Source organism: Durio zibethinus, chromosome 20 (genome assembly GCF_047325235.1).
Source record: "Durio zibethinus cultivar Kanyao isolate XHJ-2024 chromosome 20, ASM4732523v1, whole genome shotgun sequence".
Lineage (NCBI taxonomy): Eukaryota > Viridiplantae > Streptophyta > Magnoliopsida > Malvales > Malvaceae > Durio > Durio zibethinus.
This window is the reverse complement of record NC_143181.1, coordinates 4,850,924-4,911,719: the sequence shown is the minus strand read 5'-3', so window position 1 is coordinate 4,911,719 and position 60,796 is coordinate 4,850,924. Positions and strand designations below refer to the sequence as shown.

General features: G+C 31.7%; 6 protein-coding genes, 1 non-coding gene and 2 pseudogenes across 17 annotated transcripts; 3 read left to right on the top strand and 6 right to left on the bottom strand.

The window, feature by feature from the left end:
• Nucleotides 1-8,324: 8,324 nt before the first annotated feature.
• Nucleotides 8,325-11,564, bottom strand: LOC111314962 (inactive RHOMBOID-like protein 8). Of its 2 annotated transcripts, none has more exons than XR_016330757.1 (6): nucleotides 10,812-11,564; nucleotides 10,022-10,185; nucleotides 9,763-9,926; nucleotides 9,423-9,682; nucleotides 9,202-9,348; nucleotides 8,325-8,702 (listed from the first exon to the last, which is right to left on the bottom strand). XR_016330757.1 is itself a non-coding variant. In XM_022916580.2 (6 exons), the coding sequence occupies exons 1-6, from the start codon at nucleotides 11,111-11,113 to the stop codon at nucleotides 8,583-8,585; spliced, it is 1,137 nt and encodes a 378-aa protein (XP_022772315.2). In that variant the 5' UTR covers nucleotides 11,114-11,564; the 3' UTR covers nucleotides 8,325-8,582. The 2 variants fall into 2 exon arrangements, 1 of the variants encoding a protein (XP_022772315.2); XM_022916580.2 differs by having other exon boundaries at nucleotides 9,202-9,328.
• On the top strand, nucleotides 11,341-11,412 carry TRNAW-CCA (transfer RNA tryptophan (anticodon CCA)). Its single transcript has one exon. It is a non-coding gene; the product is annotated as a tRNA-Trp (tRNA).
• Nucleotides 11,565-13,564: 2,000 nt separating the features above from the next.
• On the top strand, nucleotides 13,565-16,943 carry LOC111315600 (phosphopantothenate--cysteine ligase 2-like). Of its 2 annotated transcripts, XM_022917449.2 has the most exons (10): nucleotides 13,575-13,813; nucleotides 13,947-14,080; nucleotides 14,204-14,327; nucleotides 14,416-14,460; nucleotides 14,570-14,655; nucleotides 15,011-15,063; nucleotides 15,199-15,258; nucleotides 15,881-15,982; nucleotides 16,098-16,217; nucleotides 16,358-16,943. In XM_022917449.2, exons 2-10 carry the CDS (start codon nucleotides 13,957-13,959, stop codon nucleotides 16,595-16,597), a joined length of 954 nt encoding a protein of 317 aa, XP_022773184.1. In that variant the 5' UTR covers nucleotides 13,575-13,813; nucleotides 13,947-13,956; the 3' UTR covers nucleotides 16,598-16,943. The 2 variants fall into 2 exon arrangements, with proteins under 2 accessions (XP_022773185.1, XP_022773184.1); XM_022917450.2 differs by lacking the exons at nucleotides 15,011-15,063; nucleotides 15,199-15,258 and having other exon boundaries at nucleotides 13,565-13,813; nucleotides 16,102-16,217.
• A 1,207-nt stretch (nucleotides 16,944-18,150) lies between these two features.
• Nucleotides 18,151-24,447, bottom strand: LOC111315599 (transcription factor TGA7-like). 4 transcript variants are annotated; one of them, XM_022917445.2, is made up of 10 exons: nucleotides 24,175-24,447; nucleotides 23,056-23,109; nucleotides 22,391-22,697; nucleotides 22,229-22,300; nucleotides 21,699-21,758; nucleotides 21,523-21,600; nucleotides 21,305-21,368; nucleotides 19,978-20,249; nucleotides 18,973-19,197; nucleotides 18,151-18,624 (listed from the first exon to the last, which is right to left on the bottom strand). In XM_022917445.2, the coding sequence occupies exons 3-10, from the start codon at nucleotides 22,541-22,543 to the stop codon at nucleotides 18,472-18,474; spliced, it is 1,077 nt and encodes a 358-aa protein (XP_022773180.1). In that variant the 5' UTR covers nucleotides 22,544-22,697; nucleotides 23,056-23,109; nucleotides 24,175-24,447; the 3' UTR covers nucleotides 18,151-18,471. The 4 variants fall into 4 exon arrangements, with proteins under 4 accessions (XP_022773180.1, XP_022773181.1, XP_022773182.1 ...); XM_022917446.2 differs by having other exon boundaries at nucleotides 22,391-22,688; XM_022917447.2 differs by having other exon boundaries at nucleotides 22,391-22,557.
• Nucleotides 24,448-32,571: 8,124 nt separating this feature from the next.
• On the top strand, nucleotides 32,572-34,328 carry LOC149513071 (uncharacterized). 2 transcript variants are annotated; one of them, XM_089749531.1, is made up of 3 exons: nucleotides 32,572-32,887; nucleotides 33,113-33,250; nucleotides 33,727-34,328. In XM_089749531.1, exons 2-3 carry the CDS (start codon nucleotides 33,125-33,127, stop codon nucleotides 34,192-34,194), a joined length of 594 nt encoding a protein of 197 aa, XP_089605657.1. In that variant the 5' UTR covers nucleotides 32,572-32,887; nucleotides 33,113-33,124; the 3' UTR covers nucleotides 34,195-34,328. The 2 variants fall into 2 exon arrangements, with proteins under 2 accessions (XP_089605657.1, XP_089605656.1); XM_089749530.1 differs by having other exon boundaries at nucleotides 32,576-32,898.
• Nucleotides 34,329-37,522: 3,194 nt separating this feature from the next.
• Nucleotides 37,523-41,228, bottom strand: LOC111315598 (membrane-anchored ubiquitin-fold protein 6). Of its 2 annotated transcripts, none has more exons than XM_089749406.1 (4): nucleotides 40,463-41,228; nucleotides 39,925-40,102; nucleotides 39,006-39,176; nucleotides 37,523-38,270 (listed from the first exon to the last, which is right to left on the bottom strand). In XM_089749406.1, exons 2-4 carry the CDS (start codon nucleotides 40,052-40,054, stop codon nucleotides 38,215-38,217), a joined length of 357 nt encoding a protein of 118 aa, XP_089605532.1. In that variant the 5' UTR covers nucleotides 40,055-40,102; nucleotides 40,463-41,228; the 3' UTR covers nucleotides 37,523-38,214. The 2 variants fall into 2 exon arrangements, with proteins under 2 accessions (XP_089605532.1, XP_089605533.1); XM_089749407.1 differs by lacking the exon at nucleotides 40,463-41,228 and adding an exon at nucleotides 40,368-40,385.
• Nucleotides 41,229-44,006: 2,778 nt separating this feature from the next.
• Nucleotides 44,007-46,940, bottom strand: LOC111315597 (F-box/kelch-repeat protein At1g22040 pseudogene; annotated as a pseudogene). 3 transcript variants are annotated; one of them, XR_016330724.1, is made up of 2 exons: nucleotides 46,653-46,940; nucleotides 44,007-45,839 (listed from the first exon to the last, which is right to left on the bottom strand). The product of XR_016330724.1 is annotated as an F-box/kelch-repeat protein At1g22040 pseudogene, transcript variant X1 (transcript). The 3 variants fall into 3 exon arrangements; XR_016330726.1 differs by having other exon boundaries at nucleotides 44,007-45,784; nucleotides 46,653-46,768; XR_016330725.1 differs by having other exon boundaries at nucleotides 44,007-45,828; nucleotides 46,653-46,766.
• A 228-nt stretch (nucleotides 46,941-47,168) lies between these two features.
• Nucleotides 47,169-49,002, bottom strand: LOC149513070 (uncharacterized; annotated as a pseudogene).
• Nucleotides 49,003-51,338: 2,336 nt separating this feature from the next.
• LOC111314961 (uncharacterized) lies at nucleotides 51,339-53,252 on the bottom strand. The gene has a single exon (XM_022916579.2). The coding sequence runs from the start codon at nucleotides 52,904-52,906 to the stop codon at nucleotides 52,124-52,126; it is 783 nt and encodes a 260-aa protein (XP_022772314.1). The 5' UTR covers nucleotides 52,907-53,252; the 3' UTR covers nucleotides 51,339-52,123.
• Nucleotides 53,253-60,796: the final 7,544 nt, after the last annotated feature.

Below are 60,796 nucleotides of genomic sequence, written 5' to 3'. Positions count from 1 at the left end.
TTTATTAAATAAAAAAATAGATATATATATAACTCAAATATAAAACGATAAATCAAATCCCAAAAGTATATAAATAAATTTAATATTGAATTAAGTTTTATCAAAATAAATCTATCTATTTAAATATAAAAAATTCTCAAATCCTTGGCTTTAAATTTCAATACCTAAACTACCCTTTCACAATAAATTTATTCCAAATACACATGTAAACCTACTAGATGATGCCTTTTGGTGAAGGGCAATTCTTGATATTTAGTTGTTAGCAATAATTAGACTTGAAATATGGTTTATTTGAATGAATGATGGGATTGTTTTTGATAAATTTAAAAATAATTGTAGAGATGAGATTAATTATTATAACGATGTGATTAAAATTAATGATAAAAATATGTGTTTGGATGTAAATATAACATTGACGGTTAAGTAAATTATAATAAAAAAAATAATTATTAAAAATATTAAATTAAAATATATATGCAATAACAAAATTGGATTATTTAATATTGAATTAAGTTTTATCAAAATAAATCTATATATTTAAATAAAAAAACTCTCAAATCCTTAATTTTAAATTTCAATACCTAAACTACCCTTTCACCATAAATTTATTCCAAATACACATGTAAACCTACTTGATGATGCCTTTTGGTGAAGGGCAATTCTTGATATTAAGTTGTTAGCAATACTTAGAGTTGAATTAAGATTCATTTGAATAGACGGTAAGATTAATTTTAATAATATTAAAATTAATTGTAAAAGTGAAATTAGTTATTATAGTGATGAAACTAAAATTAGTGATGAAAATATGCGTTTGGATGTAAATGCAACGATGACAGTTAAGTGAATTTTAATAAAAAAAAAATTATTAAAAATATTAAATTAAAATGTATATGTAATAAAAAAATAAATTATTTAAAATTTATAAAATTAATAAATTATTTAAAAATTTATAATAATTAAATTATTAAGTAATAAAATTTATTTATTATATTAATTAAGAAAATTATTTTATAATTTTTAAATAACAAATCAAAATAAAAAAAAATTTAAGACATTTTTGGTATAGTAATAAAACTTACCAATAAAATTAAAAAAAAAAAATTTCACTGGCCAATCACCAACTCGACCAAAAATGGGCAGTTGATGACTGACCAATTTTTAAACGCGCTGTGCATCCATTTGGATGCAAAAGTTGATATTTGCACGTCTTTTGATCGCTATCTTATCATCGCTGAGGATGAGATGCAATCCAAAAAGAACCTTAGTTGATAATTAATGACATTTTTATAAGTCCTTTCATTTTTTTTTTTTAGAATTAAAAATATTTATATTCATAAAATAGAAAAAAAATTAATGGTTTAATAGTAAAAAAAACATCAAAGTCAACATTTCTTAATCTCTGTACTGTAGACAGGAAATTAAGAAGAATGGAATATTACTTACAAGTGAGTGAAGTAATACTTATCATTGTTTTTATATCTAAATGGATAAGTACATCCATAAATGCAAATATGATTCAGCTTTATAAGTAGAAGGCTTTTCACATGTGAATGCCATTAAACTCTATTTGGATCCCAGCTCAAAATTATGATCAAACTTCCCAAATTTGCCAAGAAAACAAGGCATCTTATGAGAATCCAAAACTTGCTCAGCAAATTAGGGGAGCTCTGGGTTTAGGATCTGATGGAGAGGTTGGTGGGTGACAAGTTGATTGCTCTTCTTTAGTAAAACATGGACTTCCCAATGAAAATATAGAACCTGGCCTTGCCAAAAAAAAAATCGAGCAGAGTTTTTGAATCTCATAAACAAATTTATAAATTTTAAGTCAGTGTATGAGATAATAAAACTTATAAATAATAAGATATGCACAAATAAAAGTTTAAGTTCTCGTATAAATCGATCCATGAATGATACTAAAAAGTAAATGCATCACACGGATAGATTTGTTAAACTACATTTCAATCATCACATAAAGAAATTACCCTAGAAATCACATTATATAGGGGAATGTTTCATTTTCTTCTTAATGATCTCAGATGGATACAACTGGATGGTCCAGAGCCTCTAACGAATGAAAATGATACAAGGAATAATTGTTCAATATTTGGGAATTCGAAGATGGGCTAGGAAGAAGAAAATTTAAAGAGTAATTGGCAAAGAACAGAGAGAAAAAATGGGGGCAATCAGTTGAGGAAATGAAGCCAATTATGACTAGTCTTGGCAAGTTGCCGTCAGGTTAGCTCAACTCAATTAAGTTTGGGTTTTTTCCATGGGACCACTTAGACACTTTCTTTTTCAATCTTCAATATTGATGTGTTCGTGCGTGCGTGTGCGTGTGTTTTTTTAATTAAGATTAAAAAATGGGTTTTTATTAAGATTAAAACCCTGCTTTCGTTTCAAGAAAAAGTGATTTTTCCCAAAACCTGCTGTGAACGATGATGCATATGTGGGAGCCCACCTCACTTCAGTTTTATTATGCTTGCTTTATGAAGTGAATGTGACTAGAACTTTGATCTGGTCCAGATTCATAACTTTGGAGTTAGCATTAGTTTTTTTTTTTTTTCCTTTTAAGATGAATAATATCAATAGGAAAGTTCTTGAAACTATAATCTGATCCGAAACTAATTAAAGTAAGAAAATAGTAATTTTTGGCATAAATAAAAAGATTACAAGTGTTCAAACCCAAATCTCACATTTTTCAAGAGTTTTTTTTTTTTTTTAAGAAAATTACTAGAGTTACATGCGTAATTTTTTATTTAAAAAATTTCGAAATACATTAATTTTTTAATTTTTTAAATTAAAATAAAATATATCTATTTGATAATTTAAAAAATAATAATTATAAATTATGTATTCAAAATGATTATAATAAAATGATCGTTAATTTATTGTTAATACATTTACATCTTTTTACAAATAGGAAAGAGAGACATCAATTATATTGTTTTTTATACAATAATTACTTGAATGAATTCAACTTATTTATCAATTTTAAAAAAAATTATCTTTGGTACATAAGATAATAATTTTTAAGTAATAAATCATTTTAATTAAAATAATTTTGAATTCAAATCTCTTAAACAATGTTATAAAATTGAAACAATTTAATATGGAAAAATTAGGTGATTTTTCTAATTTTATTTATTTATTTATTTTTTTGAGAAACAAAAGGCCTCAATTGGGAAAGCAAAGGTTTGACAAGTCTCATTGTTGTACAAACATAGTACATGAAGTAAGGATTTGAGTAAACTCAACATGAAGACATGACAATCACTTGAGCAAACAACCCGGACGGAATTGAATGATAAACCAATCTTTTTCTCTGCAAACTCTGAACTACACTGTGGCCATCCCTTTGATTCAATTGGCATTTCACCATCAACAATAATTTAGGTAAATTTTCTTCCCTATTTTAAATGTGCCCAAATTGTTTTCCTGGAAGAGACCCAAATAATGGAACTCTTTAGTCACGTTCAGAAAAAAAAAAAAAATCATCAATCATTTCTAAAATTAATGAAAACTACATTTACATAAAAATTAGACAAAAAATTTTAAGATTTGATTTTTTTTTTTATATAAAAGAAGTTGAAGAATGAAGAAAAAAATTATAAATATTAAAATTTAAATGTTAATTTTATCAAGATGCCATATTTTAAAATTAATTACATGAATTAATTAAAATTTGAATATTAAGATTAGATTTTGACTTGTTAATATGTAAATATATGTACTAAAGATTGACTATAAAAAAGAATTTAGAAATTCTTCATTCTGTCGATAAAAATGAAAAAATTTTTTACATTGATTCTTTGTTGTTTTGTAAAAATATACGCCATCAACTATTTGATTTAATGGTTAAAATTTTTTTAAAAAATATAAAAATTTTAATTTCGAATCAAAACCCTCTCCTACCTTTTCATGAGATATACTTATATATATATATAATACATTATTATTAAAATTTTATAACATCAACAACAAGATTAAAAAGTTAAAATATTTTTTTTAAATATATATTTAAAAAAATTAATAAATTAATAAATTAAAAAGACATAATAAAAGAATATTTTAATTTCGTTTATAAATTTAAAATTTCACTAACTATATAAAATAACAATTTAAAAAAAAATAACCTTTCTCTATAAATGGTGAATTTTTTACCTTATAAATTGTTTAGAAATTAATGCAAAGGGAAATGAGTTTGAACTTGGAAGGAAAGCATTGTCTTGATGCAAAGAAAGAAAAAGAAAGTGCTCAAAATTATGAGAAACAGAAGGCAATTAAGTTGCTGACTCTGTTTTTTAAAAGAGAAAAAGATAATAATAAAAAAAAAAGGGGAGGTTGGTAAAAGTGTTATTACCTAAAACATTTAGAGGGCAGGTGTCAACCCAAAAACTACACAACTGGATTCATAATCATAATTCATATGCTGAACATTTCTAAGGTAGGAGTTTTCTTTGCCCTTGGGCCATCCTTTTGAAATTTTTACAATCAAAATTTCAAGTGCTAGTCTCAGAGTCCTCTTGAAGCCTATTTAGTAATTTCCTGAATCATAATTATTAAGTTTGATGATCCAAGTATACAACATGTAAACTGTGGTTTCCTTTTTTAGTTTGAAAATGTTTATGCATTTTTTTTTGTAAAGTTTATTTTTTTGAGATGGGATGAAGATAAATTATATATGATCGATTTTAAAATTTAATTTAATTAATTTATATAATTATTTTTTAAAAAATGAGATTTAATAGATTTAAAATTTAAATTTCAAGGTTTGTAATTTTTTTCATCTTTGTATTGTGATTTTTTTATTAAAAAAATTATACAAAGTCCAACCACCATGGAATTTTTTTTTGGTTTTCTTATTTAACTTATCTCTTTTTGTCATGTTAATAAAATTAAATCATGGGTAATCTTTGTTTATCTAAAGTAATAAAGAAAAAAATTTAGAAGTATTTATTTCTAAAATAGATATTTAGCATTAAGTATATTATTAGTTAATACATACCAAAAAATTTGAACATAAAATCTTCATTTTCTGTGGTTATAACAAAATAAAAAATCCTTAATCATGTGAGGTGCAAGTGTGAACAACTTTTTCCAAGAAGGAAAGTGGGCCACAAATACATCATATTGACATGACCAAAGAGCATGGAGTTTCAATATGGGTTTTCAAGCCAATGCTTGAGATTGCGTAGGAAATTTGTCTTTGTTCTACTATTGGCATAAACGGCATAAATCTAGACAAACAAAATATAGTTGGTAAATTACAATATGAAATTCACATTTCTTCTGATCTGTTCTCCATCAAACATGTGCCCATGAGTGTGGATGTCTGCAAAATTGGATTTAAACAAAGGTGAGGAAGAGGGAAAGTGAGGGTTATTCCAAGCCTAAGATGCACATTCTCACATGTAGAGAGTAAGGATAGCAAAAATGAGTTCAACCAATTAGCATGACTTTGGTAAAGAAAAAAAAGTCGGGGCCAGGGAGATGAAATGATCATATGAGTTGAGAAGAAAGGATCCAATTACCAAAATTTAAGGCCAATTGGCTCAATTCTTTTAGGGGAATAGATTCTATACCCTAGTTTCTCCTCTTTGACCAACATTGATTGATGGTGAGGGAGAGAGGAGAGTTTTTCTTTCCTTCCCTTTTCTTTTTGGTTCAACTAGCCAAAAACTCCACTTCAGGATTCCTTACCAGTACATCGTACATTTTAGCCCTTGTCATCCCCTAAAAGAGGGCGCACTCTAAAATACTAGCTTCCTTGAACCATCAACTAAACATCTATAGCAATGTATTGTTAGTAGTAGTTTCGATTTAGTAGGAATTTTTTTTTTTTTTGCAATTCCAAATTGATTGAGGAACTTAGCTCATCATCTGCTAAGTGGGTACAAGCCACATGTTTTAAATTTAATGGTTGGAACCCTCAATGTGGTGCTTAGAGTCCTGTGGAAGATGTTAGCCATAATAAAATTTTGATAGCTGGCATGTTTGCTGATCCTGACCAGGAGTGTGCAATTCACCAACTCAACCTCCTTAAAAACAAAACCTTGGGACTCAAAGTCATTCTTCTGCAGGCGATGAATTACTCAAGGCAATAAAACATACCACCATATATTTTCAGGGATAAAGATGGAATGACCTGTTTTGTTTGTGTCCCAGATTTAGACACATAGCAGAAGAGGTTTTTAAGTGGGCCAAAATAGTTAATCACGATGTAATAGGTTGCTGCTTACCATGCAATTTAACTTGAGCTGATGCTTATCTCACTTTTCGGGAATCCCAGCAAGTCATTCTCAAATAAAAAATGAAAGTGCCGTCAGTTAAAGTCAGAAGAAACAGTAAATCTTAGCCCATTGTAAGGGACACACTGTTTCTGGTCTTTTTCTTGAGCTGTTATGTTGACAAATGGCCTCCCATGAATGTTTTTTCATGGCTGAAAGTTCCCGTTGGCATCAATGACAAGCCAGGTGTAAGATGCAGAAAGGGAAAAAAAGGAAATTAGTACTACTAAAGGCTACTGGGTTTGATTAAAATGTACGTTCAAGAATTAGTGGACTATATGTAATTATTGTTTTAAGTTGGAGCTGAGGGACCATCGTCCAAGATTTATGGTTTCGGCCTAACAAGCCATGGTCCAATAAGTTATGAATTCTAAGCCGAAATTCCGTCCAAAACCAAAAAGTGGGTCTCTTTATCATTGAGTATATACAGAAAAAAGCCGCAGTATTGAATTCATCGAGATTTTAAAATAGGGGAAAAAATGCAAACAAAAGAAAGGGAAGAAAAAGCAGCAGTGTTATTTTTCTTGGCCTAGGGCTAGGCGATTGAAAATTGTGCAGAGGCAAAACTTTGGAGCCAATAAAAAATAATATGGGGTAAGCTAAGGCTATAGCCCCATATTATTATGAAAGTGTTAAACCAAAACTCAAAATCCTATGTTTAAAAGCATTGCGGCTTGGTATCCTAATTAATGGCATAGTTAGGGGAAGCTTAGGGCGGCCATTGTAGTTCAAAGCTGCATGTAATCATGTTCTTGAAAAACCCAGAAAGAAAGTTAAAAAAAAGAAGAATCTAATGTTTAAAATTTGGTCTGTGCAGTACATCATCATATAGTAACAGAAAAACTTCTATGGATTTAAGCTCCATTTTGGCTGACAATTGTGGTTTCTTTTTCAAACTACTGTTTTTAATTTATAATAATATGATATGAGAAAGCATTTATTTATCTGGTACTATGATTTTAAATGCTTTTGTAGATTAGAATATTAGATGTTAATGACATAAGAGCATGCAGGATTCTGTAAAGAAGCATAGGGGAAACAAAGAAAACAAAGAAAAGGAGAGAGTTTGGAGTTCGTAGATCCGTAGCTAACGAAGTGACCACTGACCAGACTCTTTCAAACAATGCCTGCTTGTAAGCTGATTTACCAAAGAAAATTGATCTTGGTGGTTGGAAAATCAGCAACCAGCCAGACAGTGTTTCTTTGAGTATTTGATATAGGTTTTTTGATTGAATTTCTTTGTTCAACTTCGCTGTGTTTGGCAAATAAGCAACCAACCCAATCATATGGTTAAACATAAGCAATTAAATACAAAAAAATTATAGGAGTGAAGCGAATGAGAGCACGTTGGTGGGACTTGAACCCAATCATGTGATCAGATGCCTTATCAATTAGCCCACAGGCGCCAACGAAGTTTCACCCCTAAATTTTTTTTTTAATATAAAAAAGGAATCAGAAAACTTCAATTATTTCTTCTGCAATGAGGTTGTTCTGATAGTTGTTAACATATAATCAGGACCATTTTAAAGTTTTAAGAATGAACTTACCCTTCCTGTAGTTAGAAAACTGGATCATTACTGTTAATTGCATGATAATCTTTGGGTTGAACCATGAATTACAACATTGAATATATATACTCATTCTACTAGCCTTTTGTAATGTTGGGTAGCCATGCAGGTTGAATAATGAATATCAAGTGATGATTTGAATAACACTTTTTTTTTAAACCTTGATCTTGATCTTGTTCTTGTGTCTCGTTCTACAGATTAAACCGTGCAATATTCCTAGCATGTTTGAACTTCTGTCCACAACTTTCACGACAACAAATTTTATTGGGGGAAAAAGGCTGAAAACCATATTTGAGATCCCTGCTTTATCTTTTTCTCTAGTAATGTTATTTCCCTCTTACTAAGCACAGTGTAATGATTTGTTCATAATCATTGTGAAAAGAGTTAAAATGCCAATTTTCAAGAAAAAAAAGGCATATGCAATAGTATGAAGGCAAAGAAAGAAAATTCTTTAGTTGCAGCATTCCCATTAACAGATCAACATCTACGAATTCTATTACTGAATGAAGCACCACATGTTCAGAAAACTGGTAGAAGCAATGAATATGCTTGTCAATGGTATGAATTCTATCAATCAATCTAAAAAAGTGATCATTTATAGCCGTTTTGACGTGTAATGAACATTGTCTTGAAAACAAACTGGATATTCCAGCCGTATGTTCCATCAACCAATTAGGTCATTTGCCTCAATTGAGTCCATATTTTGTTGGTACTTCTTTCGAGTTCATCAGCATATCATGGCGCACAAGTCTGTTATCCTTGCTTGTGAAATGTTGGTGAAAGGGAAGACCCTGAAGTTTCCGTTACGCAAACAGGTCAGTGTCAACTCTGAGTTGCTCTTCATGATCTGCAATTATCATGTCAAGACATTAGTATAGACCATTGAGCGAAGCAGTTGCATGGGGACAAGTCAGAATGCAGTTTAAAGGACACAAATTCTTAAGCATGCTTCAACCGCTTGTAATTTAAAGTCCATTACTAACAGAAAGTTTTTTTTTTTCCACACTTCTAATTCTTGTATTCTAGTTGTTTCACACTCGTTGTAAGCAAGCAGAGCTATCTGTTATTACATGTAAATGCAACCTACGTTGTGCAGAAGATGCTTCAATGGAGATGATAAGACATTCTGATAAAAAAATGTTGTATTATTATACTTGAAGTCCAATATGGTGAAGATGTGGTAACCTTTAATGGTGACAATAGAAATTAGTTTTTGTAGTTTTCATATCTTCATGTTATATGGATTAAAAAGGAGAATTTCACTGTGGGTTTAGATAATTTGTCCACCATGACAAGAGGAATAGTAATCATCACGAAATGAAGCCAAGCAAGAATCAAATATATACCTCACATGCATTTGTTCTGTCATTACAGTTCCACATTTTGCAAGGGATACAGTCAACGAATCTACACCATCCGCAATAGTGATTTATGTCAATGCCTAGGAGTACTGCTACAAGACATCCAACAAGTCTGCAAAAAAGAAGCGCCTTCTATATGATCTAATGCGTTGTGAAATATAAACAATAAAAGCATTCAGCTTGACATTTAGGTGAAGAAAACTTACAGAATTAGAAACAATAGAAGATAAACACTCCTCAGAATGGGCCTATCCAGCTTCAGTTTGATGGAACTTTTGACACCATATTCAAAAAGCCCTGCTTTGTTTTTAGACATTTGCCTGACCTGAGGGGTGCACAAAAGCACAAATCCGAGTAGAAGTCCTGATATAAAGGCTCCAGTATTTGCAAAATTGTCAATGTATGGTAGCAGACCAAGGAGGAAATTGATCGCAAAAACTGTAAAAAGCACTGCTAGAGCTGCACACTGAAGTCAACCACAAAATATCAGGGAACTACAAGGACAACTGGATATAGATATAAGCGAGTAAAAAGAGAGTTAAGCACCTTGCTTGAGTAAACTTTCCAGTTCCGAACAAGCCCAGAAAGCATAGCTCCAAGTAATCCAAACAAAGAACCAGAGGAAGCAACCACAGGACTATTTCGAACAAAAAGGGAACATACCAAGCTACCAAAAAATGCAGATAGTAGGTAGATTACCCCAATCCTCACTGTCAAACAGAAATTAAAAACAATAAGCTTTAGCCAATTCACTTGATCAATACAAAGTAACGGTTTTACTTATATCAGAGAGAAGTGCTCTTACAAGGCCCATAGTCTCTTTCTAGGTGGATTCCAACAAAGATCATACAGCTGATATTGATGGCAAAGTGTATGAGCCCAGCATGTAACCAGGGGCACACAAAGAGACGCCAAGTTTGATGGTTCTGAGCCAAAAATGCCCTTCGAAGTGCCCCAACTTTATCTAGCCTGGCAATAGTACAAGCATGATTTCAGCAAGAAAACTAAGGCCAATAAACTTGGGATGTGTTGGGTGCACAAGATTATGATAAGATAGGATGGGATAAGATGATATTATGAATATGATTATATTAAATAATATCCTTCTATCTTGGTTTTTTGATGTGTGCAAAGATTACGATAGGATAATTTATTTGTTGATTAAAATTATCATTTCTAAAAGTTTATATAATTGATAGAATTTTTAAGGGTATAATAGGACATGTAAGTTCAATCTCATAGATTAAAAATAATTTTCTCCACTTTGGAAGGATTCAATCATCCTATGCCAATCCTATCCCTTTCTTTAGATACAAACCAAAATTGATAATAGGCTATCCTATCCGTCATCCTATGCACGAAACATGGTCTTAAAGTACAACCAGAAGCGGAACCTCATTTTCTTTTTCCTGAAACAGCAATTCAACGAAAATTGTTTTGAAATGACACAGAAAAAGGTCACAAAAGCCAAAAACTTTTAGTAAGTTACTAACGGCAATCAAATTAGAACACGTCAAGATTCAAAGAGCAACAAGAGAATTAAAACACAAGAACAAAGAAAAAACCAAGGAAAAAAGGAAGTGAAATGAACTGACGTGGAAGCAGAGGGACCAAGCAGGGGATTCTCAGAGAGAGGCTGAAAGAAGACACTGCCAAGCAGTAAATAGTTGAAGAGCGTGGTGGTTATAAAAGCCAGGAGATGGAGGATGACGAAGAATGAGATGAGCCATGTGTCTGATGCCCTCTGGCGGTATCGTGACTTGAAGAACGGAAACTTCCCTTCTGGATGATTATTGTTTTCGGGGTTGTTGAAGCATGAGGATGGCGCTGGTTCTTGGCCTTGGGGCTTGATTTCGATCTGGCTATGGAGCTTATTGGCTGGGGTTTCTTCTTCCATTGAGAGAGAACCACAGAAAACGAAAAAAGGTTGAGTGAATTGGGAGGTATTGCGGTCACTTGTGAAAAGCCAATTAAGATTCAACTGTTTTTGTTACAGAAGTGGAAGGGAATGAGGTTTTTCTCTCTCTGGACGGTTACGTTTGGCGGGAATTTTCATTGCCGAGAAATTATTTCGAAATTAATTTTATAATTATAAATAAGAAATGAAGCCACAGCATAAAGGGTGGATCCGTGGCGCAATGGTAGCGCGTCTGACTCCAGATCAGAAGGTTGCGTGTTCGATTCACGTCGGGTTCAAATCCCGCTTTTTTCAATGTGGGTTTCATTTTTTTATGCGGAGAGGGGCTTTCTTGGAGCGGGCAAAATTTTTCATATTTGGGCTCCAGAAAAAGCCAACCGAAATAAAGACCTAAACCAAGATAAAGTAATAATAGTAACTTAACATTAGAGATTTGGCACGGCTGTTAAAAATAAAAATTTTATTAAAAACTCTTCTCAACAATGTATAAAATAATAAATTTTTTTTTTTTATAAATACTTGTATTAAGTTTTTTTAATTAAATTTTTATTAAAATTATATAAATAATATTCATTAGAATATTTTTTAAAAAGTGTTAACCAAAAATTCTTTTTAATATTTTTTTAAGGAAAATTCCTTTTAATTTCAAGTATTACCAAAAATGGAAAATCTACATTATTAAAATTTATTGTTTAGATTCGATTAAATTAATTCATATAATTATTTAAAAAAAATATCATTCAATATATTACAATTCAAATTTTAACATATGTAAATGAATTTAATAATTTTGGATGATAAAACACAAAAAATATATAAAAATAATACAAGTTAAAATTTTGATAAAAAATATATATTGATTTAAAAAAATTAAAAAGTAGATCTTATATTTAGATATTTTGACACAATAATTTTTATAGTTTATATATATTTAATATAAATAAAATAATATATATATATAAATGATCAATTCTATCCGTTAGAGTTGGCATCGGGTCGGATTCAGGTTGAGTTTTACTCGCTTCGAACCCGATCTAACTTTATGTGATATCAAACTCGAACTCGACCTTATCTAATTTTTTTTTATATTTTTACACTCGAATCCGACATCGATCCGATACTATATAAATAGTACTTGACCCAACTTAAAATTAATAAAATATTATTTTTTAAATATAAATATTTAAAAATATCATTATATAAATATATATAAATAATTAATTAATTAATTAAAAAATAATTTTTTATATAATATCGGATCGGATTAGATTTATTTAAAATTTGAATCCGATCCAACCTCGATTGTTTTATAATCTTATCCGATCTGACTCGAAACTTGAATTTTAAAAAAAAAATCGATCTCATAAGATCAGATCAAAACTCAATGATGATGAGTTAAATTACCGACCTTGCTATTAGTAATATCTTTTTATATCTTTTGACTGTATCCATTTTTTTTATAGTAAAAATAAATTGTTTAATGAGTAATAAAAAAAAATTCAAATTTAAGGGATTTTTAACTTCAGTCCAAATTTTTCATCCGACTTCAGCAGAAAAAGATAGAAATTACTTAAATTAAATATATTATCCATTCTACTGTCACACCTGAAAATTTGCTGACTGTGACCGACGAAGTTGTCGTGATTGCAAATTTATTATTTTTTTGAAATAATTTATTTATTATGTAATGAAATTAAAGCCGCTAATACTGATTTATTCAATTTAAAAATCCACAGCTTTGTGCTCCATAAAAATAGCGAGATTGGTTAACATTTAGTTGGAGGGACTGTAATAAATTTTTATTAAATACTCCTTCAAATTTCTCCCCACTTCTTTTATATTCAAACAATTACTATAAAGTCATTTTCCGGATAAATTTCATTCATAATCCCTATCTTTTATTTTAGTTTCACTTTGATCATTAATTTTTTAATTTTTTCCATTTGCATATTTAAAAAAAAAGAAAATTATGTAGAGAAAAAGAAGTTACTCGATGACTTGAATGGATAATTTTTCCTAAATACATATAAATGTAAAATAAAAAAATAATTTTTTAAAATAATTTTTGTTAATTGAATTGATGTCATCTAATGTGAATTTAATTTTGAGTTTTAAAAATAGTATATATATACGATAATTTATTCATATTTATTATGTGTATATAATTTTAAATTAATTTAATATTTTATTACTATAAAATAATATAAATAATAAAATAGTTTAATTAAGTAAAAGTTTAATATGCATAATTTACGTGAATACAACGCAAAAGTCAAGGATTAGATCAACTGATTATAACAAATTTAAATCAATATAGAACTAAATTAATTTTATATTAATATAAGTGAATTTTTTAAAAATTTAAAATTTCTTAATATTACGCCAATAAAAATAAAGAAACTTGGGGGGAAAAAATTAGGTGCGGTGGAGGTTGGCTGCTTTCTCAATCACATTCTAGGATTCTCCCATCTACAAATCATTTCAGTGGCGCAAGCAGACGGCTATTAAAATTCCTTTCCACTTTTTTTTTTTTTAAATATTTTTTTCACAAAACATTAGTTGGTTGAATCTCTGATCCTCCTATTTATAAGCAAACGCCGTTGCCAATGTTTACTCAAATATACGCTCAGCACTCGCTTTCCTTTCACCTCTTATTCCTCGATTTTTCTTATTTTTAAGGTCAATTTCTCTCCCAAAATATTTTTTGCCTCCTTTTATATTAATTTAAAATTGAAATTTCGATTAAGTTCAATTCAGTTATGGTTCCTTTTGCATCTTCTTATTAATTTTTTTGTTCTTAATTTTATCTTAGGGGAATTGAAATGGATTCCTCAGCTCTTCACGAGGAGATCGACTCGTTCTTCGATTCAGCTCCTCCACTCAAAGATTGCGCTAAAATCACTGACAAATTGAATCAATTCATCGAATTAAATTCTCCATCATCAGGTAGAAAACCTCCAAACTAATCGACTAATTATACGCATTTTGCTACCGTATTCATGTATACGTATACTTATACGTATACGTATATTTATACGTATACGTATATATATCCCGTGTAATTTTTAGGAGAAGGAAAAAGGAGGAGCGTTGTGTGCGTGACATCTGGTGGAACTACGGTTCCTCTAGAGCAGCGGTGTGTTCGATACATTGACAATTTTAGTTCAGGGAACAGAGGAGCGGCTTCCACAGAGTAAGCAATGTAAAGGAATTTTGGATAAGTTGATATATTTAATTGAAGGGTGGATTTTTTTTGTTAACTGGCTGGGACTTTTTTGCAGGTATTTTATAAAGGCTGGATACGCGGTTATATTTTTGTATCGAAGGTGAATTTCGTGTTTGTTTATTTTATTTTTTTTATATTAGTAGGTTATGTTGGTTTGTGTTTAGATTCTAGCGGATAATTCTATTGGTTCTTAATTTGTTTGTGTGCAGGGGAACCTGCCAGCCATATTGCGGGTCCCTTCCTGAAGATCCTTTGCTGGAATGTTTTGAGTTCGTTGATGATTTTGATATTCAAGGTTTGAGTGATTATCTCTACCCCAATTTATAATTTTTTTTTTTTTTTGGGGGGGGGGGGTTATATTCAAGGTTCGTTGATGTTTGATATTGGTCAATGACTTGAATGCATTAAATTGGCTATCTTGGGTTAGGACTTAGTATAGGTTCTTTCATATCATATGGATTATTAAATACTTTTATCAAAGAATTTTAGAAGGGGGAGGGTGTTAATCATATTAAGAGAATTGGAGTTGTTTATTTCATGCCAGCTTTTCTATGTGTTAAGACATTAATCTGTCAACTTTTATCTGAAATATGTGTAATAAATTGTTGGTGTTTCCTACTGAGGTTATTGTGTTATGTCTAATATTTCAGTGCGGCAACCACATTCTGAAGCAGTGAAGGGGGCCATTAGGGATCATCATGCTGTATGGGCTGTCGATATGACTAATCATTCAGTCTTCTAATTTTCATCTCTGACCTTAGTGTTGCTTTTGGCTCTTTTAGTTCATGATTGCAAGTCTAATCAGCATTACAGTTAGCCTTTTTGCACTTTGTTGCAGGCTGTAGCAGGTGGTCTCCTTTTGAAACTACCCTTTACAACCATATTTGAGTATCTTCAGGTTGGCTTCACTATGTCTTTATATAACTCCTTGAGGTTCTTAGTAGCGACTAGGTTGGCTTCACTATGTCTTTATATAACTCCTTGAGGTTCTTAGTAGCGACTCATTGCCAGTGAAACAATGTTCCTTGGGTTTAACCTTTGCCTTCTGTGTCCTTGACATATTGAGATTACTTTTGGGCGTCTTTGTACCTTTGGAAACTCATAATATGTTTTTTGTGGATGAAGCTTCAATTGTATGGTTAAGCATACTTGTAACTTTGGCCTGCATTATATGCTTTTTCATTGGTGAGCTACCGTTTTGGTTAAAATAGCTTTAGCTTAACGATCTCCCATCTTTGCTTTTGGCGAAGAGAACTATTATAATAGCCTTGGCAGAAAAGGGCCATGGCCCCTCTATATTAATGAATATATGACTTGGATAGAGATCTTATGAAGAAAATTTTAGGAGAAACTGTGAGGCGGCATACGTTTTCTCCATATTTGGTAATTATATAGTTTTCAGGGTCATATTAGATAATGGCTTTTAATTGTACTTTTTGTGATTAATCTGAGAATATCATAAATTCATCCTTTACATAAACCATCTCTTATACCCTGAATGGTTTTTCTTGCATGAGCAGATGTTAAGGATCATTGCATTATCAATGAGAAGCCTTGGGCCTTGTGCAATGTTTTATCTGGCTGCTGCGGTTTCCGACTTTTATGTTCCATGGAAGGGCATGGTAATGGTTCTATATAATGGAATTATCTTCTTTGTAGACTGAAATATTATTGTCATTTGAATAATCTTTTATCCATCCCTCTATTGTTTGGCAAAAAGACTGATTAATTGCATAGGCAGAACACAAGATTCAGTCAGCATCCGGTCCTTTGGACATGCGACTTATGCAAGTGCCAAAGATGCTCTCAGTGCTGAGGACGGAATGGACTCCCAAGGCTTTCTGCATATCTTTCAAGGTCAGACACGGTGGTAAACTTACTTTATTGTTTGCTTTGGAAGTTTAGGACTAATTGAAAGTGATTGTTGAAATGAATGTTTCCTTAGTATGAAGTACCATGAGTTGATAGGCTCTAATTTATCTGGTTTTGCTCAACAGCTTGAGACAGATTCAAAGATTCTCCTAGAGAAGGCCAGTATGGCTCTTAAAAAGTACAAAATGCATGCAGTTGTGGCCAATGAGCTGTTGACCCGGAAAGAGGAGGTCACAGTTGTCACAAATAATGGGAATATTTCAGTTCACCGCAATAAGACTCGGACTGATTCTGATGTGGAGGATCCCCTGGTTGAACTCCTTGTGGACAGACATTCAGCCTACATTAAAGATTCTAGCACATGATCGGATTGACTCGGTTATCCATATCATATTTCCTCCGTCTCTCCACATCTATGAGCAATTCATAAGCAGCTTGAATCTTAATGAAATCTTTCCTCAACAGTTTCACCTTCTTCAAGAGCCCTCTTATACCGCAAAATACCATTTGCAGCTACTGCACAAAGGAGCTACTGGATAAAGGACACATAGCATTAGCATCATAGAATTTGAACAAGCGTCTGTACGCAGTCTTAATCGTTTCTTCATCAGCATCCCCTTCTAACTCTGTTGTTTAGAAATCAAAATTCCAAAATATTTTATCGATTAGCAAATAACCAAAATAAAAAAGGAATGGAGCTTTTCTCATTAAGCTAATACGCATAAGGGTAAAATTAATTACCCAGAATTTCATAGGGAGATTTTGATCGGATGCCCTAACGACAGTTCTCCTTTGATTGACCCGAAACAAAGGGTCCTTCATGCTCAAATCTCTTGACAAATTGAACCAAGGAGAGAAAAACGATGGCCTAAAATCAGGGCTTCGAAAGGAAACCCTAATTCTTGATCGAGCTTTATGTTGCCTACTACAAGTCTACAACACATTTAACAAAGAAAAGACCGTGTGCACTCTACAAATTTTCCGCATATTGCTCTTTTTCTCTTTTTAGGGGGTTGATTATCAGTTTGAATTATTAAAATTAAAATTAAAGAAAATAAGAAAAAAAAGATTTAAGAATATTGAAATTTTAGGGTTTTTTGGGTGGTGAAATTGGGGATTTTGCATGGGCTGAGTCTGAAAACCGAAAGTGGAGAGAAGACGTGAAGGAAGTGAAGAAGTTCGAACATTTTGAATCTGACTGAATCTTTTTTTTTTTTTCATAAAATAAATTCAGTTTTTTCAATTGTTGCTTTTTTCTGCCTAAATTTCTTTTCATTTTCATTTTTGTTCATAAAATAATTCAATCTCTTCCATTAATTTACTTTTTTATTTAAAATAAATGTAATTAAAATTTGATTGAACTATACAAATTACCATAAAATAATTCTTATCTCCTCGACTCTATATTTTTCAACTCCTTTTGTCACTTCTAGCCCTTTTTTTAACTTATTTCATATGATGTTTGAATCCGAAATTTCAACTCCTTTTGTGCTAATTAATAGGTATTTTCGCCCTTTTTTAACATTTAAATTAAAAAATTAGGCAAAATTAATTTTAATTGATTTTTGCACAACTTTTAGACAATTCTTAGTGTCCTTTTTGTACTCCATTTGTTTTCAGCTCATGGGTTATGGCCGATCTTTCTCTTTAAAAAAAAAAAAAATCAACTGGCTAAAATCCTATAGAGGGTTTGAACTTTGGGGTGATGGTTGAGCCACAGTTCACCTTGGTCCAAACCCAGGTTGCAGAAGGTTCAAACAGAGGATTATTTCTGGCTAATGTTTCACCTTTAGCAAAAAAAAAAAAAAAAAGAAAAACAATCCCATTTCTCTTCGTTTCAGATAGTATAATGTTTGCAAATTTCAATGCATCAAATATGCTAAATATGTTGTCCCACTTAACTTCAATAACCCAAAAATGCCAAAAATAATGCAATCACAAGCTTGCTAGTATAATTCTTCTGGCTTCCAATATGTATGGTAGCATACAATACCAGTAAATCTAACTTTAATGACCTAAAGTTCTTCCTGGTACACAGTATAAGGATTCATATTTACAGATTTTATGCTCCAGATTTTTCTTTGAAACAATATAAGCAGATATATATATATATATATATATATATATATTGAAGTTCATACAACAAGGCCTCCAAAAATCCGTTTGCTTACCAGTTGAGGAACACATTTCTGATGACTACAGCCTAGATTGGTGGTTCTCGAAGTTATATGTTCAGAGACTAGGCAGGTTCGCGAGGACGGGCAGACCAGAGTGAACTGAGAGCACGTAGACGATGAAAGTATTCCCCCAAGGCAAGTAAACCTCGAGCTGCTTGATGGGTTGTTAGGATTCGAGCCATCTGTTGCAAAGTCTGTTGGCGAAGGTGATCAGCCTGTTTTGGGGAAGAGCACATGCAAAACCAAGTAAATAAATGTAAATTTTAGGGTAATATACTGGAGGTATACTGGAGGATTATTCAACAATCTAAATGTGGACTCAGTTTTTAAAAAGTTAAAATGGTTAATTAGCATTCTGTGGAGCATGTACTGGGTGCCTAGCGACTACTATAAGACTGTGAGGATGGATGAACTCCATGTTGAAAATAGATGTTGATGGAAAGGAATGAATAGGTTCAGAGCAATCCATAACAACTTGATGTAATGATGTCCAATAAAAAAAATTTTTTTTTTTTAATAAATAAAAGGAACAATAACTTCGATGATGAAAAGTAATGTCATACCTGGTTTACAAAGCCTTCAAGGGCTTCCAATTTATCTATTGCAGCAGCCATCAGGACTCTGTAGTTTCCTGAACTCAAATCAGCTGCTACACTCTGTGCCAGATTCTGCTGGAGTTTATCTACTCCTTGGGAAAGAGCATCTTCAGCTTGCTGAGAAGATTGTCGAAGGTTACAGACCTCGAAATGTTGTTGATCAGTCAAGGGTTCAATTTGTGACAAGACAACCTGTACAAACAGAAATTATAATTCATTAGTAGAAAAGTTTTTTAACGATTGCTGCATCAGCCCTACAACAGTTTTTTATAAGAAGTTATTAACCTCAGTAGGCGGCTCATATATGGCATCCCCAGGAATAGACAAAAGGGTCTCAAGATGATAAGGTAAAGCTTATCTAATTATAACCCCTTTTAAAGTTCAAAAACCATGCAAAAGAAATTAATGACTTGAAAATATCCAAATAAAACTTCAAATAGTTAAGGATATATGTACTTGTCTCAACTTTACTCATTACTCTTACTAATGCAATAAGTAAAATGAGAAGCAACAGTTGATCTCTGAGTGATGAAATAAAATGCACTAGTTTCTGCAACCGATTCGCACAATTTCTTTAGGATTTGGACATGCTGCTCAGAAGAAAATATTTCCTACATGGACAGTTCTCCATGGTTCTACTCTCCAACCTGCAGTCTAGATATCTTATGAGAGAATTTGGAATGAATTACTAATTGAAGAGAAAGACCAGAAAGAAAAATTGAGTTGAATCTCTTTACACACTATTGGTATAGCCTAAACTTATTCAGCTGGCAGGAACATCCGGATCCCTATCCATGCATTTACAATTAGTTATATGATAACGCAATAGTAGACTTGCTAAATAATAATGAACCATAATTAACAATGAAGCATGCTCAAAAAATTCAACGATAGAGGGACAATCAGCACAGTTGGCAACCAATAACGGATTGCCAGATTTTTTTTTTTTAAAGTTATGAGATTAAGCATTACATTTAAAAGCTCTGATGGTCGGAACCCTCCAATCCAGTGGAAAAAACGCTCAGCTGAAGTTCTCCAGATGCCTGAGATCAAATAAAAGACATCCACCTTTGCAGCATCTGCTTTCATGCGGAACAGATTGCAATAGTGGTTCAAGCCATTTTCGACCAGTATGCATAGCTCTATATCAGTAATGTGTGCCTGGAGTGCACTTCTAAGTTCACAAATCTGTTTATTTTGCTCTTCAACCCAGTGTCCATATTCCATCTCAAATGTAGTAATCCCTGCAAAATTCAAATGAAACTATTCTAAAGAAGAAACCAAGATGCGTGCACTTTACATTTACATGAGAAAAATGTGATATCACTAGAGAAACTTTTACCCATAATTGATTACTAACTATGTAGCAAAAGGTACATGTCTAGTTTCTTGAAAGTTATATCAAATAAATCATACATAAAAATAACGAAATTACATTAACAGAAGTGTTTTGTATTGTGAGACCTTCAAATATCATTTTCTAGTGGAAAAGAACACTATGCTAATGATATGTTCAATAAAAATGGATTCTTATAGTCCTATTCACAAGTCCTATCTTTCCATAAGATTCTGAGAAATTCTGATCAGAATATAGAAATCATACAGAGAAACAGAATTTCTTCAAATAATCTAACCGCATGACTACTAATTCCTCTGCCAAGTTTCTAAAAGATCCACATCTAAGAGCCAAAGGTGGGAAAAGTAAAGAAACAGAATAAAAGAAAAAGAGGCTTCTTTTCAGTAGCAGGGAAGGGATTCTATTAAACTCGAATTTGGATAGAGAAAGGAAGAGCATCTGCTATGTGGCAGCAGAAACCATTATCATTTACTAGCAATTTGAAATATCAAAGAGCAAAAAGTTTTAAAGATATTATAGTGCTGTGCCTCCCCATTAAGTCATGAAGACTCATACTAATAATACAATTTTTGTTTGAGATCATAAATAGATTACTTATCCACATTCCAATCAGGCAATATCATTATGGGGAATGTTATAATACCAAATGAATGAAAACTATCGAAAATTTATTTCAAAACTTATAGGTTAGAGTCTTACATAGCATTGTTTTTACAAACTAATAAACAAGCAAGTATACTAACTTCCATTCATGACATTAGTGAAGAAAACCATAGAACTATAATAATCAGTAACATATCTTACAATCACTAACAAGATGACATAATCTTGCTCATCATAAAACTAATATATTGCAGTGAATTAAGATGCTGGGAAGCTAAATATTCTGTGTTCCAATCCATAAAGCAAATAATTATAACTGAAGCAGATTAGGTCACAAACCTGAGTTTATGGTTCCAGACAGTCCAAAAAACCCAGTATCTGAAGTACCACTTATGCATATGCCCTGCATTAAGGCATTGCCCAATTGATTACATATGCCACATTTAGAAATCTAATTAAAAAAGATATGCTTATTCTTGGAAAATAGAGAAATGCATTGTTGATAAAAGGCAAAAACATACTGGGAGAAAGGGGGAGAGAGAGAGTTTTCACTTCACCTGCTGCCTAGCTCTTTCAAGCTCTTGCTCCAATTGAGCTAGTTTCAAACGACTGGATTCTAATTGTTGAACATAGGCCTATAAGATAAAATTAAATCATAAATACTTGTATAAGTCCAAAGAATGAAAGAATTACCATAAGCAAATATTTTATATGGAATGAATTTTCTGTCTACCTTTTTCCGGAGACGACTTTTACGAGCAGCTTCTCGATTTTGTGCCAGGCGTCTCTGTATCTGCACAGTTATGTGTCTTTAAAAAAAAGATAAATACAATTGAAACAAGCAGGAGATCCGGAAGTACTAATAGATTTAGAATGTAAAACAGCTTTTTTACATGGCTGCAGAACAGGAACTACACTGTTGCTGAAAAACTCGATACCAAAAGCATTTTCTACTTCAGAACAACATACTCAAATGATTTTTTAATACTTTCTTTTCAAAAAATAGTCTATAATACTTTAGCCATGGGAACAGAATTTATTTATGTCATAAAGGCTAGTCAAGGGTAAATAGTCTATAAATGCTCATGTCAGACCTTAAAATTAAAATGCTTTGAAGCATATCAGAAGCACAAATGCTACATATGACATAAAGGCTAGTTGTGGATAAATAGTGGATAAAAAGCTATCATTTGTTAGATGTTCTTGAAGGGAGGATGGAATTTTGGGGAGGAAGAGACAGAGCAGATGCTTCAAACTCATCACCTTATCAGAGGGCTTGTTTGTTTCTTGATCACTTCTTGAAAGTTCAACTTGCTCACAAGATATATGTTCAGCCTATGATTTAAATCAGAATAATTTAGTTATAGCCTGCAACCGGAAGAAAAAGCTTAAGCAACCAAGCAAGAAATAAACGTGCAACTTCACCTTGTTATCTAGCCTAACATCCACCTGTACAATTGTGGATGATCCTGTATTTGGACTATCGTCACCATTGAAGGTGTCTCCCCACCTGCTTATCTGGTGGAATTGCTCATATATTGCCATACTTCTGGTAAGTTCAGTTGATGGATAGCTCATACTCTATCAAGCAACTGGAACAGAGAACCAAAAAAAGACAAACAGCTGATTGATTGTCTTTAGCACCAGAAGAATGCAGAACAAAATTTCCATGGGACTTGTCTTCTAAACTAGCTGTTAAGTTGTGTGTAGCCCAATTACTACCCTGCATATGCTAGCAAATACAATGATGGACAAATTTTATATTATAATAATAATAATAATAATAATAATAATAATAATAATAATAATAATATCAAGGGTATTTTGAGTTTTTTGCACATGTAACTTGGTCGGCCTAATTCTGCTTGTTTAAGGGTTTATTACCGCGCTTGTAATCTCCCTTTTTTTGTTTTTCATAGAGACATAACTCTCTTGTTGAGAACGAACCACTCTAAGTCTTGTGTGTTCAATTTTTTCTTTGCATTTGTTTTATTATAACAAATAGGGTTTTAATTCTAACAGTAGCAACCAGATCTTGGGCCAAGGATGCAGATTCATAGATTTCAACAATGCTCACACAGTTTCCTTACCTCTGTCTATGGATAGATCTCCATTGCTCATAAAAAATACAGTGATAAAAATGCCTGAAAAAGAATATGCAACAAAAATCACCTCAATATTAGCAAAATTGGGGCAAAAGTGCCAAGAACTACCAAGCAAAACCAGCAATGGTAAGATTAGCAGAAGCAATATAACAAACAAACTAAGGAACAGGACAGTGAGCGGCATGTGGAAGTGGGCATAATCAGTTTTTTTTTTTTTTTTTTGGAACAAAAGAGGAACTTAATCAATTGAGTTATGTTAAGAGCTCCCTCCCTTCCTAGTATTCATTACAATTAAGCTGTGTCTGATTAAGGTTTCAGGTTTCTCCAAAGGCAATAACAGTGACCAGAAAAAGAAATTCCTATCACTTTTAAAAGAATATCTGTAACTAGAAATCAGCTGCTGGAAACATAGCAAAGTTATAAACAAGATGTTCCCTCTTCCCTTCTGAACATCAGAACAGAGAAAGCCTTATTTAACATTTTCAAGCCTTAAGAATTCCCTTTACATGAAAATTTGAATTTTGAATATAGAAAAAACTGTAGATCAACATTATTGCATTTCCAGAACCAAAAGAAGGAATCAAAGCCACTAAAATATGAATCTAGTCTTCCACAAATATTGCCGACAGAGAAACCTATATGCCTAAATCCTCCTCCAACTAAAAAGAAAGACCAATAGAGAGCAACTTGATCAACTAATAATCAGATAGAGAGAGTCATGTAAACATTAGTTCACTTCACAATCACGAACTAAAATACAAGATTACCAGCTCGACTTTTACATTCAGCTCATGCTCTTGGTTTTAAAAGCAAGTCACTAGACTCAGCTCATGCTCTTAATTGCGGCAAAATTACATGTTCCAATCATCCACCAAGTAAACCAAAGTTCCTACTTAGCCATCATATATTAACCGAGAATCCAAAGACAAGAACATGGTCGGCAAAAACTCAAACAGCAACCCAACAGACCACAAACTTACTCAAGTAACGTGATCAAACAAGGAAAAGAAAATTTTTTTTGAATTTTTAAAAATTTTCAACTTCCTCATAAACCCCCCCCCCCCCAAAAAAAAAGATTGAAAATTGAGAAACTTTACTACTGACCTTATGGATCAAGTGAACTTCCGAAACCCAAAGTCCTTCAATAAAAAGAAAGGCCAAACGAACACTCGAAAAAACTCTGATGTTTCTGTAAAAACAGCACCTTTCAGCACTCCTTGAAAGCAAACAGAAGATCAAACGCAACCCACAAACAAAAATACTTAATAAATAGTGAGAAAAAGGAAAAGGAAAATCTATAAGATATATTTTTCTAAAACGCCACAGTCAAAGGTTAACGTCTGAGTGTTCCCACTTAAAGCAACACAAATATAAATAAGCAAAAGAAAATGCTTCAGCTTTGAAAAAACAAAAAAAGAGGAAAGAAAAATGCGCAAAACTTTTTATCCTACGCACCCCACACTCCCTTAACCTACGCCACTCATTACCTCAATTGGTGTCACACACACTTTAACGCCCACAACTGACGTCATTTTCCGGGCAAAAATAATAACGAACCTTCGCACCTCAAGCATCTTCTGGTTGTCGTCCATTGGTGTCACACGTGGTCAAAAATGAGTGGATAGTGAGCTCCATGGTTGGTCAAGATAGCAGACAGCCACTCACTTTCTTGTACACTTTTCCTTTTTTCTTTCATGTACTTATTATTTCCAATAATACATTTCCATTTTCACATACTTTGATCCTATCCTGCCACTCAAAACATTAATAATCAGGGAAAACAAAAACAAAGAGGATGTGTCTGATTCTAACAAAAGTCCAAAGTGTTTCCTTCTCCAGGGTGTGGGAAGTGAGAGTTTGGTAGTGTGTAGGAGACCCCACGAGTATAATGAGCGAGAGGTCACCGTGCACGTCTATATTTGCTTCTTATTTAGTTTTCTTTCCCATTTTTAAGACCTCACCAGGTGGTCGTTTCGGGGTTTTCTTTTACTTAGAAATATAGTTAATATTTTAATAGTTTTTAACATTTTAATTTTTCTTTTTGAAAATGTTAGGTCTCAAACAAGATCTTTAGAAGACTGACCCCATTCATATAAATAACCCTAATATCGGATATATAGTCTATTTTGTGAAGCGTCAAAATTTAATATATATATATATATGAGGAAATATATATATTTATCCGTTTGATCATTTATTGGAAAAAATAAGAGTAAGAACAATATACAGCTAAAATGCTTAGGTCAAAAATTGCCCATACTAATTGATGATAAATATAAAGTTGGATAAGATTGTAATCCAAATGAAAACAAGTTCATTGGGTTAGAATGAAAACTAGCCAAGGGGTCTATCATGAAGAACACAATAATTTTGAGATAAAAAAGAGCTCATTCTTTTTCTTTTTTTCTTTTTTTTTTTTTTGGAGGCTGTGGGACTACCCATCATCGAAATCATCTCTCAGTAACCAGCAATTTACACGTGTATCCGCCATTGCTGTCACTCTTTTATGCTCTCACTTTCAACATGTAATGACCCACATTAATTATACGTCGCAAACATGTGGATTTACTTTTCTCCAAATGGCTAGGTATGGAACTCCTTTTTCCTTTGCCTCTCCTTGCTCCAAGGGGCCGAACAATGAAAAGGACTGCCATCCATGCATGCTTGTGGAGAAGAGGTAGCTTCAGGGAGGAAAACCCATTTTCCGACTAACAGAAAGCAAATAATACAAGGGTTTTCTAGCCCATTCCAAAGCTGTAGCAAAAGCAGGGAACCTCGTCTGAATTGCGTTTGCATTTCGTGTAAAGTTGTTGATGTTGAAACCTTGCAATTATGAGTAGGTCATGCACTTCTAGCCCCCTTATTATTCACTCTTTCTCATCAGTTCTTTACTTTTTTATCCATTAATGAAGATATATGTATCTTACTCTTCTTTCCACTCATCTTTTGGGCTGTTTAAGATATGCTTGACCAAAAAAGTACTATATTAGATAATGATATGCTTGAGATATAGGTTTTGACTTTAACTATATCATGTACTATAATTAATCATAAATGAGACAAAGATGTTCATTATGAATCACAAGTCAAAAAATTTTTTATACCTAATTAAAAAATCAATTAATTTAAAAGTTTAACATGATTAATCACAAAATTATCTAATTACTTATTATCAAAGCTATATTTGAACCACCTTAAATAGTTGTATTATATATGATTAAGGTTCTACTTGGAAAACCTCCAACCGGGTTCCCAAATGAACCATAAGTGGCTTCCTATATATAGCACTTCAATGTTTGAACCTTAATTAGTGGAATTTAGATTGTGAAAATCTATTTGCTTACATATTTTTTTTATCTATTTTTAAAATATGGAATATTTGTCATTGGAGCTTTTCGTATTTGAAGTATATTCTAATTTAGATTCTATTACATACATACATACATACATACATACATACATATATATAAATATGAAGATACCAAACTCAAGTGAAGAAACATATTAATGATGTGTCAATTTGCACAAGGCGGCCTTAATAAACAAAGAAAACATAACACAATGAAAATAGATTTTCCAAGTGGCCATGCATGAGACCAAGTATTTGTTAATGCATGCTTTTTTATACATGATTGCCACTAAGTAGATGAGCACTGAGATGTGGAATATGGTTTTCTTACTTATAAAAATTTCAACATCATTATCGTTGATAATTAATTAAGATATTACCAACTAATCAAAGCACCTTTTGAACAAAATGAGTTCCTAAATGTAGGAAGTTAGTGCAGGGGGAGAGATAGAGAGAATCTGTGTCAACAGATCAGGTAAAGACATCCATCGTAGAAATTAGGTCATGTAGGAAGTGACTTCACTTTTTCTTAATGCTTTGAGGTGGGAAGTTTTGGATTCTTTCTTTCCTTTTTTTTTTTTTCTCTGATCAGCAAATGGCATCCCTTTTACTATACCTCACATTACTCGTGGAATCTAAGTGCTCTCTTTTATACATTATTGCTTGACAAACATAAGATAGCTTTAAAAAAATTGATGAATTGATTGTCCTTTGAAGCAATTTGATAAAAAAATATGCTTTTTAATTGTGTTTGCACAAGTTTATGCTCTACAATTTGTTAATAGGCCAAAAACAAAAAAAAAATCACTAAGTACACACAAAGTACTATATCAAAACCTTAGCATGCTTAGTTAGAAATTTTTTTTTTTTATAAACAAGATCGTAATTTAAAAATAAAAAATGGGATTACAGATATTATAATTTAAAATTTAAATTTATTAAATATCATTAAAAATAATTATATAAATCAATCGAATTAAATTTCAACAAATGACACAAAAAAACTTGGCACATGCATAGCTGAAGGATTCTTCAAATCCATAATGTACCCAAGTAGCAATAACAAAGTCATTATTAGGGGAAAAAGACAAAAAAATGAATGACAATATTTATTAACACCAAGAAAGGGAAAAAGAGAAGAACATATTAACAAACAGTCACCTTGTCACCATCTTGCAAGCGACCTTACATTAGCACCTTTTTCTTTCCAACTTGATTACACTCATAATATATCACATATATAGATAGATTCACCTTGAAATATTATATTTAATATATATATATATATTTTAAGTTTTGATTAAGAATATATAGCTTACAATTAAATTAAATGCTCAGGTGCAAAAGCATGCTAATTAATTGCTTGAAATGGGAACTTTATAAAAACAAATTGACTTATAATTTTTGTTTATGCTTTTGAAAAAGGGGAAATGATAATAATATGATATACACTAAGAATTAAAGTTGTGCACAACTTTGCTGTGATCACAAAGCAATCTTTTGTGCTTGCATGACAAAAGCAACATTTGATGTTACTTGTTCTTTAATATCAGTGATTAGACGACAGGATAGCATAGTTCTCCACTTGAGAGGTCTTCTTTTTCGCCATTTTCCATTTTAATAAGTAAAAATTAATGAAATGTTTTAAAACCTTTTTAAAAGCTCATCGCTTCATAATTTCAATTCTTCTTTCAGTACAATTCAGCCTGCAATTGCGTTTTCGAATTGAGCTCCCAATGCCCAAAAAGGTAGCTAAATAATGCAATTATGATAAAAAAAAAAAAAAAAAGACTGTTGGATACCATACAATGAAACAATTTCAAAAAAAATTCTCTTCGAAGAGGTTGGGAATCACATTTTTCTTCTACTTCAGCCAACAAAAAGTTTGGCATAGATAGACTTCAATGGTATTACTTAATTAGTAATTTATTTGGATGGACAATAAAATTAATTTTGATAAAATTAAAAATAATTATAAAAATTATCGTAATTGTGATCGAAAAAAATATTTTCACCAGATTTTTCTGATCCAATAAAAATTTTATACTACATTTGATGAAACTCACCTTATTAATTTTAACATTTAAATTTCACCAAAAGTTTTTGAAACTTAACTGCATCTCATTGAAAGTGTAATTACATTCAAATCCACCCTAAAGCAATATATATATATATATATATATATATATATATATAAACCACTAATTCTAGTCTCAAAGAAAATTATGTTCATAATGAATATCAATAAATCAAAATAAAGTACCTGAACCTTTTTTTTTTTCCTGTTTGATGTGAAAAAAGTACAGAATACAAGTGGCTGGCTAAACAAATCATTCTACAAGATATCAAGTATAAAGAAAACAATGCTGCAATATGACATATTCACAGGCATGGGGAAAGTAATCAATAATTATATGTTTGGTTTGATTCTGCACTTGGGTTTTTTTTTTTTCCTTCTTTCAATATTTTTTTTCATGTGCGTTGGATGTCTTCATAGAAAGTGTCCTATACTAAATTTGGTGGCTTGAAAACAAGGAAAGATTTGAAACCAGTGGAATTGCTTTTAAAATTTTCTCTCTCCCTGGTCAAGTGGTCTGGCTTAAAAATCAAGAAAGTGCAAATGTAAAGCAGCAAAGCCACTGGGAATGGTGGGTGTGGATTTTGCTGCTTATCATCGATGAAGGCTTTAGCTATAGTACTGAGAATTTGTGGATTGTCACCTTCTTATAGGGCAGTCCTCGAGCATTGGTGTGGTAAAAGTCCAACCAAAAAAATTATCGGGATTCGTCAAACTGATCAAATGCCGTTCTGTCCTTGGGGCAAATTTGAAGTGCCTTCTGTCAATCTTCTGGTTAGAATCTGAAATAGAATATACGTACGTCCAAAAAAAAAAAAAAAAAAGCTAAGAGACCTGCTTTGTATGAACGCTTGGTGCATTTACTTTTGTTCCGAATTTTTGGGGCCAAGAAGATCTATGAATTTGTCACTCTTTTCATTTTCGCTTCTTAAAAAAAAAATAATCGAGAAAAATAATTTTCTTTCATTCATTACTCTTATATATGATGATTCCACTCACGTATCAATACCCGAATTTAACATTTTAAATTTTATTATATAAATATATCAAATTAAATTATATATTAACTAAATATGTGTTTTTTTTTTTTAACAAAATGTGTCACAGATCTATATTCAGGCAATTTTTGAATAAAATATGAACATTTTTCTAAAGATTGCATATTAAGGCAATTATTGTAATTTCTCTTGCTAATGACTTGAATTCAAACTATGATCATGAATCTGTTATTTAAAATTTCGTATTCAATTCATTAAATATTATTTATTTTAATTTAAAATTTTTATGATTTTATCTTACAAAAATCATATCATAAATTTGAGATTGAATTTTAATTTATATATCATAATAAATTTTTAAAATATCCGAATATAAAATTAAAATGTCACACGTTGTAAATATAAAATTTGAGAATTTGACTAAATTTAGGATATGGTCCCATATCGTTTTGCTTAATTTAAACTATTCGTATCATTTATATTGTGCTAATGGAAATATTGTTGTCTTAAATCCTGAAAGAATCCAACCAAATAGGTGATTTAATCTTGAACTGGCCTTGGCTGACAACAAAAGTAAAGCAATCTTTACTTGAGTTAGTCTATAAGAAGTGGGCTTAGAACCCAGAAACTAATGTCGGGGTAAAATCATCAGCTTTGTGCCATAGCAAGATGTCAACAGCTGATTGGCTCTCAAGAGAAAGCTCCTTCCTTTTCTGTTGCCTACCATTGATGAAACTAACAAAACTGATAGGTATAAAACCAGGTGTAACTTGTTGTCGGAACAATTTTGAAGAAATAGATCAATCTAATCATGGCTTATTTTCAAATTGAAGCTCACCATCGAGAAAATGCCGATTCTTGAGCACAAATGTAGGATCGTGTTTTGTTTTTGATGTATATATCTCTTAAAAAGCTGCATGCAGGAAGGAAAATTTTATGTTAGAATTTGTGTTTGCAAGTAAAAAATTTATAGTTTTGAGCATCTATTAATCACTGTTTTAACAGTAAGTGTAGATGCTCTTGTCCTCAAGCGACGTACCAGTTCAGCTTCATTTTACCATTTTTGACCATGGCTTAGGCCATTTTTAATCATCATAAGCTGCTCTAGTTATTCATTCTTTCCTTTTCTTGAAATTTAAAGTGGACATTTTGCACTTTCCTTCCATCTACTGCCATTGAAAGCTGCAGCTTCTGGCAGCAAAACAGTATTCCTAGAATATAAAAGAAAAATACTGCAAAAAAAAAAAGGATTTAATCTTTTTGGTTTTAATTCTTATAGTTCATTATCTCTTGTATATTTGATCAATTCTCACATAGTTATTAGTGCATGTTTGCCATTAAAGTGCAACTGAATTATCCCAAATTTTTATGGATATCCCATGATTTTGTTGTGACTCATGATTATCAACCCAAATTTATAATTCTTCATTTCCCTTGGTTTGATTTTACTAATTGAAAAAGAATCTATCAAAATAATTTTTTTTTAAAATTTTTGTGTGAGAAAAAAATCTGACTACAAACATATATATATTAGCATTATTGGAACAAAGGATAACATAGGTGGAAACATGATCTTCTCAATGAGGTTCATGACTCAAAAAATAATACTATTTGAAACAGATTATATAGCATATTTCTTGAAACTGCTTAGATGGACCGTCAAAGTAGAGCATATTTTAAACATGAAAATGGAGGAAAATTGGAAACAAAAAAAAAAAGGAAAAAAAAATACCAATCTTAGTCTTAGAGGGAATCCTGAGAAAGTGAGAATACTTGGCTTCACTATGAATAAAATAAACAAACATGCATAGATAGGAGGAGGAATCGAATTAAGCTTAGGTGAGGAGTGGGTCAGATTGAGGAAGAATATATAGAATAATATCTTCAGAATAAATGCCAATGTCACATTTCTATATTTCATGTCTAGCTATTCCTTATAGATATATGTATATATATACGTTTTGCATCTCTTACTAAAAAACAAAACAGAAGAGATGAAAGAAGCATATATGAATTAAAAGTGAGAAAGAAAGAAAATTAAAAATTAATTTGAAATTATAATATTTGATTTTATTTAAAATTATTTATTTATTTTGAATTAAATTTAAATATTAAATATATATATATATAATAGATTTGAATTAGATTTAGGATCGAGAAGTAAAAAATAAAAAAAAATAAATTATATTAAATTATATATTTTTATTAATTTTTATATATTTTAAATTTTTATAAAAAAATAATTATTTTATACTTAAATATACTTAAATATATTAAAAATTATATTAAAATAATATATAAAAAATCAAAAAGTTAAAAATCGATGAACTGAATTAAACAGGTAAAATTCGTTTAAGATCCAATCGAATTATATGAAATTCGATTCAGATTTCGATTGAATTTTAAAAATATATAATTTTATATATTATTAAAAAATTAAATTAAATTCAATTTAATTTAAACCGATATCACTCTTAATATAAATTATTAAATTTTTTCTTAAACCATTTGAAATAAAAAAAATTATCTCATGGACGGTTGGTGAAGACATACTAGAAAAAAAAAAAAAAGAGAATAAAAAACGCAAATAAGGGGAAAAAAAGCCAACAAGAATCGTATCTGTATGGAATCCCATTCCCAAGCAACCAAATACTAATAAATGAATTAACGAAGAATTTGATTTCTCAAGTCTTTCTCTCTCTTTTTCAAGGTAATTAAATTAAAAGTTTTAAAAATTATTTTTTAATTTGAATAATATAAATACTTGTATTAAAAAAATAATAATAATAAAATAAAAATAATTCTTTTAAATTTTATATTTTAAATCTCAAACATAATACAATTACGATCCACAAATTTTTTGTTTTTAAAATTATTAAAAATTGATTTTTTATTGCTTTACCAATAAATTTAACTACGTTAAAAATTTTTTATTTTTTTAAAAATACAAATATAGGTTTAGATTTTTTTTTTTCCTCTGCTCTTTACAATCTTTCTTCCTTCCCGCTTCAAATTTTCAACTGTACTGCCCCACGTGTTCAGCTACCTTAACATTGACTCAAAACTTTGGCTTAAAACAAAATTTCTCTCCCTTGTTCTCCTTCCTTCTCCACACGATCATAATCAAACGGCTAGCATTGAAGCAAAGACCTCACCTGACCCTTGTTAATGTTTTAGCAAAAGGAAGCCTTGGATCTATATCATCCCTTGTTCTTTTCAATTTCAAGTACCCTTTTTTTTTTTTTTCTAATTAAGCAAGTGCCCCCTGCATTTGTCTTCCCTTTAGAAACTTCTCATTTCCTTTTTCCTTCCTGTGCTTCCCTCCCCTACTGTTAACTTTATCTTGTTTTCTTAATTTTCCTCACCTTTCCCGGAAAATTTCCAAAACACCCTGTAATTTTCTGGTATACGTTTTTTTTCGTCGTTTTCTTTTAACTAACGTTAACTGTTTCCGGCAAGACATATCCTTGTTTTCTGTCTTATTATATTTTAGTGGTTTTGTATAAAAAACCCATTTGTTTCTTTTTTGGAACAAAACTGTGGGGATCTAACGGTTGACATAACGGTTATCAGATCTAACAGTCATATGATTGATGTTCTTTTGTTGTCCCTCCGCAGTGTGCCGTACCAATGGAGACCAAAAAAGGTTACTTAGAGTTGATATTTAAGCAGGGTTTGCTAACATGCGCTGGGGGAACCGTACTTACTCTACTCGCATCCTCAGCTTTGCTTCAGGCTCTGCTTTTTGCACCTCAAGTAAGAGTTTGCTTAATTTCTTAATATTAACGTTTACTTTTATCCCTGTAATTTAGATTGTAATATTTTTTGGTTGCTAATTTGCGCCGTCGTTGGTGGAGTACCATGTTCGGAACTGAAATGGAAATATAGATTCGGTTTACGTAAAGTTTTGTTGAGTTCCGGGGCTTTGGTTTTTTACTTATGTTGAGTTATGTATGTATGTATGTATGTATGTATGTATGTATGTATGTATGTATGTATGAAGATTATTGGGCTTGTGTTTACATAGCATGGTTCAAAGGCCCATATCATATATAGTCATTAGTCATCAAGGAAGAAGAAGAAAATTTTAATGAATCCAACGTGGTGCACTGGCTCAAAAAAAAAAAAAAAAAACCCAGTAAAAAAACAAAGGGTTATTTGTTGTTTTGTGTCACTTGCTTTCCATTTTTCTTGGTTTTTATGCATTTGCTAAGCTTAAATTGGTTTAATAGTTTCAGGATCTGCTTGAGCTATTGATAGCAACCCAAGGCGAAAACCAAGAAAGTTATTTAGGTGTCGGACATGAATCTGAAGCAGTTGACGCTGAGGGAGATGGAGATGAAGACAATGATGATGGTGATGGTGGATATGGAGAAGGCGATGAAGGCGGCCATTTTGATGGTGAAGAGGGAGGAGCTGATCATGGGAACGATCCTAATGATGCAAATGGCAACTCCAAGAAGGGAACTGAAGGAGGGGATAATGGAGCAGGGGAAGAAAATCAAGAAGAGGAAAATGACGATGATGATGATGAGCCGGAGGAGAATGACAATGGTGATGAAGACAACGAAGGCGGTGAAGAGGAAGAGAAAGATGTTGTAGAAGATGAAGAGCATGAAGATGAAGAAGATGAAGAAAATGAAGAAGATGAGGAGGATGAAGAAGAGCCGGTTCAGCCACCAAAGAAGAGAAAGAAGTAATTATAGAATTAAGAGAGTTCTTTTTTTTTTGTTGGTTCAATAATTCAAACTTATTTCTTTAACCACAACTTGTAACGTAATTATGAAGGGCAACAGTTCATGACTTCAATTTTAGTTCATATGCACGTTAAGAGAATTTTCAAACCTTTTTAATTTTGGGTTAATTGGATAAATAAATCTCGTTTAGGTGATTAATTTTATTCAAATAATTACTATTTAATCCAATACAATGTAGTCTTAATAATAATAATAATAACTTTATAATATAATAATATATTAACAATGTAATTTTGTTAAACAAATTTTTTTTCTACTATCTTTTTCCATTCGAAATAGGAAAAAGAAGGCCTCAAATCTACCTATAAATATAACTACATATACATCAATTTTATTAAAATTTTTCATTATAATTTTAATTTCATTAACAAAAGTAACAAAAATAAAAATACTTTACAAAATATTTTAGTGTCAATGTAATGTTAAATTTTGTTCCTATACTTTAAATTTCATTGATTTTTAAATAAAAATAAAATATTTCATGAGATATTTTTTAATATAAATAATAAAGTTTCATCAATTTTATTATTTGTATCTAAAAATTAATAAAATTAAAAATAAAAATAATAAAATTTAAAGAAATGAAAATACAATAAAATCTAATATTGCACCAAACTAACCTTAATTAGTAAAAAAAATACTATGTTAGATTTTTTTTTTGTTTGAAACCTTTCAATATTTAATAATCATTTTAAATTTTGATTAATTCAAAATCAAATCAAATTTTATAACAAAGATAATTTTTTTAAAATTTATTTTTTTTATTCATAAAATTTGAAATTGATACTTTATTTAAATAAAATTAAATTTTTTATTACTCAAATCAATAAATGACGATTAATGCGATGGATTTGATTCATTATTGAGTAAACTCTTAATATATATATATATATATATATATATCCAAAAACAGGATGGAACTGCCTGCATATAGGCAGGTGCAACTGAGCCGATCTGGACAGGGTCCCACTCAAAGAAGTCTACACTCCTAAGGAAAAGTGAGGAACAAAGCATGCTACATCTTTGCTGACGCAGGCAGGCATGCCAACTTCAGTTTGTTCTGAAATTGTATTTTTATTTTATTTTATTTCATATTTTTTAAAATTATTTTTAAAATTTCTATTTAATTTTTAAAATTTTGGATTATAAATTAGAAGGCTTTTAAAATTTTTGAATTTATATATTCAAACATTTTAAAAATTTCTGTCACATATTGTTTAATCAAGAAAAAAATTAAAGACTCACCTATATAATATCAATTTATAAATAAATTTATAATTATTTAAAATATATTGTACTTTTTATTTACAATATTACGAGAATTCTGCAATATAACAGATTCTTTTCTTAAACTTTAAATGTAATTTGTTAAAAATCAAAATCGGTGAATTATAAAATTTATTAAACATGCGTGTTCAAAAATTTTAAAATTAAAATAATTAAATAATATTATTTAAAAGCAACCAAGCTGTTTAACACGTATTCGCTGACGCCACCACCTCAAAGGTCAAGGAAAGTTTGAATCCAAACGGGCCTCAGAATCAACACCACAAAAGAAGAATTTAACAATTTCACCGTTCTTTCGATTCCTTAGCCTCCAAGCAAAATTCAAACACTATGCCGCCTGTCCCTACATGGAAGTTTCGCCTTTTTTAATTCCCCACAGCGGCCTATAAATTTCCGAGCAAAGCTCCTTCAAGGAACCAGTTCATTTCATCCTAAATTGTGTGCTTTCAAAGACAAGGCTAGCCAATCTCAAATAAATTTTCTAGTACAAGTTTTGATATATCAGTTTTGGCAATGGCAACGACCGGTATAGCAGAAGCTTACGTGATGCGATCTTTACATAAGGAGAAAATGAAGAAAAGGGAGAAGGAATTACAGGCAAAGAGCGATGATAAGGTTTTTGATGAAAAGAAAATCCCTGCTGCTGGTTGTTTCTTCTGGGTGTCTAGGAAAACCCATTCTGCCAAGGTTTCTTCTGCTGATTCTGCAGAAAAACCTACTTAAAATACCAAATATGGGATGGCAAAAGTTGTCCTGGGGACCATTTTTGTTTTTTCTTTTGATTATGAGCTTGGTCTTAGTTGGATGTTTTATGTTTGATTGATTTGATTTTTCGGTTCTTTAACCTTGTAGCTTGATATTATGGCCAAAGAAAAGGCCTTTTGGCTTGATAAAGTAGGCAGATTAGGCAAAGCTTTGCATTTGGGCGGTGAAACTGATGAGTCTGTACTCTTCTGATTCTTATTTGTACCAAAAAAAAAAGAAACATAGAAACAAGAAGAAAATGTATATACTTGCAAAAGTTTTGTTTACTAGTATTGATTTTATTCAATTTTTTGGGTTTATCATTAAAGGGTTTTTATATTTTCTCAACTTCTAATTGATTCTAAGTAAATTTATTATTTATATGAAATTTAATGAATTTATAAAAAATTATCTACGACAAAGATTATCCAAGGACTTGTTTGGTGGCGCTTTACCTGGTCCCTGTATGCTTATTCAAAGAATACATCTTCATTCACATTTAATTTGCTTTTTCTTTCCCCTTAAAAAAATTTTTGAAAACCATTTGCGGTCATGTATAATGCATCCAATGAGCTAAAATAAAACATTGACTGGGAAATATCTCACAGCCATTCGCTTGGTATATATTCTCATAGGTGGAATCCCTGCAAAATTATCAATCCTCTTTCACTACTGTTCATATCTATTGGTTGTGCTTTCCTCTGGACTTTCCTTTTACTGCTTTGATTTCTCCCTTTTTGAGCCTCATTGATTCATGATATGTAAAACGAGTTTGTGCTGAAAATTTGAATTGTATCATGCATTGCTGTTTAGGGATATTGACATTAATTAGGACAAAGGGTACTTTAAACTCTAGCTGAGCAAATGAAACGTCGAAGAACTTGGCATAATATTCTCTTTTGGTCCAGCTCTTTCTTGAAACAGGACAATGATGAGGAAGCAGTGTTCAAAAGGTTCAGAGACATCAATGAGCTAATCAAAGACATGCTGGAGATAAAGGGAAGATATGGAGCTGTAGAAATTGAACTAAAAGAGATGCATGAGCGATACTCTCAGCTAAGCCTTCAATTTACAGAGACTGAAGGAGAGAATGATGACTCCAAAGAATTTCTGGCATCCAAGAAATCCCTAAGCTTGAATCGTTCCTCATAGGCCTCTCTTGGGGACACCATTCCTGAGCCAAATGAACAAACTTGGCCCTGGATGTCCTGTTTGCTATGTCCCAGAAATGACCACTTCAGAGGTTTAAGTTAATGCTTGTCATTAAACTATCAAAATTCACAAGAAATTTGAGCTATAGCAGGGTTCAAGTTTTTCAAGATTGGTACAAAATGTTAAAAATATATATATATATATATTTATATATATAGTTTCCTGTCTTTGGTTGACAGAATCATTTTTATTTCATTACTAGAAGCATCAATTCAACCCTTGTGTCCCACACCTTTCTCTTGATCTCTGCTTTCATTTTTCTTCATCACCAGCCTTGGGTTTTCTTTTCTTCATCCACACTTCACTTTGTCTCGTCTTTCTGATTCCAAAAACACGTGGTCATCCACTATCATGCAGGTGACAAAAAGGAATTTACATTTTCAAGAGCAGTCTAATTAAAAAATAATGAAATCAATAATTTCTTCTTTAAATTTCTTTTTTTAATCTTTTTTGGTCCATCAACTAAGCTTCAAATTCAACACTGTTCCTTTGTTTTTGGCCCTTTCTTTCACAAGCAACAAAGGAAATGCAAGATTTTCCAGTAAAGCAAACCGCACAACTTTTTTTTTTTTTTTACATATTTCTGCTGCCACCAGCATTGGTAATCAACCCTGAAACATGTGTAATGTTGAAGGATTGCAATCTCAACAAATAAGTATAACAGGAATGCTTGAAGTAACCGGCGTCAGTAGAATAAGCATCAGTAAACTGATTAGGCAGCTACAAGATTGTGCACGAACAGCTGCTTTTCTTTGGAGAATCATTCTGTTGTTTCTCTGTGGATAAGATGTGGGGAGTTAGTACTTCTTAAGTAGGGATATGACATACTGATCATAGACAAGACTTACTACATGAAACGAACTTCATAATGCAAATATAGTACCAAAAAAACATACACCAGAACCCTACTTTTCCAGACGAGTTAATAGCTATAGCATGCTAATAGACAGGAGCAAGGATACAGCTTCAATGAGAGAAAGGACAGTATAGGAAAACAAACATGGAACCCTATGTTTTGTTCACCTATATGGAAAAACTTGGTGGAACTTTTGGCTCGCAGGGGAGATGGAATAGGCTTCAGTTGCAAAGGTTACTTATGTAATGATTAACTCCTGAAAATATATTGAAGAAAGAAAAGATGAATATTTTGACTGTTACTATTTTTTTTATTACGAAGGAGGTCGTAGTCTGAGGATAGGAAAAGGAGTGGTAGGTGTTGGGATTTGAACTCTGGACATATTGAATGACGCCTCTTAGGGGTGACTCCATGAACCAAGTTAAGTTCCGGGTTCACTATTACTATTATTTACTCCTAAGAAAATGTTCACATGGAAAGCAGCATGCAGTATTGGTGATTTGGTTGGTTACTAGTAACTACCATTGATTATACAGGTGGCTAAATCTGTACTTATTCAGTTATATTTATGCACAAGATTAAAAAATGCATAATGTGCATTAGCCCTCAAATCCCTTCCATATGTAAGGATTCAAATGCAATGGCTGTGGATTACCATTGCTTTTGTCTGACAAAGGAAGACGCAGAACGACATGCATTGTGATTACACCTCCCGGACGTTCACCAACCGGGAGTCTGGACTCAGCAAGTGTTCTGTTGTTTTCAAGTATCTTTCCAGCATTAATTAGCTTCACATCCTGTATTGTCTTTGGGCAATTTTCTTTGTCTGAGAAACAGAGAAAAGTATTCCATATGAAAACAGAAGCTGATTGTATATCAAAGAACAATGTTATAACAACAAAACAACACAACAATTCAGATATAAGTCTCAGTATGGGAGTATTAAAAGCAACATACTACCTCAATGTACTATAAACTTTGCTTGTGTTCATTATAGAGAAGCAAAACTGAAGGAAAATAAATGAGAAGTGAAATAAGTGTAACGAAAGGCATGATTTAATGGCAGCGTGAGGTTGTGCTTGAACTTGTCAGCCTCAGGAAAATAATAACAATGTTTCTGATAAGCTTTTAGACTGACTTTCCTCTTTAGAGAACAAATATAAATCCAACAAAATAAATCAATGATGCTTTGTTATTCAGGAAATCAGTATGTTATTGGTCTAAATTCATGTGCCTTTGAGTTTTTGTTGCAGGGATCCTAGAGTACAAAAGGTTAAAGAAAAAAACGAACCATCACCCATTATCTGTCACCTAAGAAGAACAGTAGCTATAGTTAAATCATGCCAGTTGGAAAAGAGTAGAAGAACCAAAAGACTCTTCATGAACTCAACTAATTTGCAGGCATAAAGAAAAAAAAAATCACCTTGACTCTTGATAAAGAAAACTTCGATTTTGAAACAATGAATAACAAGACAAAGACACTTTACATACAAGATATAGTAATGAGAAAAAGGCTAAAAAAAGCACAAAATTCATTATGCATACAATTAAGCAGGTAAAAATGAAAAATTAACCTTTAGGCCACTGAGCAAGTATTTTCTCCTTGAGAGATGCTACAGTTGTAGATGAACTATACTTGCTTGGACCAATGTCACTTCCATCTGCAAGCCTGAATTTGAGCTCCACTAAGTCTTCTCCAGCCATAGATGAAATTTCTCACCAATATTCCACCTCAAACTCTCATGCTAATTTCTAAAAAAGGCAGATTTTTTCACAATCAGATTGAAATAACTGTTCACTGTAAAGCCTTTCTTTTTCTGTGCAGAAGATGTTTAACAATAAACAAAAGACTGAAAGTTTGCTTCTTGTAAAGTAAAACCAACATTACAAAAGAAACCATCAAAACAGATAACTTTTTTTTTGCAAAATTCACTGCAAACAATAATCCCGTGAAAATTGAAGAGACTTAAAACTCCAAGAAAAAAAAAAACAGTACTTTAAGTGGTTTGGCATCAACCTAAGAGCTGGAACTGAATGGAAATGTAGAATAACAGGTCAGAGAATAAAGAGGGAGAGAAACCTTTGCAACTTGATGTAGAAAGAAATTTTTACCTGAATCTAACAGAAAAGCTAATGATATAGAAAGTGACACTTTTACATTGTCATCTGTAAATAACCCCACTTAGTTATACTCCAGTAAATGAAAATATATGTAATCTATTCATTAATCTGGTGAATACAAAAACCATCTGTTTGAATGGGATGACATGTTTTAATTTTTAACTAAAATTCAATTATTTTGACTTAGTTATTGAATTTTTTTAATTATAATTAGATTTTGTATAACATGCAACTTTGTGGAATATAAAACAAGTCAATTTCATGTAACAAGTTCAAGACAAGAAAAACTCATATTTCTTGAATTGAAGGGCATTTTAGAAACATGGCACAGCAGAAAATTTGAACAGTTTCATGAAAATGAATGGAGATGTGAAAAGTTCTTGAGTTCCCTTTAAGAAGTTGACCTAACAGCTTAGCCAAAGTTGGAAGTGATGAGTGGAAAATTTCCTTTTCTCCATCTCTCACTCTCTCTCTTTTTTATTTTTTTATCATCTTAAGACTTAAATCATCCCATGTCTGATATTTTTGCAGAAATTCCCACCATTATGAAAAGTAAAACCTATCAAGAAATTTCACTATTCAAACAAAAGTAATGGGGGCAATAGAACTTTTATTATTGGAAGAACTATTATTGTCATATTGATCAACTTGCTGTTTCTGATGGTGACATTAGAGCATCAGCAATTATTTATGAGCAAGCCTTATCTGACTACCTTACAAGGACCACCAACAGTGGAATAAGAAACCTCAGGTTGGCACAAATATTCATTTTGATTTACTGCTTGGTTTTAAGGTCTAGAACATAACAACTTCATGCAAATTCTGCAGCAATTGATGGGCAAGATAAAAGTAACGAAGACAACTGTATATTTGATTCTTCCAGGGAAACAGAATCATACTCCAAAAAACAGATGGTTAAACTAATAATATAAGAATGAAGAATCATTATCATTAAAGTTGCATGGTGGAGAATCTAACACCATTTGATGTTCATCCAATATTTTACCCTTTTAATGTCTAGACAAGACTTATGCAGATGCTTGGTTGACAGATTCTTTTGGAGCAGTTTGGAACTTTGGCCACGCCTACAACCCTCACTTCACTTTGTGGATCAAAGTTATGAAAAGCCAACCACCAATTATGTTAATAATAAGATGAATAACAATGAAAATTTCCTAGGCCAGCAAGTCAGACCAAATCATGCCGTCCAAATTGTGATCAATTCAGCTTGAAACTGTCAATGACAGAGCCCAAAACAGCGAAAAGCACAGCCCGGAAAGCAATCAACTTCCTTTCAGATTATCTATAAATAAACTACCATCCAGGTTAACATCAGAACTAACTAGATCTGGATCAGGATGCCACTTGCCAAGAGAGAGGCTGAGTAATTAGATTCCTGGCAAGATAGAAATCCTCCCCTCCCCAACAATGGAAAGATAATGAAATTGCAGTCAAATTAATTAGATGGAAGAAATTCAATGTCAAATCCTTTATCTTCCATGTTGGTTTTTATTCCATCACCAGATTTTTCCAGCTAATTGTCCCCACCATCATTGCTTTTCAATTTTTTGGAAGTTCCACTAGCAATTCCATCAAGCTTCAACCATATTACTCTTGCACTTATAGACTAATGATACTCTCCATTACCAGACAAATTAGTTTATGACTTCACATACCATCAACAACTTGCAAACAAGCAGCAGAAAGAACATTCTAATTTGTAATTATGTACAAACTGGTAATGAAATCACGAGGATTATCGATATTACATGAGACAATGTTGTACATTTGCTAGCTGCAAAGCATAGAGGTCCACCACTAAGGAAAAGAAGACTCGATGGAACTACGAAAATCAGGAGAATATACTTCCACTAATAATGTTTCACTAGCATAATCAAGAGAATGAGACCTAGATTCTTTCTTTAGCCTTGGCACAAAAATTCAACACCCCCCAAAGAAAAAACAATTAAAAATGACAATAGCATGGCTAGGAATTAGAAGTGAATTCTTGTCTTTTATACACAAACTATGAAAGAGTTACACATGATCCATGATCTGGGCTGAAATTAGGGAAAAGTTCATTGTAGACCCGCCACAGGTCATGAGCTTCTGAATCTGAATTTCAACATCGATAGTCAAAAAATTAGTAACCTGATATTTCTCCTTCGTTTTTCCATCAGTGAATATAGCTCGTAGTTCTTCCTCCTTAACAACTATCACTCAGTAAAAAATTTTGCTGCTGCATGTATATTTTAAGTAGCTTCTGTAAAAAAAATACTGTAACCTGATATTCTATGTAGCAGCCGCATGTTCCAACCAGGAATTAAAGTTTTCCAGGACAGAAAGTCGACTCAAAGTTGCTTCAACCGTTTGATTTCCCAAATGCCGAGTCTTTCTAGATTGGGAATCCACTAGAAAGAATTAATGTAGCTCACTTTTAACTGATTTGACACCATTCCAGCACTAAAGATTTAGTTGTTATAAAGATTTAGTTGTTTAGAAACCATAAGAACAAATGCTAACATTATCAGAAGTGATAAAAGATTCCAAAAATGAATAATATAATAAGAAAAAGTTAATGCTTCAGAATCACTATAATTTTTAACTCCTAATTATATAATGCCCTAATTGTTCTAGCGTTGGGGATTCAACAGTAGGAAAGAGTTATTAATATAATTGGTGTAGGTTACTGATATACAATGTAAATATTTCATCACGGAGCATTTTAAGAGCAGGCTAAGATTCTGTGAAAAAGATATGCTTTTGGTAAGTCTTAGTGGAATTAGTATACTTAATTACTTTGTATAATTGGAATTATGTTAAGGGAGACTACAACCATTCTAAATTTCTAACATGTAATATAAGATAAGGAACAAGATCACAAGTGTTAAAATTTGATATTAAACTTATTAGATATTATTTTTTAAAATAATTATATGAATCAATTGAATTAAATATAAAAAAAAGTTCTTATGACCTATTTCTTTTAACCATAAACAATTCTTCACTCTGTCTAAGATCAGGACAAGAGCAAAAGTATGAAGTACAAATTACATTTAATTGGGATAAGATACATGAACCCACTAGTACCTTTATTTGAGACATCCAACGTGATTCAATGAATCAAAAACAGAACAGTTATTAACAATTTAGGTTACTTTTAGAGCAACCATGAGCAAGAAAAGGTTCTACGGATTAAACAACAATCATGGCTTATTTTGTTAGCTTCATGAGTGGGAAAAAAAGAAAGAAATTGAGGACAGGTGTTTGTTGCACTGTTTGATCTAAATCAGGGAACCAATCAATTGGGAAACAGTGGGACACCTGCTGGAGTAGAAAGTTAGAAACCACAAAAGTAACAGATCACAAAGAAAGTACATCAAATCAATTGGCAATGAAGCAGTAGACTTTGCTATGTAACTCTTTTATTTGATTTTCATTTTTGTTAAGTGTGTCACAAATATGCATTACAAAGACAATAATCAATTAATGATGATCTTGTACTTGTAAATTAAATCACTAAATGCTCAAAACCTAATAAAGAGGATTTACTGATATTATATTATTCTCCTTTAAATTGCTATAATGCCACCTTTTATGACACATTGAAAGGTATGTGGATCGTTGTTTATATCACCACATCCATAGATGCTAAGGACATCCGATGAGATCACCAACAATGAGCCATGAACAATTGACAAACTTGATGATGATCTTCTGGACAGGGTAGATTTATAATTTTGAACAATTCATAGAGACTGTAAAATTTGCTGAACCTGAATTCACTGAACTCACTTCTATAGATTCCAGGCAATAAACATTTTAGAATTGCACTCTAACATGTTGCTTGATATACCTAAATGTCAAGAACCTGACAACTGACAAGTTCAGCAGACCCAAAATCTCTGGTGGCAATAACCTTCCAGATTACTGTTTCAGATTCAGCCAGTGAATCGGGAAATTTCTGTAAGGAACCACCTGAAAGAGAAGTTGAGTTTGATGGCAAAGGACTGAAATTATCCTGGGGATCAGCCTGTAGAACAGCAATGTCATGATTGGCATCTCTCGTGATGACATGAAGCCTTCCATGAAATCCAGCAAGTAAATATGGAGATTCTAAATTTGAAAAATCATTAATAGGGACATTTCCAATGACAACTTTCCAAGCATCTTCTTTTTGATCATACACCTTTATTTTACTACTATTCAAAGGGCTGGAAAGATCACAAGCATATAATTCACCATCTACCACAACACTCAACTTTGTACCTGCCTGCCGTGCAGGCCAACCTTCCCCCATGCCACTTGGCATATCAGCCCATGAATTTGTTTCAGGATCATAAATCTCACCCCCAGCATCAAGAAATAAAGGCCATGAATATAAACTCTGAGCTACATATAACCTTCCCATGTATGAAGTCATCCCAGTGGCAATAGGCTTCAGCATATCAGCCAAAAAGGCATTAGGTAACATATGAGCTCTTGAGCATGGCATACTTGGAACTTGGGACCACGTACCGGTATGGGGATCAAAAACTTCAGCAGATTGAAGAGGAGTCAATCCACTTCGGCCTAGACTAACCCCTCCTACAACATATAGCTTATTATCTAAAATGCTTGTTTTACAGTAGGCCCTACCTATTGACATGGAAGTCACTTCGGTCCATGCATTTAGAAGTGGATCGAATCGCCAGACGTTTCTCATGGTAGAATCTCTTGAGAATCCCCCTAGCACATACAGGCTTCCATCAACAGCACCAATGGCACAACCACAAAATTGCATGTGATTTGATCCATCCTTATGCCCAAGCCAGCCTCTTATAAATTCAGCAATTTTAATTCTATATTCCACAATGTTCCATAAACTCTTCCTAGATTCTTCTTCAAAAATGACATTTGGAATTGATGGCAGCCTCTGCCACTTCCTTGACAAAGGGTCCAAAGCATGCCATAGAAGTTTTTCCCCTTCAACTTTAGTTAGCACATATAACCACTCCTCTGTCATTCCAAGTTCTTTTCTCAATTTAAATAGTTGAGGGCTCATAACAGTTGCCTTCCACTTCCGTGATACCAGCCTCAGATTAAAGTAGTGAATTCTAGGAATTCGAGCAAGGATCTGCATTGATAACTCATCAGGAAGACTAGGAATCAGTCTTGATCTATCTTCATTGAAGCATGAGGACATCTTCAGTTTCTTGCTGCTTTCACCCGGTGAGACCTCATTATAGTCATTTATTGAACTCCTTGGAGCAGCCAAGCTCAGAATAGCCCCCATTAAGAAATTCTCAGATTAAGCAATGTTTGAACAAATTCCTGGGTACCGCACCTTTTTTTAGTCAATGAAATTAGTCCAAGCGCTGCAATATTACTGTCATTGTACTTTCATTGATCAATGAAAATGTACCAATGAAAGAATTGATGAAAAATATACAATAGCAATTTGAGTAACTCAAGCAGTCAGGAGCAAGAAGAAGATGGAAGTAACTCAAGTAGGCAATTTGAACAATTTTAATTTAACTATTCCCCCAACCCCCCCGCCCCACTGAAAAGGAAAAGAAAAGACAGACAATATAATTCAACTACAGCAACATTGGATTAGAGAATTCACCAAAACCAATTTCAGATCATCCTTCCTGCCATTATATTCAAAGCAAATAACAACAACAACACTACTTTGATTAAAATTCCAGAATCCTACAACATGATGAAAATTTGCTCAGATCATGCTTAATCACATCGAGTGTAAAGAAAACATTGTACAAATAAACACCTATTTCCCAATATATTCACCAAATAAAATAAAGAAATAAGCCAAATAACCCCTTCCCCAATTGTATTCCTCCATCAAAACAAAGAACTAAGTTAAACAACTCTTAAAAATCGATTTTCAATCAACCCAATAAATTATCATAAAAGCCAAAACTTTCAGAAGCACACAAATTTTCTCAAACTTAACCATTCCACTGTATCATCAACAAATAAATAGAAGAAAGGAAAACAGAAAAATTAAAAAAAAAACACACACACACAATCAAATAAAATGCAAGATTAAAAAAAAAAAAAAAAACCCCATTCCAAAAGTTAGCAGAATTGATCCAGAAACTACATTTTTTCGCATGCATTATTCAGATCTTTAACTGAAAAATAAAATAAAAAGTCAGGGTAAGTGAAAAAAAATTACCTGATACCCAACAAAAGCTACCATCCAAATTAGCTATTGAGACTATCTATCTGATCAAAAGCGATTTTTCTAATTGTTTGCAATTGTAATGACAATTCAAGTTTGGCTGCTTGACGTAATACAGCACCGAAAATTTTGATAAAATACGTGTAAGGTTGGTTGGGATAATGACACGTCGGCAAAACAATGCCCACATGTATCGTAGCCGTCTAGATTTTTATTTTTATGCCTTTTCACGTAGAATTGTTTGGTCAACCGGCAAATCATATATGATCTGATGAGTTTCCTGGTACATGCATTCGAGTCTTCGCTGTTGTTGACGTTTAATGTAAATGCGTGGAAAGCGGAAATTGTCGCTGTTTGCATTGCCGGTAAAAGGTTTCCTCGGTTCAGCCCATAACATTTTTTGGGCTAATCAGGAACAAAAATAGGTCCTGTTTTTTTATTAACAGCGAGAGAAAAGGAGCTAGAGCCTGGATTTGTGGATGAAGGCGTAATTTTTGTCTATGGGTCATGTACAAGCCCCGTTAGCCCATATGCAAAAGAGAAATTACAAATAATGCTGTCCAACCCAAAGTACATTCAATTGGTAACTTTCTCTTTTGCCCATTAAAGTTTGAGAGATAATTTATTCCGAGAGTAAATTGTCTTATAGCCAGGATTTAATCTACTTCACCAAACAAGCTACATCATAGGCAGTTTTAGTAGACTAGTAGTCATCGATGGAAAAATATTGGAGAATGTCGAAGGAGCTGAATTGCCTTCTTCCTCGATAGCATCGGAAAATATTGAACTCGATTCTGATATAATCCTACCCGAATACGTCAAACACTTGCCTGGATCTCCATATTTTTCATCCCCATGGCAGAATTTAGGCACTGAAAAAGCTGATGATGAAATCGTGATTAACCCTTGGCACACGTAGCCATTATCTTCATTATCATCATCATAGGTAGCAGCTTTAGTTTGATCTTCATCATATTCTTCAACCTTCTCTAATTCATCTCCTTGCAAGGTTTTCTAGCTCTAGCTCCTCCTCCTCATCATCATTTTCCTCGCAAATCGCATGGCAAAGTGTCATCCAAAGGCACAAGTTCGAGACTAAGCGAACCATTTTCTCTGTAGGCTTGAAAATAGTCATGATGCTTCACTTTCTCTTCTTTAAGAATGAGCCTCCCATTACTGTAATGTCGCGCTAAAATCCAAGGCATGTTACCAGGCAAATTCCCCGTTCTTGCCGGTAAAGGAATGGGGGCTGGATATTCTCCTGTAATCGCACGCCCTCGCTTGCTCTTACCATGATTATAACCATTTGCTTTCTGATCCATTTCTGGCATTTTCAATGCATTAGGACTCATGAAACTCCACTTTCAGTCGCGAGCATATCATCCATCGCAGGGGGCCAAGAAGAGTATGATGAAGAGTGAGTGCTTAAGGATCGAAACAAGGGTTGGAAATCTGAGGAGAAGAGTGATGATGATAGAGGTAACGACTGTGGGATGGTGAAGGAATGGATGATGAGAGGATTCAGCTGGTGAGTTGGACTCTGAATTTGAGGGATACTTTCCTGTGCATGTATTAGGGTTTTGAGACCTGGTAGCTGGAGATATTGTTTATAGACAGAGGCAGTGCATTGATCTTTTTGGATTTGCGTGGGAGAGGGGAAACCTGGATGTCCCTGATTCGATAGAGGGATAAAACTATAGATTTAGTTCTTGAAATCAACCCATCTTCATGTAAGAATCCCATGCTTGCATGCATTTTCTCTCTGATTAGCTAGTGGAAATTAGTACTGACAATATTGACACATCCACTATCGTCTTTCTGTTATTTTTCTCTTATCTTATTATTTTGGAAAATGAATTCCAAAACATCTTTTTAACATAAAACGTATACATGTATTGCTGCCTTACAAACCTTTTTATGAGATGAAGAGAAGAGGTTGTAAGGGAGAGCATAAGAACGGTTTTAATTTCTTCACGAGGGGGTCGTACGTGTTCCAAGTGAACAATAATGTAAAGTAAATAAAAATTCGTAGTACATTGTAATAGCCCACTTGTGCAAGCTGATGTTTAGCTTTTGTGACAGCTTAGACTCTTCAGTACTATTCGAACCTCCGGAGGTTGTCTTCTTTTTGTTGGTTTCAATGATGAAGAAGAAAATCAAACAATGACCATTATTACAAATGACATTATTCATCTCTATATGTATATAATTGCCAATGTGTTTTTACTTTTGATAATTTCGAACAGGACAAATTCAAACTTCTATTACTTTTTTCTTTTAAAAGTATTTAAAAAGACTCTTGTTTGTAGTCCTGCTCCTGCACCCCTGTGATTTTAGACAATGATAATTGCATTTCGGACACTGATATTCGACGGATAAATTCTATGTATAGAGATGAGATTGTCAAAGTTGAGGAGCTTGAAAAATATCTTGGATTCTCTTTCGCAGGTGATGAAAAATCATTATCTAAAAGTTGGATGTAAATGAAGCGAAGGGAACGGGATGATAATGATTAACTGTTAATGTGCTATTGATGTATATTGGAGGTTCTACTCCATTTTAAGTTATGGTGGGCTCCATATCGGCTTTCATTACTTTCAGCATCTTATTGTTGCAAGCATAAGCATGGCATTAATCTAAACTTTCTACGGTTGGTTCTTGGAGGTTCTGTGGTCGGCTTTTGCTTCGATTTTCCTGGCTTGGACTGCTGTGCTGTCTCCTCTTTTTACTGTCAGATCTTTGTGTAATTTGTTTGTCCTTGGGTGTGGTATCTAGCTTAGGTGTCTTTGCATGGTTTACAATAAGGGGATATCTTGGTTGTTCTAATAGGGTTGTAATGGAACTTTGGATTTCCTCTTTGTACAATTAGTTTTTTTAATTATCTGGTTGTTTTGATAAATTCTGGCTTAGAAACAAAAATAGAAAAGCAGGGACTTCTCATAGTTTTTAAACAACTAAAATACCATTATATAATTTCACAGGTAAAATAACTTGGTTCCAATTAATGCATGCGTTAGTTTATAATTTGTCTTTTGTCTTCAAAAAGTTATGACATGAACCGAATAAGTACAAAAATTAAAGGTTGTTTATCAATATTGAATACCATGGAAGAAAGATTTGAGCATAGGTATATGAGATCATCAAATATTAGTCATTGAATGTCAATAGAATATTTGAAAAAGAAAACATAAGCTAAATTTTACACAAGGAGAAAGTATTAGAGAAAAATAAAACAAACCCAATTCCTTTACAATACAATTCAAGTTGCATTATATATCATGAAAAGGAACAATATAATAAATGCAAAGTGTTACTCATCGAAGTTGCAAGCTAGTCATGTCATCCAAATTTTATCATTAAGACTACTGGGAATTAGAATCATCACAGGTCTGGCTTTACTAACAGAGACTACCAGTGATTCATTTCATTTGATTTGATACAAGGGGGGGCCTGTTCGACTCTTTTATTGTTCAATTGGACAATGCTAAACTGTTCTTATTAACCATTTATAATACAATATTATTACTACCCTTGAAAAATTGTAACACTTCACACCATTTGTTGCGTTTGGTTGGACAATCTGAGATTTAAAGATACAGTTTACTTATTTTCCCACTTAATGCATTGGGAAGTTAAACTTCATGCTAGCATATGTAAAATGGTTATCAATCAATGATTGATTAATTAGTCTAGTGACCGATCATGGCAGATGGCAAAGTTTAGTAAGTAAATTCATCGATATGAAACAAAGGGGTTGACTTGTGACATTGGTAGACGCACCAGCCTGCTGCCAAAAATGACAGTGAAAGGTTGGAAGGTTTTGCAGTGAAGTGCCAAGGCAGAGCCCTGCAAGCCCTGCCGATCATGAGAACTGACACAGTAATAGAAATTGGGAGGTAAGCTGTACTTCATATACTTTGCTAATACGTGCATAACATCATCATGATGATGATTAGTCTACTTGGGTCCCCTTTGGAAATTGTTCCCCTGGCTGGCCTGGCCAGGCTGGGCCTCAAGTACTTTTGATTGATTTTCGATTCTTCTGTCTACCGCCGGTGCCACACCCTTCTGCACAATTTTTCTTTGAGGGGCGTGGCCATCACGGAACCCAACTTGTTTTTTGTCTTTCATATGCTTGGAGAAAAAATATCTGATCAGGTAGTGCAATACTATATAGCATGTACTCCCAGTTCCTGGTGACCACTTGAATTCGTCCCTTTTTCTTTTTAGAATTACTTTTTTGATATTTCTAATAGCTACCTTCTAGAGATGATCTATGGATGATGATGCTTTGGGAACACTAATTTCTCTTTTTCTACAATCTTTTCATTTGGCATTTGCCTCTTAGCTCTCATCAGCTGCATGCAACTCATTTTTTCTATAGAAGTTTGAGGATCATGAGTAATCAATCAGGTTCCTATTGTTTTCTTTCAAGAAACCTGCATGATTTTTGAGCTTTCATTTTGAATGTATGTTTATATAATAACATTCCTAATAACTTGCATAAACCTACCTATGCTTAATATATAACCTTTGAAATTAGTAGGACTTTCCATACTATATATACATTGAATGCTTAACTCTTACTCTTTAATCCAGTTCAGCCATTTTAATCATAATCTTGTACACCTACTTAAAATTCATTAATGAGTATATATATGTCCCTACCATATTATCCATTTCAAAATTAAAATATGATACATATGATTTTATTCACAAAAAATACTTGTGATTATCATCATAAATCCAAATAAAAATAATGTCCCAAATCAGTGTAAATTGCAAGCCAAAATGGTGGTAAATAAGCAAACCAAATTAAAAGAGAATGACAGAAGACAAAAGTTTAGCAATGGTGGTGCCACACACTCTTAACCCTTTCAAGATTGGATGGAGTAAGCATTGAAAATCTAAATGAGTTGGGTAGAGCTAAAATTCGGCAAAACGTTAGAAACAAATGCATAATTGCCAATATGTCATAATACTATAACCCATTCCCCATCAAAATATGGTACTCTTCCATGTACCATGTTATGTTGCTGGAAATGGTAGTTACATAAAAGGGATTTCGGCATTTGGCATTGACATTGAAAAATCTAAGACATGAGAATGGCCAATAGATAAACCCAAAGGGGAAAAAAAAATAACACCCATAAAAATTCATCACTAACAAATGAAAGATCTATTGTGCAAAAACCAAAGTAAACGAAACCCTAACAAAGAAAATACCCTTTGAAACCTCTACCACTGACCTTACAAAAGGCATGAAAAGGACAACTCACTCTCATCACATCAACGAAGAAGGCCACCCCAAAAGGGGAAAATTGGGGGAAAGGTAAAAAAGAGAAAACAGAAGGAAAAATAGAAGGAATCTAAGACTAAAGCTACTCAACCATACGCATTTCCATTTATCTTATGAAAGTGACACCTCATTTTTTTTCTCCTTTTGAGAAGGTTTTGCTACCTAATTAACTGTGCACTGGCCTGATTGCTGGCACTGGCAACTTGATAAAACATGTAGGACTTGGTCTTACACTGCAGTAGTTCAAGCATATTCCTCCATTTGCTGCAATAACATTCTCAATTGGAGTCTCAGCAATTGAACATTTCAGTATTGAATCTTCAATCAAAGGAATGTCGTTGTCTTTAAGCAAAGTTTCAACAATATTAATCTTGTGATCATCCTCGGCATTGTTAATATTGTTGCTGTCGTTGTCAAAACCATTGACTTGAGCCTCTTCGACCTTTGCTTCTTCATGATGAATCTCATGATCCTCAATATCATCAATCTCATCGTTGTCATCCGAGGGCACAAGATGCAATGTTAAACGACCATTGGATCGGTGAGCCCGGAAATATTCATGGTGTCTCACCTTCTCCTCTCTAAGAATCAACCGCCCATCACTAGTGTAATACCTTTTCAACACCCAAGGCATATGAGAAGGCAGATTCTCGGTGCGAACAAGCCACGTTAATGGCGGAGGAAACTCTCTCTTCATCATCCTCCTACACCGTTGTTCTCGCTTCCCACGACTTCGACTGCAAACCCCAGAATACTCATTATCTTTCTTAACACCAAGGCAAACCTCTTTGTTATTTTCCAGATCAAAGCAACTCTCCATGCCAATATAATCACCAATCAAAGAAGAAGCCGATAGGGAAACGACGCTTGAACTCATCATGCAAGAATTGCAATGCTTTTCAGTTTGGCTCTTCTTTGGACATATGGTTAAGGCTTCGAGACCAAGCATATCAAAACGAGTAAGGGATTTTGGATTTGGGTTTTTTTCAAGGTAACAAAACTACAAGTGCATGAAGAGAAATTGTGAGAGAAAAGGGCTATTACGAATTAGGTTATAAATAGAGGGAAGAGGAGTATTCATTGAGAGAGGGAAAGATGGAAAGAGATGACAGCTAATATCTGTGACGTCAAGCTTGGGTTTTATATGTGGCATCGACCCTGTTTTTTTCAAAAAAAAAAAAAGAAAAAGAAAATATCATCAATTTTACAATTTGAAACATTGAAAAACTCTAACCAGTAAGAAAGACAAGAAATGAAGGCATCTGGTTTTCTTTTGGATGTATTTGAAATAGATTCATTGTGCACGCATGATCTCAATAAATTTTGCACCTCTTCCTGAGTTTTAATTTCAGTTTCATTCTAATAAACAATTCAAAAAAGAAATCTGACGTAAAGAAGTAATCATATGATATCTGTACTCAATATATAATTAAAGAAAAAAAAATCAGTTTTGATAGGCAAAATATAAAAGAAATAAAAGAATAATGTGGAAAAAATGAAAAAAAAAAGGGCAAAAACAAAGAATCTTATGATGCGCGTCCAGAAGGCTTGACGGTCAAGAAACCAGCACATATCTGTCATGCAAATGAAATCCAGGAAAACAATGCTAATGCCTTAAAACTTAAAAGTTTTAACTCAAATTTTTTTATCAAATTCTTTGTTTTTCAAGCAACCCAAGCAAAAAAAATATAATAATTAATCAACGAAATTGTAGTATTTTATGTTTGCTGATCATCGGGGAAATTGAAAAGGTTTCAGTGAGGAACGAGACAGAGAAAGAGAACATACCAATAATAAACCCAAATCCAATCACATTTGAACTCCTTCAAAACCCTAAAAAAACCCAGATTCAAGAAAGGTAAAAACAAATGAAAATGAATGTGAAAAACGACTAAAAAAGTATGTAAAATCACTTGCCTGAGAGAAAGAAGCAGAGACGATGGATGAATATAGAAGAAGACAACTCAGAAAGAGAGGATTTATAAGGTGACAACTCAAAAGGAGAGGATTCATAAGCTAAGACAGAGAAGCAACCAGCAAACGCATCCTTCCGATTGACAGATAAAACGTGTCGTTCGTTTTTCATGCTTTTTTTTTTAATAGAAAAAGAAATTAAAAAATAAATAAATGAGTGTAAAATCTCCTTTTCTTGGAAAAAAAAATGCCTAATTTTAGGCGAGGTTCAAGGGATTAGGGTTGTTCATCGAAGGGATATCTCCCAATTCCGAAATAGTAACGATTTAGCCATTAAATGTGCTGATTTTTATTTATTTTTTTAGAAATTAATATTGACTTTCATTATTTATAATTTTTCTCGTCACATCTTCCTTATATCCTGAATAATCCAAAGTAAAATATCAATTAGGTTTTATCATTATAATGGTAAGTTCGAAAAACTATTAAATTCTAATAAATCAACCTTTCAAGAATATTGGCCAATTTTGAAAATTTTAAGTACTAGATATTTAATATCAAAATTATTCGGTATGTTACATAATGTTTAATAATTTTCTTCTTAATTATCAATTTTTTTTATAAAATACAGATATGATTTTATAATTATTTTTAATTTATTAAAAGTAAAAAAAGGAAGAAATATATAATTAATAAAATTAAATAATTCTTTTTAAATAAGATTGACTTAATTTATTAAGTAGCTAATTAAATGCTACTTAGCATTTCAAAACTCTTTCATTAAAAATCTTCTATTACATAATTTTTAAAGCATCCAATGTATTAAAAATATATAAAACTATTAAAAATTTTAAATTTCAATAATGGTTTGAAAATTTTTCAATTGTTTATCAAACACAACTTTAATTCTTTTTTATTTTTAATTTACCTTACTTTGAATTTATCGAATTTAGCTACCACTATATGCTTGGACTTGTTATCATACATTTGCAAGTAATTATTAAATTTAATTTTTCATGTATTTTCAAAAAAATAAAGGTCAAGTGAGTTTTTTTTTTAATTGTGAGAAAAAAACATTAAATCCAATCAATTCTTTAAACAGAAAGATATATGCATTGTAATCAGTCAAATGCTCGGGGTGGAAATGTAGGAGTGGCATTCTTTCAATTGGACCTTTTTGATGTCATAATACATAGACAAATAAAAAGAAAATGGAAATGAAGGATTAATTAGAACCTAACTTATTATAATTAGAATAGTTTTTTATTCAATAGAATTTAGCAGAAATTAATATGAGTAGGTTTAATCAAATTTTATATTAATTTTTGATTTATTCTTTATTATACAATTTGATATATGTTAAAATAATTTGTTTGTAATTGTAATTGTAAATTTTAATTATAATTGTAATATGAAATATAATTTATTTAATGATTTAATGTTATGTTTGATGCATAGGATTACTGATAAAATATGATAATAATCATTTTATATTATGTTTGATTTGTATTTAAAGAGAGGGATATGGATTGCAATGAAAATTAATATCCTCTTAGTATAGAATTATTTAATCCTCCCTAAGTGGAGATGATTATTTTCATTCTATAAGATTAAATTTATATGTCCAATTATATATTTAAAAATTATATGAATAATTTAAATTGTATAAACTTTAAAAAAAGATAATTTTGACAAAAAAATAAATTATCATATCCTAATCTTTATATACATCAAACACAAAATAAGATGAAGTTATTTAATCTAATATTATCTTATCTTATCATTTTATATTATATCTTATGTACCAAATATGACCTAAAATGACTAAAGAAAGTGATCGACCCATTAGCACTAGTCCCAAATTATTAGTAGATATAATGGGCTAGCTAGTAAAATTCTAGTTTTAGCTTTTAGGCTATATACATTTCTAGTTGTTAGGCATTGGAGTAGTAAGTCATATTTGGTATATAAAATGATGGATAAAATAGAATGACAATCATCTTATATTATATTTTATTTGTACTTAAAGAAAGGGATAGGATTACAATGACAATTATCATCTTTTTAGTATATGAGGATTCAATCTTCTCAAAGTAAAGAGAATTATTTTTAATCCATGTAATTGAACTTATATGTCCTATTATACCCTTAAAATACATTAATAATTTAAATTGTGTAAGTTTCAAAGAAGAATAATTTTGACTAATAAATAAATTATTATTTCTTAATCATTGCACACATAAAAAATAAGATAGGATAACATTATTTAATCTAATCATATTTATAATATCATCTTATCTTATCTTATCATAATCTTGTGTACCAAATATGACTTAAGATATCAAGATTGCAAAGATAATTAACTATACATAAATAAATTCAAACTTTTTAAAATAGGCTTTGAATGAATGGATCATCTCAACGTTTCATATGAATATAATGAATAACACAAAAGTAATAAAAAAAACATAAAAACATACAACTTTTAAATTTTAATAAAATAAAATAATATATTTTAGATTTTCGATGTAAATATAAATTATTATAAATAATTTTTATGTAAAATATAATACGAATATATAAATTATTAATATTTAATATAATATAAATTATTAAATCTAATTTCAAATATATATATATATAAATATTAAAAGTTGTTTCACAGTAATTCTTTACTGTTATCATTGTTCCAAAAGGGGAAAAAAGTGATATTATTTAGGTTTAATATTAAAATATACCCTTAACCTTTTATATAAAACATATTTAAGCCCTCAACATTTTATTACTTGCAAATTAGTCCATATTTTTATATTTTTATATAAATAAATCTATAAATTTTTAAATTATTGTAATAAAGTAAAATTTTGTTAAGTTAAACTAACTATCATTACTATTAGATACATATTATCCAACAAAGATGACGATGTGTAATAGTTGGTCCACATTAATAGATTACAAGGCATTTAAGAAAAGAAAATCATAAAAAAACCTTAGTTAAAAAAAGTAACTGGTTAAAAAAGAAATTGAGAAGTAAATGTGAAATTGGGAAAGGAAGAAGTTCTTGATCTAAATGCTACTTAAATTTTTAAAGAAGGATTTTGATTGATTTTAGGTTTTGTCTTGATTGAGATACAGTATTAGGAGTGTTGCAATTTAGGGTTTTAAAAAAACATTTGGATTATTAGGGTTTTTAAAGAAGGATTTTGATTGATTTTAGGTTTTGTTTTTACTGAGTTGGAGTTTTGGGAGTATTGCAAATTAGGATTTTATGGAGAAGAGGCTAATGTTGGTTGAAACTTGCAAAACTTGTGTGAAACATATGCTATTAAAGATTTTTTGGGAACTAATAGAAAGGTAAAGATTTGCTAGTAGAAATGCTTGAGTCAAATGTTTTTGTATAAATATTATATTTTTGTTGATTTAGTATGTGAAATTTATGTCTAATTTTATATTTAAGAAGTTTTTTATGTGTTACATCAGTTTTGACATGTGTGGTTGAGTGGTTTTATATGTCATTGATTAGGTTGTGTTGTTAAGATTTTTAAGCCCTCTATTGTTATTTGGTCGCATATGTTATTGTCTGGTCGCATGTGTTATTGCTTGGGTTTTATGTTGTTAGATTGTTATGCTTAAATGTTGTTGAGTGGTCCCACATGGATTGTTAAGCCATATGTTAAGTTGTATCTACTTTTGTTTACCTTATTGACTTATATTACCTTTTTTCTTTTGGCAGCATATGGAGAACTATCAATCTAAAAATCTTTCATGCATAATTTTGTGCGTGACCCTAATATAAGATATACCAATTATGAGGTCAATGACGTTGAATATGATATTGATGAAATTTATTATCTTCATTTGGTTAAGCTAATAAAGATAAAAAATTATGCTAACATTGGTAATATTTTCTTTAAAACTCCTAATGAAAATATGAACGATTGGTGAAACTTCAGATGTTGGAAAGAATGAAGGTGATGATACTAATGTTGAAGATAGTAATGGTGAAGGTAATGTTCATGAAGATGACAAGTCAGCTGATAATAACTTGTTATATGATGTGACATGTTTAACAGATAATGATGAGAAGGTTAAAGAAGCAATGGAGATTGTTAGGCAATGCTGTAGTATAAAAAATAAACGAAGAAAAATAAATGATAATGAGGCGAGGCCTAGTAATGATAATGAGGCTAGGCCTAATGCACCAAACCAAACAACTAAGGTAAGACCTAGTACTGAAAAAAAAAAGAGTAAAGAAATTTTAAAAAAGAAGCAAAATAGGCCAGTTCCATCTTTTAATGTTGAAAGTGATCATAGCATAGATGGATATGCAATAAAGTATCCTAAATCTTCTAAGCCTTCAAGTTATGAATCTAAGAAAAATGATGATGGTGAAGAAGTTGAATCATTACCAAGAAAAACTAATTTTTCTTCCTATGATCCAAAATCTTTTATCCCTGATCTTGAATTAGGTCTATTATTTAAAAATGTCATTTAGTTTAAAAAAGTTATGATGGATTATGATGTTTACGCTAAGAGGGATATTTGGTTTATTAAGAATAAGCCTAGAAGAGTGAAGGTTTTATGTGCTAGTATATGCCTTTTTCAATACAATACCAGCTATGAAGATAGAATAAAATGCTTTCAAGTGAAGACATTATCCAATATCCATAGATGTAATTGTAAGTACAAGTTATTGATATTAAATGCAAAGTGGTTGTTTAAAAAACTTTTAGATAAGATAAGGAAAGAACTATACTTGAAGCATACTGAGCTACACACTCATATTAAATAAGAGTTAAAGTGTTTTGTGTCTATTGATAAAGTTAAAAGGGCAAAGCTAATGATATTGGCTAGTATGCAAAATATTTTTTCCAATAAGTTCTCTAAATTGAGAAATTAAACTGATAAGTACCTCAATCAAAATCCTAGTAGCACTATTATGATAAAAACAGAGAGGATTGTTCTTACTTCACCATCATATTTTTAGAAGATTTATTTCTATTTTACTACCTTTAATGAATGATTTAAAACAAGATGTAGGAAAATTATAGTTTTAGATGGTTGTTTTCTCAAGGGTTTAGTAAAAAGAGAGATATTAATTGTTATAGTTAAGGATGCAAATAATTAGATGTATCATGTTGCTTGGGTTGTGGTAAAGAATGAAAAATTGGATTTATAAAAGTGATTTTTGGACTAAAAACTTATTTTGATATAACCAGTAATAAACCTTGGACTATTATTAGTAATCCACAAAAGGTATAATTTTGTACCTTATTTACTTAATTAGATTTTATTTTTGAAGTCTATTAACTATAATTGCTTTTCACTAATTGTGTTATCTTCGTTGTTTTGTAAGGACTTACAAATGTTATAGAAGAAATGTTCCTTAATATTGAGCATAAGAGGTGTGCTTAGCATATACATGCAAATTTGAGTTGGAGCCATCGAGGCAAAATAATGAAGAAACATTTTTAAATGTGTGCAAATGCTTTAATAGAAAGATAATTTGAAGATATGTGAGAGCTATTGAACAAAAAAGATAACTTTAGATCAGCAAAGGAAGACTTGTTCAAATATCCCCAAAATATTGGTATAAGGTTTTCTTTAGAACAAATGTTAGGTGTGATGTGTGCCACAACAACTTATGTGAAACATTTAATGACACTTTGGTCAAAGCTATACATAAGCCTATTATCACGATGCTTGAAGAGATTATAGTGGCTATGATGATAATGATAAGTGAGAAAATAAAGTTTTTAGTAAAATGGGTGAAGAATCATGGCGCACTGGTCATGGCAAAATTGACCAAAAATTTGGAAGAAGTAACTCAGTGGCATGTTGTTTTTAAATGGCAATGATGGATATAAAGTTAAATGTAGTAGGATGCAATTCATAGTCAATCTTGCTAGAAGAACATGTGCCTACAAATCATGGATCTAACTACTATCCATGTTGTCATGCTATTTGTGCAATATTTGATGATGGTGATTGGCCTGAAGAGTACATCTATGACTATTGTTCAAATGAAAGATTTGTATTGACTTATGAACATATTTTACAGTTTATCAATTGTGAAAATCAATGGCCAAAAAGTGAGTTAAAAGTTATGTAGCCTCTTTTGGTTAGAAGAATGCTAGGCTTGCCACAAAAGAATGGAATTTCAAAGTATGGTGAGTCTAAAGCTAGATATAAACTATCTAGAAAGGGCATGATTATGACTTACTAGCTTTATAAACAACCAGAACACAGCAAAGCTAGCTACCTTTAAAAAAGCAACTTTGTTGGTACATCTAGCTCAGTAAGTTGTTATTTTTAATACATTTTATTTGTTCATATGCAAACTTGACTTAGTTCTTCTCCAACTATTGCAATGGTTTATTATTTGTTCTTAGGTTTCAAAATAATCAAGTGGTTCAGCAAAAGGAAGAGGCAGAGGTAGAGGTAGAGAAAAAGGAAAGGGTAGGGGTTCAGGACCAACTGAATCAATAAGAGGAAAAAATAGGAAAACATCTTTTTAGTAGAGTAGTGCTACAACTTGTTTATAAACAAATTGTGCAAATCATGGTTTAGAAGAGGTAAAAATTATTACTAACATTGTCTTGCTTTTAGTGTTTTTAAATTCTATATTTATATTTATATTAGTTGTAAGACTAGCCCAAAAAAAATTAAGTGGTGTGCAAATGATGCTCAATGTGACTGCAGGAATAATGTTGTGATTAGATTTATCTTTTATTTGGTTGAATTAGATTTATTTTTTATTTGCTAGATAAGATAAGGTTTTCTTGATCTGTACCAAAAACAAGGATGCCTAAATTCTATATATGATTTAGACATCTCATATGTCTCTCTAGGCATATTTTTAGCTTATGTGGTAGTTTATACCTCTTGCATAACTATTAGATGTAGCGATTTTTCCTTCACAGTT

Excerpts from the sequence above, each read along its gene's own strand:
- LOC111314962 (XM_022916580.2), bottom strand. The coding sequence starts at position 11,113 with ATGGAAGAAGAAACCCCAGCCAATAAGCTCCATAGCCAGATCGAAATC. Across the intron at positions 10,186-10,811 it reads CTTGGTCCCTCTGCTTCCAC|GCTAGATAAAGTTGGGGCAC; the intron begins GTCAGTTCATTT and ends TACTATTGCCAG. Across the intron at positions 9,927-10,021 it reads AGAAAGAGACTATGGGCCTT|TGAGGATTGGGGTAATCTAC; the intron begins GTAAGAGCACTT and ends TCTGTTTGACAG.
- LOC111315600 (XM_022917449.2), top strand. The coding sequence starts at position 13,957 with ATGGATTCCTCAGCTCTTCACGAGGAGATCGACTCGTTCTTCGATTCA. Across the intron at positions 14,656-15,010 it reads TGATGATTTTGATATTCAAG|TGCGGCAACCACATTCTGAA; the intron begins GTTTGAGTGATT and ends CTAATATTTCAG. Across the intron at positions 16,218-16,357 it reads CTTTCTGCATATCTTTCAAG|CTTGAGACAGATTCAAAGAT; the intron begins GTCAGACACGGT and ends TTTGCTCAACAG.
- LOC111315599 (XM_022917445.2), bottom strand. The coding sequence starts at position 22,543 with ATGAGCTATCCATCAACTGAACTTACCAGAAGTATGGCAATATATGAG. Across the intron at positions 21,601-21,698 it reads AAAGTCGTCTCCGGAAAAAG|GCCTATGTTCAACAATTAGA; the intron begins GTAGACAGAAAA and ends TTTATCTTATAG. Across the intron at positions 18,625-18,972 it reads TTGAAGGCTTTGTAAACCAG|GCTGATCACCTTCGCCAACA; the intron begins GTATGACATTAC and ends TCCCCAAAACAG.
- LOC149513071 (XM_089749531.1), top strand. The coding sequence starts at position 33,125 with ATGGAGACCAAAAAAGGTTACTTAGAGTTGATATTTAAGCAGGGTTTG. Across the intron at positions 33,251-33,726 it reads CTCTGCTTTTTGCACCTCAA|TTTCAGGATCTGCTTGAGCT; the intron begins GTAAGAGTTTGC and ends TTGGTTTAATAG.
- LOC111315598 (XM_089749406.1), bottom strand. The coding sequence starts at position 40,054 with ATGGCTGGAGAAGACTTAGTGGAGCTCAAATTCAGGCTTGCAGATGGA. Across the intron at positions 39,177-39,924 it reads ACTTGCTCAGTGGCCTAAAG|ACAAAGAAAATTGCCCAAAG; the intron begins GTTAATTTTTCA and ends TCTGTTTCTCAG. Across the intron at positions 38,271-39,005 it reads TTTGTCAGACAAAAGCAATG|AGAAACAACAGAATGATTCT; the intron begins GTAATCCACAGC and ends TCTTATCCACAG.
- LOC111314961 (XM_022916579.2), bottom strand. The coding sequence starts at position 52,906 with ATGCTTGGTCTCGAAGCCTTAACCATATGTCCAAAGAAGAGCCAAACT.